Here is a 72,089-nt window from a genome sequence, read left to right as displayed (position 1 = left end):
CAATCATATATTTTAATAGATACCAATATTTACTACAAGGGTGCATCCAGGAAGTTTTATTTCATTTAGATAAATGGAAGACAGTGTTTATGATGAGAAGGTCATGAGATACACAAGTCTTCTGTAGTAGATGAACATTGCTATTGCTGTTTCCAGCTCCATTCCTCCCAAGGATTCCATGCCATGTCTGGTAATCTGAGCCTACTCTAGCATTAAAGTCACCCAGAATATGGTAGACCCCAAGTGATTGATTAGTTTATAGTATATATAAATATATATATATGAATTTTTTTCTTATTTGTATGACTCAATATTTGTAGTTGCTGATATTGTCAAATTCACATGAAAAAAGAAAACAAAAAGAAAAATTTCCAGTCTGTTCCCTTCAGCAACAAGTTATACCAAGCTATTCTGTTGTTGAACCCTTCCTCCTTCCCACAACTAAATAATAATTACTATGAGAAAGACAAATTTCTCATTCCTTCTAGAAATGTCTAATGAAAGAAAAGACCTTACATTCTATATTTTCAATAGGATCATATGTCATAGTATTTGTAGCAAGAACAAGCTATAGTTGTTATACAAAAATTACACGGTCTCTAGCAGTGAATAACTTGAAAATGTAGTGAGTGACTCCATAAAGACTTTGCCAAGATAGGATGCTTTCCTATGACAGAACATAGGTAAAAATATTTGGACCAAACAGTAGAAACAGTCAAAATGACCTGGATGCCTTAGGAATATAAACACTGTTAGATGAGAAGCAATTATTTTTATAGTTTGCTTTCCATTCTGCCTCTCTATTCCTTTTTACTTTCTCAGATCCCTCAAGATATTTTGCATGTGCCCTTGATCCCATCTTCTCCTATCTTCTCCAACACATTGCACCCATCTCAACTAGCATCTCCCCATCTCAACTCTTCAGTCTTTCTCAATCTAGTAGTTCATATTTTACTCCTCACAAATGTTCCAAGCTTTTCCTATCCTGAAAAATCTCCACTAGACCTTATTATGCTCCCCAACTATATCTCTTCTTTTCACATCCAAACTCTTTAAAAATCTGCATTTATTACCTCCAATTTCTCTTCAACTCATTTTTAAGTCGTTTGCAATCTGGTTAATCTCATCACTCAACTAATTGATTCCACATCTAGCACCCTTAACCTTTGCAGCATATAATTGTCTTGATCATTCAAGACAACTTCCTTCATCTTCCTAGACACCCGCTACCCTCTGAGTTATCCCCTCTGAGTTTTTGTGAAAGTACTTTCTCTCAATTGTCTTCCTATCTTTATGACTACTCTTTCCTATTCTTTTCTGATTCATCTTCCATATCATGCTCCCTAATTTTAAATGTTCCCCAAAACTGTCCTAGTCCCACTTGTCTCTCTACAATCTCTCCTTTGTCTATTTCATGAGGTTCCCCTACTTAATTATAATATCTATGCAAATTACTAGATTGGGGAATGGAATATTTTGATGAATGTAGAGAATATAGAGAAATCTCAAGAATATTTCTATGAACTGATACAAAGTGAAAAAACAAATGGGAAAACAATTTGCTTAATTGCTATAATATAAATAGAAAGAAGAAAACTAAACTAAATGCTATGTGAGTATATCATCAAGCTCATCTCTAAGGAATGGAGAGGAAAATGAATTTATCTCCCTTTGCAGAAGTGGACTATTTGGAAAATTGTATAAACTGTCAGACTCCATTAATAATATGTTGATTTTTTTTGTGATCTAGTCTGTCTGTCTCTCTCAAACACACACACATACAAAACACATACGCATTCTGTTACAAGTGATGATTTTATGGGGAGAAGACATTTGGAAAATATTAAAACAAAAGATATCACAAAAATTAAAAAGAAAAAAAATATTGAGGGATATATCCTTATACCTCCAGGGGGAAAAAAGCTTAGAAGATTGCATTTCAGATTCACTATTCTGTGTCCAGCATCATTCAATTATTTCACAACGTGGATCCACTATCCATACTCTGAATTGTATGAGGTGACAGGCTCCTATCTATTGACTGTGGCTTAGTATTAAATCTCTCCTCAGCAGTGATTCAACTCCTCACCACATGACAAATCATGTACAGATAAAAAAAAAACGTTGGTTGAAGTGGGGGGGAGGTTCAAGATGGCAGATGACAAGGCTTTCTAGAAAAGAAGACATGAATCCACTTGCAAAATCATGATTGAGAGATAGACTCTACTCAATACCACAATCAGAAATTGGAGTCAGATAAGCTAAATGAACATAAAATAATAGCTAAAAGGAGGGAAAAAAGAAACTTCTGGGAAAATGGGTAAATGACAGGGGTCATGGCTAAGCCTGGCCCCCATATAATCATTATATGATAGGTTTGTTTTGAGTGTTCAATAAAATTATGTAAAGTACTTTTCATATCTTAAACACTATATAAAGGCTAAGTATTATTCATTAGAAAACATTGATTCACTAAATTCCTATATAAAATAAGAGTACAAGAGAGTCAGATGATGAAGTCTTGGAAAGATTCATCCTAAGTACAGTTCTATTGACTGGGGAACAGACCAGGATTTCTTAATGCTTTTTTTTTTTGGTATCATGAACTACTTTGGCAGTCTGTTGAAGCCCATGGATTCCTCAGAATGTCTTTAAATGCATAAAATAAACATTATAGGAAAACAAAGGAATCCAATTATTTTGGAATACATTTTGTTCAATTTCTCCCACCCTCTCCACCTCCCACGAAAATCAAGTTTATGTATCTCAGTTAAAGAATCCTTGGCTTCTCCAATAGTGGCTTTAAAAGGGAGGGAAGAATTTCTCTACGAAAGTTGGCTTCCTTGCCTGAACTGGGAAAAAAGCTGTCTCAGCATCTTGCTGTTTCAATACATAAAAATGTATGAAATTCAAAATAAAACACGTTTAATTCATACAGAGGGAACTAATTCCTTCCAAATGTCATATATAGTAATTTAATCCCATTGAAATCTCTCCAGAAGAGAACTAGAAAATGTCCTGTCCTCCTGTTCCAAACTTTTCTTTTTTTCACTCATTATTTCCCTTATGAATTCTGGATCTTGGTTTCTCCAACCTGGTTGGCGAGTCTTGCCAAGATGAAGGCCATTTTAGCTTAGAGGACCTAGAGTGCCTCAAGTCAGAATGGGATGATGCCGAAAAGTTTTGTGGGCTGTAAGGATGCCAACGCAGATTAGAAGCAAAGTCATAAATATAAGAGCATGTTGTCATTGGGGGCACTCGGAGGACAAATCTCACCCCTAGTTCCTCAGAAACCAGGCATCAGAATAGATATGACCAGTAACTGTCCTTCAGATGAGTATTTCATTCATTCTTAGGAACAGCAGGATCTACAAAGAAAACAGATTAGATAGTGAGATTCACTCCCAACTGGAACTCTGAGGGGAGAATTTCCTTATTTTCCATAGGAGAACTTGTTAACATCATTTTTTTATTTTCTCCTGAAGGTTGGAATTAATGATGGCCTGAACAGTTCTGCTGGAACCCCCCCCCCCCCTTCCACAGTGTATGGTCTAATGTAATTTAAACAGAAAGATTTTTCTATTTAGCACCAGCTGCATTTGGTATTGGTGTCCCAATTGAATATGAACTTGGGGGTTAAAGTCCGATCCAATTATAGCCTGATCTCTTAGAAGGTTAGTCTTCAGGCCAGGAACTGAGGCCTTGTGTTTACTGAAGTCTAATAGATCTGTTTCCTGATTACAAAGTTGTGTTGATGTTGTGTCTGGGGTTTGGTAAAGTTTAATCTAGTTTCAGTCTGGTTTGTTGAACTGTACAGGACAGTGATTTGGGGGGCAAGACTGGGTGATTGGTTGACCTGGTGGTCTGGACTCATTAACCATCCTGTTGAGCATTCATGTTTTGACAAAGAGGCATTCTTAGACACAGGATCTGAGAAAGTTTCTATCTGATGGGCCATATGGAGGTATTGTCTGGTAGTCAGAGCTAGGTAAAGTTGAGTCCTGAAGTCCTGGTCTTATAGAACTGGGGGCTGCTGTTCTATTTCCTGTGGCACTGCATCCCATTTATTAATTAGGTGTTGAAGTGAGACCAGGACAATGTGACATATTCTATTTCATCCTAGCCATCAGGGCTGGAGAAAGGTATGGTCTAGCATACAGGGCCACATTGAGCTGTGTCCTGGAATTCCAAGCCTGGGGGAGGTATGGCTGATTCCTAATCCTGGCCCACCACAGTCATGGCCTGCTGTTCTATGGTGAGTGATAGTTTCCCTGGGCTCTTGCTCTGTTTGAACCCAAGTGGGGACAATGGATTCTATAATAGCAATAGCCTGATCAGTGAGACTCTGTGGATAGATAGCCCTTTAAGTCAGGGCTAACCAGAGTGTTAGTTTGAGAATCTAAGTCCTATGTAGACATGAACATGATAGCTACTTCTGAAAGGAATGTATGCTAGTAACTGATTTCCTTTGGCAGTGTTTCCCACTCTTCCTGTTCTTTCTGAGTTGAGATGTGAGTTCCAAGCAGGTCAGAACTGGGAGGATTTGGGGATGAGATCCAGATAGAGGAGGTGTCCCCCATTGATCATAGTCAGTTGTATTTGTGACCTGTTGATCTGTTTTCAGTAGTATTGCTTCCCTGGGATCTTGTTCCAATTGCATAAAGGTATACACATTTCAGTATTGGATGGAAGTAAAGCTATGGTTTCCAGGAATTTTATTCTGTGGGTTGAAGCCCAGTGGAGGTACTGTTGCCTCCAATTCATGGCCAATGGGGAGTTATGGCTTCATTTTTCCTTCCTGGAGGCATTCTTTCCTTGTTTTTCTATACTGTTTTATATGAGACTCCAGTGCCAGGGTTTGCTGTATCTACAACCCCAAAATCAGGGTAAATAGAAGGTATGGCTTGGAGGGAAGAGAAGTATTTCCTAGTTCTCATTGCTGGGTCAGAGCTACTTATGTGTGTTTTTTTGTCAGTGGGATTAGTGATCTGCTGATCTGTTCCAGTTTGAACTGTTTAAACTGAATCCTGGTCACTAGGGTCTTGTATATTCACAAATTGATAGTCTGGTCTAAAATAAGACATGTCCTGGTGATCAGGTCCACAGACAGCTGTGTGCTATTTTTATTTCATGGTCCTTACCTATGGGATTCTTGGATTGCTGTTCTGTTGACTGTATTTTTTCACTCTATCCTAAGATTACTTGCTTGAATCTTGGTCATTAAGGTCTCAACTATCCTCAGCCTGGTTAAGCTTTATTGCAGTACTCAAGGCCAGGCAAAGTTGTTTCCTTGTCATCAGTGTCCAAAGAAAGTGTTGCCCATTGGCCATCATCAGTGGGATCTATTATTGGTGGTATGGTTTTCAAGGTACAAGCAACAGAGCCTGATATGTCCTTAGCTTATGGTCAGGGTTCAGAGGAGGTGTAAAAGGAGGAATAGCCCAGTGATCCTGTTCTATGGGATTTGTAGCCTGGTTATTTATTCTCAGTGGCATGATTTTCCTGTGTTTTTGTTCCATGTGAAGTGAGACCTAGACAATAGGATATGAAGGATCCCACCTGACAGGGAAGAAGTATAACCTGGTGTCAGGGATATACAGAGTTTTGTTCTGGAGATGGAAGCTGAGTGGAAGTCGTCTTTTCCCTTGATCCTGACTTGTCCTCACTGCTTTTGTTTCCCCTGACATTTTTTTCCATTGGAAGTAATCCATGAGCCATAGGAACTGTTGCATGACCAGCCTGTGGTAGCTGATTAGGAGAAGCTGCAATTTTAGCCCTGGTTTTCCATAATAAAGACACCCCCAGCAATTTAGGGAGGTGATCATTCCAGCAGTGATACTTTTTCACGGCCATAAAAGGTTGGAATGTGAGAATGAAGAGGCTTATTGGACTGGGTCCTGGAGTAAAAACTGACAACTTTGATAGATTGAAGAACTAGGACCAGGGCAATTGCTAACTATGATTCCTGAGGATTGATAATGACCTATGATATCCACTTTGCTGACAGAAAGGTGAGTTGATGAGGTAGAGGGAGAAGGTTTTTTGGACCTGGACAATATGGCAATTTGTTTTGTTTGATTGTATATTCATTACAAGGAATTTTTATCTTTTTTTCTTCCCCTTTTAACCTGGGAAAAGGGAAAAGTATGAAGGAAAATAAATGACTATTAGTTGAAAAATCAAGTGAAAGTTTAAAAAAATGTGGCCATTATATCATATTAGAATAGAGAACTTTGGAGTCAGGAAGTTTGTTATTGTTGCTCAGTATCTGACTCTTCACAATTCCATTACAGGGTTGCTTGGCAGAGATCCTGCAGTGGTTTGCCATTGTCTTCTCCAAGTATTTTACAAATGAGGAAACTGAGGCAAACAGGGTTAAGTGACTTGCCCAAGATCATACAGTTGGTAAATGTTTGATGTCAGATTTGAACTCAGGAACAGAAGTATTTCTGACTCCAGGCCTGGGGTTCTATCTACTGCACCACCCAATTGTTGCTAGGATTTTAATTTGATTTAATTTTTCCCAACACTTATGGGCAATAGGACCCTCCAGGGTTTCAGAAAACTCTCTCAAGCCCTAAACTAGAGAGTAGTTGCTAATTTGCATTGGTAGGAGTTTGCTCACTGACAAGTCCCCACTTCCATGAAATCATGGTATAATGGAAATATCTGAAGTCAGAAGACCCCAGTTTGAAGCTCAGCTATTTACTTGACCTTGGGTAATCAATTGCAAAGCATTCATCATGGGGTTTTTATGTGCTATGTAATATACTAAACTTCAGAGACCCAAAGGACCTTATATTAATAGAGCAAAAAAATGCATATGCATATAAGAAAGTACATAAAATATACAAAATTAATATAAGATTGTAATTGGGGGGAAATCAGTAAAGACTTCATGAAAGTGGTGATTGAGAAGTAAGTCTTTTTTTATAATTGAAATTTTAATTTTTCATTTAAATGCTAGAATCTTTGAAGGAAATCAGGGTCTGACTCCAAGAGACTGGAGTGAAAATGGAAGATAGTTCAGGCATGAACAATGGGCAATGCAAAGGTACAGATATGAGAGATATAATGTGTCCTAAGCATTTACAGATAATAAATTACAGATTATATAATGCAGTATATAGAACATTGGATCTAGAGTCAGGAAGACTTGAGTTCAAGCCTTCTTCAGACACCAGATATGATCCTGGACATGTCACTGAACCACTGTTTTCCTTAGCTTCCTCATCTGTAAAATGGCATAATAGTCTCTACCTCCTCTGGGTATCATGAAGATTAAATGAGATTAGTTATTTTTATAGTTACATTCATGTGTCAAAGTTTAGTAAGTCTCTAAGACTTTATATTTCTGATAAAAAAGGAAAACTTTTGGTGTCTCAGTGATTTAATTAAGCTATCTAGCTATAAATCTGAATGTTGCCTGGGGTGGGGTTAAAAATGCTCTTCTGTCATGTCAAGGTCAAGGTCTCTTCTTCTTCATAATCTATTGACTAAGCCTAACTCAGTACTACCTAGTCAGATTTGTAATGGCATCAATAAATTCCTTTACCTGGTTCAAAAAAAACCCAAGATTTGAGGCATCTTGGATGAAGAGAGAGAAATCTTATGTTTGTTAGTAAATATTCCCTCTCCAAAATAAGTGGGATTCTTATCAATAGGAATTTGAAGCAAATATTACAACTTACAAGAAGATATAATGAAGATGCTAGATGCTAGATGTTAGATAACTCTAGAATCCAAATGAAATCTCAGTGAAAAAAATTAACTGTTTTATGGCTCTTTATCCTTTCCATATAAATATTTCTATAAAACTTTGCTTCAGGATTGATATCTTTAATGATATCATTGACTTATAGGTTTCTAGGTAAGATCTTAGAGAATAAAACTTCAAGTATAAATTAGCTAATTGTTATTTCATTTTTAGTCTAAGAAAATTAAGGTCATGGTAGGCTGAATTAGGAAGACCTGAATACAAATTCAGTGTCAGACACTTATTGCTGTGTGACCCTGGACAAGTCACTTAACCCTGTTTGCCACAGTTTCCTCACCTGTAAAATCAGCTGGAGTAGAAAATAACAAACCACTTCAGTATTTTTGTCAAGAAAACCCCAAAAAGGGTCAAGAAGATTGGTACATGAGTGAACAATAACAGTTTATCTAAGAAAAGGATAACATGGTTAAAACCTTCACTTTAGGAAAGCTGAGCAGAGGATGAATTATACTTTTTACCATTAAAGAAAGATTTCACAGAAGGTTGGGACAGGTCTTTTCACTTCTCTAGCCCTCATTGTCCTCATCTGTAGAAAAATCTCACTTATGAAATCAGAGGTCTTAGATGAACTGAGGTAAAGTGAAGTGAGAAGAAGGAGATCATTGTGGACAGTATCAACATTACTGATATCAACTGTAAAAGATTCATTACTATGATTAAAAACAGTAACTCAAAGGACTCATGCTGAAAATTGCTAGCCACCTCTCAGAAAGAAAACTCATATTGAAATATAATTTTTTACTTTATTTTTCTTGCTTTTTTGTGATGTGGCTAATATAGAAATGTGTTACATGATTTCACATGTATAGTTGTATCACATTTTGCATTGTCAGTGGGTGGGAGAGGGACAGAGGGGTGAAGAGAATTTGGAACTCAATTTTTTAAGTTAAGAAAAAAATCACTGGTCTGAGGCTTCTAAGGAAGTCTGTTTCCCATTCCATCTCACCCAACTTATAAATTACAGGTCCATTACAAAAACCAAAACCTTTTATAAATATACTTGCTTTCCTCATTTAACAACCACTTGAATTCAGGAGTAAAAGTATTGCCATTCTCATTTTGTTGATTAGCATAAACTGTATCCTAGAGATATTACAGTACTTGCCCCAAAGTCAATTATGGACAGACCAGATACAAAGTTGGGATTGAGAAATGGAGTCGGGGAGGAGAAGAGAAGGAAAGGGCATTTGAATAAAAATAAAATTTCTTACCTTTGGGAAAATCCTGTGTTTTCTCCCCATTCCATCACTTTCCTGGAAGTGGGGAGTGGAATAGGAACAAAACAAAGGAAAGTAAAAACAAAAAAATGATGCCAAATAAGCATCTAGAAATTCTGAACTCAGTTTTCCTTTCAACCAAAAGTCCAATTGATAACTCCTGTTACCTCCAGGATAAAATTTAAAGTCCTCCATTTGGTCTTTAACTCTCTTTACAATATCCCTAAACTAATTATTTACTCCTTTGTCTTTAAGATCTGTCTATACTGACCTCCCTGCATTCTCTGAACATCTTCTATTTCTATCCCTTCTCTGTGTTGGTCCCCATGCTTGGAATACTCTGCCCCCCCCCCACCTCTTGGATTCCTTGGATGCATTCCTTTCAGATCCGCTCAACATTATCTTCTGCAGAAGAAGTTTCCTGATTCCCCATCTCCACTTTCATCTGTGTATCTCTAATAATTAAAATAGTAACAGGTAAACACTATGTTTGTTGACTCACAGCTACACAGTTACCTTAGGACCAGAGAGGTTCACCCCATGGGTGGGAAAACTATATATAAGTGAATCATTGCTTTCTGGACCTTGAACATCCTCCTTGCTAGTAGTATCCTTCAAAAAAGATGAGGACAGTGGAACAGACCAGTTCCAAGTATCTTTGGGGGCTTGAAGCTTTATTGGTGGTGATAGAATAATGGATACAAATTAACTCAGAAAATAAGGAAAATTTGATCCCCCTAAAACGACCTGGGCAGTCAAAGAAGATTAGAGGCACTTTTTCAGACACCTATAGAATAAGACAGTCCTAAAACCTGATATAAATGTTGACTTGAGGTATCTCTGACATCACAAAGCAGTAAGGGTGTGCTGTCTGCCCAGAGCTATTTCATATATAAAGGAGTATTACGAGATTACTTTTTTCCTATGATAGTTTTTATATCTCAATTACCAATAGACATTAAAGAATTCAGCCTGTCAAATAACCCTTACAAAATGCAAGGTGGATTTTTTTTTTATTGTTACATACTTTAAACATTGTAAGTCTAGGAGTTTTGAATGAATAAAAGAAGCAGGCTTTGAGAAATTCAGAAGCTCTAATAACATGAAAATTAAAATTTCTTATTAGTAATCTCTTAATAAGCATTTATAGAATATATTTAATTATATAATTAATTAAATTAAGCTTTTCACTCTAAAAGGAGAAACTAGTAGTAGGATCATTTTTTTTGAGAATTTGAGGGGGAAGGAGGAAGAGAACAAGGAGGAACTTAAACAAAGCGCCAGACCAAAACCAATTTGATACAGAATGCTAGCCATTCTCTCTCAACCCTCCAAGCAAGTCTAAGAGATATTGTCAAATCTCACTATATTCAGAAGCTACTTTTGACACAGCATTCCCCATAACTGGACATTTTACCCCCAAAGAAATAAGAAATAAAAGTCACTATTTCAAAATAGTCATTACAGTAAAGGACCAGAAACAGTTCAACCCACTAACTGGGGAATGGATGAACAAATTTGTTATATATTAAAATAATTTTTTTGTTTGGACCTCAATTTCCTTATCTATGAAATAGAGATATTAAATATAAAAATGACAAAGTATAAAACTTCTCTTGGCTTAGGTTTCTCTGGAAGCCAGAAGGAAGCTGAAGAAATAGAACCTGAATTGTTGATTTAGTTTATATTATTTAGGGGGAAAAAATGTGAAGCACTCAGAAAAAAAAATCCTCATTTTAGAAAAAATGGTTTTCATGTCTATTTCTCCATTTATTAAACAATCATATTTCCCTCTCCTACTCCTCTCCCTTCCAAATAAAACCATTTTGTAACATAAGCATGATTAAAATAAATTTGGATATTGATCATATCCAAAATTTGTTTCTCATTCTGAGTCTTTAAAAAACTTTCTTCACCCTGGGAAGTCTTAAAAAAAAAGAAATAGAATCTGAGAGTTTAGTCTAGTTCACTTTTTGAGAGCAGACAGCTATTCTCCCATTCTTAGCCCAAGAGCCTATCACATCTGTCCCTAAGAAAAAAAAATTCCATCCCTAATGCCCCTTTAAAAAGCACACCCAAAGGATCATCAGTAAGAATGTATAGAAGAGCAGGAAATAGATATTTCAAAATGGAAGGTCAGTCTCAGGCAGGTCAGTTCTCAGAGTTTTTGAATTCCCCTAAGGGGAGGCCTAAGGAACTCAATCCCTAATAAATATTAATTAAAAATAGTAATAAATATTAATTAAAATAGTAAAATAAAGTCAATTCAGAGAAACAACACTGTCTTTGAGAAGAGAAAATTAGATTTGCCTCTTCAAACTCCTAAAATAGAACTGAGACTTTGGTACTTCAGCCCAGGCTTTTCACACTTAAGAGGAATATGACATCACAAAGCACTTTGTCCACCTGAAGTTAGAGCTTCCCCACATCTCTGGGAGATCAGTCATTGTGTTGCTGGGTCCCTAAACTGGAGTTAGGTTTCATGCAATGAAGAATTTACAGAACCATCTATCTGATCCTGAAGTGCAAGGGTGAAAAAAGAAACATTTATTAAAAGTAACCACAAACAGGTAATAGACAAGTGTTAGATAAAGCTAGTAAATTAAGCATCTTATAGAGGATTAAGGTTTTCCAAGAGATAGTCACATGGAGAATTCACAGTAGTAATAGTCAGAGTGAAACCTTTCCTTAAACATACTTCTGTGGTGGGAGGAATGTGGGAGGCATTTAAGGAATGGTTAGCACCTGATGAAAAGTAGTTTACATTTTGTATGCCACAGGGGTGGTTCTTAAGGAGTGGCCAATACTGACAAAGGTAGAGTAGCATTCATTGCCTGCTACTGGCACAAGGGGTATGACCCTTAAAGTCCAGAGTAGTTTAGGAAATGGGATTTACCAGAGCCAATACAGAATGGAAAACATTTGTATAGTAAAGAAAAAAAAAATTACAAGATTTGTTTCCAATATAGAAATATTATTACAATATTTCTCTGGTCCCAAAGTTCTGATTCAGTTGAAAATATTTGAGCTCAGAGAAAAACAATGTTACTGGTATGTGAGTTATAAAAACATTGCTCTCACCAGGAAGATTTCCCAACCTCTTCATCATTCTACTGCATAAGTTCAACAAAGGATTTAGCATTTTTTGGTAAACAAAATTTTCTTCAGTTTTTAACCAGTTTTTAAGCATTCCTAACCCTCCTGGGGGAAGATTTAAATCCAGGTTGGACATAAAAAAGAATTTTATAAATTGTTTCTTGGAGCTCTGGATTGTGTTAGAATGAATAAAGCTGATTCAATGTGGAATATAGAATCTGAAATGATTGAGGAAATAAAGTTTTGTGCTTCCAAGCATATCAGTTTATGTAAGTAATGCATACCATTAGCATAGCAAATTGGAACCAGGTATCCTCACCTTGCCATTGGATCCTGAATACAGATGGGGAGAAATTTTTATGCAACAAAAGCAACCAACAGGATATATATCAATATAAAATATTAGGTAATCTGATTTCTAATTGGAGGAAAAATTAGAGCCTTTCCAAGTTAGGAGGGAAAAACAAATAGGGTGCAATTTCTTAAAATCATAAAAAGAGGTGTCCCACTTGCACCCAAGTGTCTGTATTCAATGAAAGAAATAAGGAAACAGCAACCGATTGACCAATATAGGACCAGTTTTCAAATAAGAAATATTGGTTACTTGAGATGTATAATTCTGAGAAAACTACTTGCATCAATCTTCGAATCTATCTGGGGTTTTGGTCAGTATAACCTAGGTCTTTTAGTTAAGTGTCTCTGAGCAATTGATCAGTTTCCCAGGAAAACTGCAATAAAATTTTCTTATAATTTCTATAATCAAATAAAGTTTTCTCACAATGAAGAAATTGGACTAGACCCACAACTGAAGAAAAAGGAAACTGAGCTATATCCAAAATTAAGTCACAGAATGGAGTCAATTCCCACAATTCCTTCAGTTCCTGCCCCCTACCTTGATTCTTGGGAGAGGGGTAGGCCCCTTCCTCCAAAATCACTTATCTAAACCAATAAGATTTTTCATATATTCATAATCAGAAATACATGAATAAATCAAACTACTTAGAGGGCTTATAATAGAATAATTTGAGAGGTGAGATTTACATGTTACCAAGGTAACCAAGAAAACTTAATCATAAATATTATGGAACAAAAAGTCAGAATAATACAATGATGATCATCAATATTAACTAGTATTGAATCCCTTTATATCCTAGTAACCTATTCCCAATGTCCATTTAATCATCACATTTTATCTTGAGTCCCAGATGTCCTATTTAGTCATCTGGCCCTAGAGAAGAAATTGTACATTCTAAAATAGACCTTTTATTCTCAGAACAATTCTGTAGGGGATTCTGCTTCTTTGATTCCAAATCACTTAAAGAAATTATTGGATAATTCTGCTAAAATCTACTAATAGCAAAACCTAATACAGTTTAATAAAACCTACTATACTTGCTATTCTAATAACTAGTTCATGTGGTAAAAATCAATTCAAACCATATGGATCTAGTCCCATTATCCACAGAGCTATAAAAACATCAAATTAAGGACCCATAATCCACCTGAGGCTTTAAAGAATTTTAGATTTTCTAAACCATCTTTACCCAAACCCTGGGTGTGGAAATCTTGAGGTATCCTCAGTCTGATTGGCATAATGGTAAAGATAATGGCTTAGTAGTGAGGAATTACTGGAAGTGTGCCTCATTGGCAAGGGCCAAGTATGTTTGCATATCCTAAGAATCATGAAGACAGTAGAGTCACTTCTTTATGACCCTGAACTGTTAGACTTACACTTCTAAAAAAATTGCTTCTTAGTGTTATTTTGTAAGGTGGGGCAGGAGGGGGAGAGAATGGAAGAAATAATGAGGAAAGTAATAAATTTTACATCATAACTTTATTATATATTTAAAAAGAATAGCAAATTGTACATAATAGATTTGCAGTTTTGTGTTCAATCACCCTCTTTTACTATACTATGTTATGGGGGGGGCAGTTATTTGGTGCAGAGGATAGAGCACTGGCTTTGGAGTCAGGTGGAAGGAAGTTCAAATACAGCCTCAGATGCTAGGTTCTTAATAGCTGCGTGACCTTGGGCAAGTCACTTAACCCTGATTGCCTCACATCCAGAGCCATCTCCCAGTAATCTTGATCCATATCTGGCCACTGAACCCAGATGACTCTGGAGGAGAAAGTGAGACTGGTGACTTAGCACAGCATCCCTTCACTCAAATCCAATTCATGTGTTTGTCACGTGGCATTATCACTCTGATGTCATGATCTTCTTTGAAAATGAAGGACATGGGGCAGCTAGGTGGCACAGTGGATAGAGGACCAGCCCTGGAGTCAGGAGTACCTGAGTTCAAATCCAACCTCAGACACTTAATAATTACCTAACTGTGTGGCCTTGGGCAAGCCACTTAACCCCATTTGCCTTGCCAAAAAAACCTAAAAAAAAGAAAAAAAAAAAAAGAAAGAAAATGAAGGACAAACATTATTATTATTATTACTACTATGTTATTATTATTATTATTATTATTATTATTATTATTATTATTACTACTATGTTATGGAAATGCTTGTGAAATGCTTGTTTTTATTCTGTAATTTAAAATAATTTTTTTTAAAAATGAGTGACTTCAGCCTTGGGATCTGATGAATACTCAGCATAGTTCTTAGGGCTAAGTAGAGATTTGGCCCAGTGGTCAAGCCAAGTAGAGTCAAAAGCCTATTTGAAATATTACTTAGCGATCCTGAACTGTTGGAATTTGGGGCTGATTTTTAAGCTCAATGATATTGTTTCCAGATAACCTGGGCTTGGGAGTATATTAAATCCTCAGCCTTGGGACCAACATTTGTTAAATCTCATGAGACCTCTTTAGCAGGCTTCAAATGAAGTAAAATCTGGTAATTCTGGGACTAAGTGAGATAATGCTGGAGATACATTCCTGTTGTGGGTATACTTGCAAAAATTTGGGAACTGGTGAAAGTTCAATTGTATGACCAGCACCAAGTAGCAACAAGACCTTGTAATCAGAGACTGGTAATAATCTGACCTGGTGGTCTGAGTATGTTGGCAATATTGTACAGTGGATAAGGACCATGGAAACTGCCAAATCTTTTGTGATCTTGACTGTGCTTCTATAATATTTGAATTGTTTCTTTCTGATTGAAGTATTTTCTTTCTGACCTGAGAACATAGAACTCAATTTCATTTGCCTTTTTGTTGAGCCCAAGAATCATATATTTTTGTTTCCCCATTAAAGTTATAGCAAAAAGGTCTAGACTCATTATTTAGATAAGGAAATCTGACATATAGAGAAGTAAAGTGACTTGCCTGATTACCAATGACTATTTGGAGTTTTTTAAAGTAAAGATACCAGAGTGGATGCCATTTCCTTCTTCAGGTCATTTTACAGATGAGGAAACTGAGGCAAATGGGGTTAAGTGGCTTGCCCAATTAGGAAGTCTCTGAGGTCTGGATTTTAACTCAAGTCTTCCTGACTCTAGGGTTTAGTGCCTTATTTTCAAAACTCTACTTAGCTGACCAACTGGTGTACTATAAGGACTTGAACCTAGAAAGCTGAGTCTCTGAGCACTTGGGTGACGTGCCCAAGGACATGTGCTTATTTAATGACAGAAAAAAGATTAGAATTCTGGTCCTCTGGTTTTCATAAGATTGGTCTCTGTCCACTATCATAATTTTGGTTCTCAAGAGTGGTGGCTCATTGGAGATTTCCAAGAAGAGTTTGAATAACTGTTTGGCCAGTATATTGTTGAGTGAATTTCTTTCATAAATGAACTAGACTAGATGGTTGCTTTTTGTGATTTTAGATGGTAGAGACCAATGAAGAAAAATTAAAAGATTCTCATCTTAGGGAAATAATTCTATTTTCCCCCAATTGTTTTTATCAAAGAATTTATTTGAAAAAACAGTATTTGCAAATGAATGCCAAAGTCTGCTTACCCCAATGTACCTGAATCAAAAGGATAATAGTCCGTAGTGACTTCTCTCACAGCTAGCTTTACCCAATTTTAAAGCATTTATTTTTAAACTTTCCACATTCCAAGTCATTGCTAATGCATTTAAAGTAGTTAATTCTAAGGTATTAAGATCTATCTCTACAAAACTGGAAAAATCATACCTGAAGCAGTGTCCCATGGATGAAGACCTTGGTGTGAGTTCAAAACCTGCCTCAGACACATAAAACCTGTATGGTTGTGGGCAAATCAATTAGCCTTTTAGTGCTCAAGACAACTCTTCTACTATAAATGACAGAAGCTACCTGATTGCATCAGTAGAGGGAACCCATCTAGGCTCTCCACTTCTTCATTGCCACCCTGAATCTCACCTTCATGAAAACGTACTCTAAAGATCCTTGAAACTTGTTCACTTGGAATTATAAACTACCTCACTCCTCAATTCCTACCACCTGATTATTCATTTCCATTCCTTTCACCTCTCCTCCAAAATTGCAACCTAACTCCAGTCCTTCCTCTGTGTCCTCTGGAATACCTGCTGCATAGACAATAGACTTCTCCATCTTAAATCTTTATCTCTCCCATGCATTTCATCAACTAGCTCTTAGAGAAAACTGGCTTTCCCCTGATGACATAGCATCTCTGGCCACACTTTCTAGTATTGGCTACATTGTCACTCATTCTCCTTAGCTCACCGGTCAAAGCAGAGGAATTGGAATATTTCTTGCTCCCCAATGCCACTTTCTTTTGTTAAATTTTTTCTTGAATTTTACAATTTTCCCCCAATCTCACTTCCCTCCCCCTCCCCCCACAGAAGGCAATGTGATAGTCTTTACATTGTTTCCATGCTATACACTGATCAAAATTGGATGTGCTGAGAGAGAAATCATATCCTTAAGAAAAAATAAAATATAACAGCAAAATTACATAAGAAGAGATTTTTTTTTCAAAAATTAAAGGTAATAATCTTTGGTCTTTGTCCAAACTCCACAATTCCCTCTTTGGATACAGATGATATTCTCCATTCACAGACAGCCCAAAATTGTGCCTGATTGTTGCACAGCTGAAATGAGCAAGTCCATCAAGATTGATCATCATTCCCATGTTGCTGTTAGGGTATATAATATTCTTCTGGTTCTGTTCATATCTCGCTCAGCATCAGTTCATGCAAATCCTTCCAGGCTTCCCTGAATTCCCATTCCTCCTGGTTTCTAATAGAACAATAGTGTTCAATCACATACATATACCACAATTGGTTCAACCATTCCCCAATTGATAGACATTCACTCAATTTCCAATTCTTTGCCACCACAAACAGGGCCGCTATGAATATTTTTGTACAAGCGAGGTTTTTACCCTTTTTCATGATCTCTTCAGGGTATAGACCCAGTAGTGGTATTGCTGGTCAAAAGGTATGCACATTTTTATTGCCCTTTGGGCATAATTCCAGGTTGTTCTCCAGAAAGGTTGGATGAGTTCACAGCTCCAACAATCCATTAGTGTCCCAGATTTCTCACATCACCTCCAGCATTGATCATTGTCTTTTCTGGTCATATTGGTCAATCTGATAGGTGTGAGGTGGTACCTAAGAGATGCTTTAATTTGCCCAATGCCACTTTCAGGTTCTCTATCTATCTTTATTACTAATTAACCTAATTTCCTTTGAGGTTCATGCTATTCACATCCACAAGCCAATCAAAATCATAGTGGTTGTTGTCTTCAGGCTCCCAGATCATGAGCTCATCTAAAGTGAGTAGGTTCAGCAGCCATGTGATTAGGGTGTGTATGCAACATGTTTGTATGTGTAGATATATATGCATATGTGTATATAAATATATGTGTATTGTATGCATATTGAATGTGTGTGTGCATATATATATACATGTATTAATATGTATGTCTCTATAAATACATATACATACATACATACAGCTAACTCCTACCCTCATACTAAAGGACTTAGTCACACACAAAGAAGGCCCTGCCTTCAAGTCCATCACTATCCACAAATATTCTACCATTTGCAGTTTAAGAACTCCAAAATCCCCTTATCCCACCACAATCCTTGGTCTTTCACCTCTCCCTCTGCCTTTTCTTACTAAACCCTACCCTTCATCTGCATTATGACCTCCAATCTCTTTAACCCTTCAGTTCTCTTCCAGACCATCCCCCCTTCACAAGCTAACTTTTTTCCTCTTTTCCACATTATGAGCCCTTTGTGAACCAATTCAACTCTACACTGTCCCCTCTCTTGAATCCCTAGCCCCCTTATCATATCACTGATTAGATCCAGCCCAAATCTCAGCCTGAATCACTCATCACTTATCAACCTTCACTCCTATACCATGAGCAAAAAAGCTACTATATTTTTAATTGGTTAGTAGTTACAAATAGCATGAATCTCAAAGGAAGTGAGAAACTCAATTTTGGAATTGGTTAAAAGAGAAAAGAATATATAGACCCTCAGGTATGTAGAGAAGTGTAACTTTCCCATCTAGGAAATAAGAGGGGAAAGGAATAATAGGGAAGGAGAGAAATAATAAAAGGGAATGTGGATTAAGGGAGACAGTGGTCAGAAGCAGAATAGACTTTTGAAGAGGAATAAGATTAAAAGAGAGAGAAACAGGGGGGCGGCTAGGTGGCGCAGTGGATAAAGCACCAGCCCTGGAGTCAGGAGTACCTGGGTTCAAATCCAGTCTCAGACACTTAATAATTACCTGGCTGTGTAGCCTTGGGCAAGCCACTTAACCCCATTTGCCTTGCAAAAACCTAAAAAAAAAGAGAGAGAGGAAGCAGGAAAAAAATAGAAGGAAATACACAGTAAATATAATTATGAATATGAATAGGATATGCTCACTCATAAAACAGAAGCAGAGAGCACAATGACTCAGAAACCATAACCCACCAATTCGTTGTTTACAAGAGACATCCTTTAAACAATGACATTCACAGAGTTAAAAGACTAGAGGGAGAAGATTCTGGGAAAATGTTAGAGTAGATTTTTTTGAGATGATGTTTTATCATTTGGGGAGTAAATTTGGAGAGGAAAACTTTTGCCTATCCAAATTTATTCCCCCAAAATGATAGGGCATCAAAAATTTTCAAGATACAGAACCTACAGAGGGATCCAGTGAGGCAGTTCTCCAACCCAAGGTAACCTGGAAAAGAGCAGAAAGGCTTGGCTCCATGGGGTCGGAGGGGTGGCCCACCAGAGGGGTGGCCTGCCAGAGCGAAGGAACTTCAGCCTCCTGGAGGCAGCCCCAGGGCGCCGGGAGCTGTGGCTCAGGGCAGTGGGGGCAGTTTCCTGATTTACACTCCAGGGAAAACCAGGCACAACTTGGGGGATCAGCAGGGGACCTCTGCCAGAGCCAGCATGTGAAGCCCAGCCCTCAGGGCACACAGTGAGCAGCATGATCACAGCAGCCCAGATCCAGGAATTAGAAGCAGAAGTTAGTTAAGCAGGAGCTACCCAGGGCATGAGTACTGAGCCTAGGGAGGGGAGTGGAGAGAGATTGCCGAGCTCTCTCCTCTGTTCCTGGAACAGGATTATGGGGCTCTGACCACATTCAGATCTTTATGGTCATTCATAGACCAAGAGGGATGACAGAGCCTCACACATGGAGATCCTTGGGGGCAGCATCCCACTAATACTTGAAAGCTCAGGAAGCACCCCAAAACCAGGCACAGGCTGGAGAAATAAGCGAGCAGAGAAAAAAGAGGAACACCATTGAGAAATACTTTGTCTATGATCCCAAGAAAGATCAAAACACTCAATCTGAAGATGAGGAAGTACAAGCTCCTGCATCTAAAGACTCCAAGAAAAACAGAAATTGGGCTCAGGCTATGACAGAGCTCAAAAAAGACTTTGAAAATCAAGTGAGGGAGATAGAAGAAAAATTGGGGAAAGAAATGAGAGAGATGCAGGAAAAACATGAAAATGAAGTCAGCAGCTTAGTCAAGGAATCCAAAAAAATGTTGAAAAAAATAACATGTTAAAAACCAGCATAGGTCAAATGGACAAAACAGTTCAAAAAATTATTGAAGAGAAGAATGGTTTAAAAAGCAGAATTGGCTAGATGGCAAAAGAGATAAGAAAGCTCTCTGAGGAAATCCTTCAGACAAAGAATGGAATTGAGGGAGGTTGCTGATTTTACCAGAAATCAGGACACAATACTTCAAAACCAAAAGAATGAAAAATTAGAAGAAAATGTGAAGCATCTCATTGAAAAAACAACTGAACTGGAAAACAGATTCAGGAAAGATAATTTAAAAATTATTGCAATACTTGAAAGTCACAACCAGGAAAAGAGCATTGACATCATTTTCAAAGAATTCCTATAGGAAAATTGCCCTGATATCCTAGAAGTAGAGGGCAACATAAAAATTGAGAGAATCCACTGATCTCCCCAAGAAAGAGATCCCAAAAAACCAACCCCCAGGAATATTATAGCCAAGTTCCAGAACTCCCAAGTCAAAGAGAAAATATTACAAGCAGTCAGAAGGACACAATTCAAATATCATGGAGCTGCAGTCAGGATCACACAGGACTTAGCAGCAACTACATTAAAAGCTTGTAGGGCTTGGAATATAATATTCTAGAAGCCAAAAGAGCTCAGAATGCAACTGAGAATCAACTACCCAGCAAAACTGAACATCCTCTTCCAGGGAAAAAGATGGACTTTCAATGAACCAGAAGAATTTCAAATGTTCCTGTTGGAATGGCCAAAGCTGAACAGAAGGTTTGATCTTCAAATACAGGACTCAGGTGAAGCACAGGGAGTGGAGGAGAAGAGGGAAATATGAGGGACTTAATGATGATGAACTACATGTATTCCTGCATAGAAAAATGATACTGATAATACTCATATGAACCTTTTCATTTAATAGAGCAGGTAGAGGGAGCTTTTATAGATGAAGCACAGGAGAAAGATGAATTTGAAGATATAACATGGTATAAAAATGGAGTCAATAGATAAAAGGGGAATGTAATGGGAGAAAGAAAAAGGAGAGGAGGAACAGGCTAAGATATTTCAAATAATAAGATTTTTCTTTATTACAATGAGCTATTGCAATGATATGGAAGGGGGAAGGCAAGGGCAAATGAGGGAATCTTTGCTCTTATCAGATCCGTGGCTAGGAGAGGAAACAGCATATGTACTCACTGGGATATAGACATCTAGAGTAAGGAGAGAAGGGGGACAGGAGGAAGGGGGGATATGAGTGATGGAGATGAGGATGGACCATGGGTGTAGAGTGGTCAGATATAACACATTTTCTTTTTTACATCTTGCAAGGGGCTGGGATTGGATGGCCTGTCCGGTACCATAGGACTGGGTGGATGCTGGGCCTAAGGGGTGGTATGTGGACTCAGGGCCTCTTGGCCCCAGAGCCAGGAATCTGTCTGCTGTGCCACTCAGCTACCCTACAACAGAGACAGAGTGAAAGGAGGGAGAAAAATATAGTACATGGTAGTGGAGAAGTATGAATGTAGGGAGTTGTGATCAACAATGGCAAAATATGGAAGTACCTTTTGTGATGGAGTTATCATAAAGAATGTGATCCACCCACGACAGAGCTGGTGGTGTTAGAACACAGACTGAAGCACATTTATTATTATTATTATTATTATTATTATTAGGGGGGGTTGCAGGGCAAATGAGGCTGGGTAGCCTGCCTGGGGCCACACATCTGGGTGATTATTGGGTGTCTGAGGCCAGATTTGGACTGGTGCTCCTGGCTCAAGGGCCGGTGCTCTGGCTGCCACCTGGCCACCCCTACTATTATTATTATTATTACTATTTTATTTTATTTTATTTTAGATCTTTTTTTGTGTGTGTTTTTCCAGGACAATGGGGTTGGGGTGGCTTGCACAGGGTCACACAGCTGCGTGATTGTTGGGTGTCTGGGGCCAGATTTGGGCTCGGGTGCTCCTGGCTCCAGGGCCAGTGCTATGTCCACTGCACCACCTGGCCATACCTACAATTATTATTGTTATTATTTTTTTTAATTTTTTCTCTCCCCTTTACTTTATTGCTCATGTGGGTCTATATTTTTGGGGGGAGGGGTATTATGTTTATTCTTTAACAAGAATTTTTAGTAATGTATAAAAAGCATTATTTGTACATAATAAGAATAAATATATAAATAAATAAATGGGGGGAATGATAGAGTTTCATCTCAAAGCAACAGAGGGAAATATGGGGTAAGGTAGCTGTCCTCCAAAGACAATTTGAAAAAATTTAGGAAAAAACCCTGGAAAGACCTCTCCTGGGGTGGGGGTGGGGGGGTGGAGGGAAGAGAAATTCAGCTTGAGTGAAGTACTACCACTTCCAGGTAGAAACTGCAGAATCAACAAATAACAGTGGCAACTGGAAGGAGAGGCAGCCTTTATTTTGTAAATAGTGTGGGTGTGTAATGGAAAATCTTGGTATAAAGAAGACAGCATTTAAATGCAAATGGAGGGGAATATAAAGCTGTTTATTGAGGAAGGAATGGCAGGCTGGGTCAGAGCAGACTTCAAAGGTGGGAAGTTGGGAGAGCAAGCCTTTTATAGGGTGAGTGCTTTAGGAAGGTTTCCTGTGGTTTCCATGGGGGCTAAGAGTTGTTTGGGATTTTCATTGGAGGTTAAGTTTCATTTCTTTGGGAAATGATGCTTAAACAGGCTTAATCAGGCAATAGTGAAACCCAGGCCTGGACCAAAAATTCTTGCCTTTTGTTTTAATTTTTTGGGATTAGGGTTGGTTAGGAATGAAGGTTGAAGCTCAGTTCTTCTAGAGCTGCTTCCAGCTGAGCAGAGGCAACCACATCATCATATGAGTGCTGAAGTATAGGGAGGAGTTGTTGGTATCCTTGGGCTTGGAGAAACAGTATAGATTTGTCCATATGGGTTGTAGTTGAGTTTATTGACTTTTGTTTGAAGGCTGTCAGTGTCTGGGACAAAGGAGGAAATAAGATGAGTGCCAGAAAGAGCAGGATTAATGGGGTTAATATGAGAAGGAGCCAACATATGTGGGAAGAATGGATCCAACTAAACCAGGTAGTAGCTGATTTTTCCCTAATGTGTAAGGCTCTCTCAACAAGTATCCCTGACTAGGCCCAATTGGTTCATCTAGAAGCAATACTCTTATTTTTTTTTTAAGGTTTTTGCAAGGCAACAGGATTAAGTGCTTTACCCAAGGTTACACAGCTTGGGTAATTAAGTGTCTGAAGCTGAATTTGAACTCAGTTCCTTCTGACTCCAGGACTGGTGCTCTATCCACTACACCTGCAACACTCTTCTTTTATGAATAAACAAAGCTCATACTTTTCAGCTGTAGAAGTCTAGGCCCATCAGTTTTGCAAGGTAACAACAACCAGAGAGTCCAGTTGGTTTTGTATCTGGAGAAGGCTCTTGCAATTTCATTTAACATTCTTCACTTGTTTTTATTTTCTTTTTCTCAAGTTTAAATTGTTCTGTGTAAAGACAAAATCATTAGAAATCTTTTCTCTATTAGAGTACAAGTCTACAACAAGCCAAGTTCCCTGTTTAGAAGTTACATGACTAAAATTGGTTTCCCAGGACTTGCCCATACTGAATTTAAAGACCCCAGAGAAATGATCTGGGTTTGTTGTCCCTAGGGAGCTGGATTTGTTGTCCCTGCCTTGTCCACCCATCTAACCTGTGGTAGTCTAAACTCTTTAACCTTTATGTTTCAACATTATAAGTCCAAACAATTTATCATTTTTAAAATTTTTTTCATAAGTGATTACAAACAGTTGTAGATATAACTTCCTCTTAACTTTATGAAAGGTGAGAAAAATCCAGTTAAAAAACAAAGGCATATAAATATCAGAGCTGATTTAAAAACATTTCTCCACTGATTTTTTTTAGTGTCTTTAAACAAAAACAATTAACAAATAATTTTCAAATCCATTTGTCTTTACCTTTATCTCTAGAAATAAAGTCAAATTAGATCTCCAAATTGAAAACTTCAGATTAATATTTTATTTGTTTTCCAATTGTATACATTAGTAGTATCTACCTATCATTTTTTGTAAGGTTTTGAATTTTACAATTCCCCCCCTCCATTCCCTTCCCCCCTCCACAGAAGGCTGTCTGATAGTCTTTACATTGCTTCCATGCTATACATTGATCGAAATTGAATGTGTTATAAGTGTAAACATAAGAGTAAACATAAAACCCCTCCCTCCCAAGAAGATGAGAAACATCAAGAAGAGAGAGAGAGAGAGAGAGAGAGAGAGAGAGAGAGAGAGAGAGAGAGAAATGTACTTTGGTCTGTATTCAGATTCCAGTGGTTCTGTCTCTGGGGTGAGTTGCATTCTTTATCATAAGTCCACCAGAGAAGTTGCTTCAATATTTTTCCCACAGTTGCTATTTCTAGCTGTATTTCCCTCCACTCTCTTCCTCCCCACTCTCATTTATTCTATTCTCTTTCTCCTTTCATCCTGGCCCTGTCCAAAAGTGTGTTGCATCTGAGTACCCTCTCCCTCTCTTCTATCACCGATTTCCCTCCCCCCCCCATTCCCCCTTATCCCATTCTTTTCTTCTCATTTTCTCTTGGGTAACATAGATTTCCTTACCCTATTAAGTGTATATGTTATTTCCTCTCTGAGCCATTTCTGATGAGAATGAAGGCTCACTCATTCCTCCTCACCTTCCCCCCTTTCCACTCCATTAAAAAAGCTTTTTCTTGAATATTATGTGAAATATCTTAGCTCCTTCTTCCTCTCCTTTCTCTTTCTCCCAGTACTTTCTTTTGTCACCCATTGACTCCATCTTTTTATTAGATTATACCATTATATTCTGCTCCTTCCTGTGCTCTGTCTATATATGTTCCTTCTAACAGCTCTTATACATAAGAAAGTTCATATGAGTTATCAGTATCTTCTCCCATGCAAGAATACAAACAGTTCAATATCATTGAGTTCCTCATAATTAGTCCTTCTCATGCATCCCCTCTATGGTTCACCAGAGTCCTGTACTTGAAGATCAAAATTTCTGTTCAGCTCTGGTTGTTTCAATAGGAAACTTTGAAAGTCCCCTGTTTCATTCAAAGTCCATCTTTTCCCCCTGAAAGAGGATGTTCAGGTCTGCTGGGGAGTTGATTTTCGGTTGTAGACCAAGAGCTTTTGTCTTCTGGGATAGCATATTCCAATCCCTACGAGCCTTTAATGTACATGCCGTCAGATCCTGTGTAATCCTGACTATAGAGCCATGGTAGTCGAATTGTTGGTTTTTGGCAGCTTTTAGTATTTTCTCTCTGACTCGGGAGTTTTCAAATTTGACTAGAATATTCCTGGAAGTTTTTCTTTTGGGATCTCTTTCAGGAGGTGATTGATGAATTCCCTCAATTTCTATTTTACCCTCTGCTTCTAGGATCTCAGGGCAATTTTGCTGTATTATTTCTTGAAAAATAAAGTCTAGGCTCTTTTCCAGGTCATGACTTTCAGGTAGCCCAATACTTTTAAAATAATTTCTTCTGGATCTGTTTTCAAGGTCAGTTGTTTTTCCAATTAAATATTTCACATTTTCTTCTAATTTTTGGATTAGGCTTAACTGGTTTTTAACATATTATTTTCTTCAGTATTTTTTTGTATATCTTTCACCAAGCTGTTGATTTGGTTTTCATGATTTTTCTGCACTGCTCTCATTTTTCCTCCCAATTTTTCCTCCACCTCCCTTAATTGCTTTTTTTTTTTAGGTTTTTGCAAGGCAAATGGGGTTAAGTGGCTTACCCAAGGCCACACAGCTAGGTAATTATTAAGTGTCTGAGACCAGATTTTGAACCCAGGTGCTCCTGACTCCAGGGCCGGTGCTTTATCCACTGCGCCACCTAGCCACCCCTCTTAATTGCTTTTCAAAGTCTTTTTTGAGCTCATTCATAGTCTGAGACAATTTTCTATTTCTCTTGGAGCTTTTGGATACAGAAGCTTTGATTTTGTTATCATCTGAGTATGTGTTTTGATCTTCCATAATTCTAAAGTAATTCTCTATGATCAGATTCTTCTTTTTCTGTTGTTTACTCATTTCCTCAGCCCAAAACTAATTTACAGCACTTCCAAGGCTTTGGGGTTTTGTTTTTTTGAGGGGGCAACCCCACTGGGACGTCTTATGCTCTCTTGCCTGTTCTTTGATATGTAGATGGCCCCTCTGGAGCTATAAGGAGGGATCCAGCTTGGATACTTAGTATGGAAGCCCAAACTGCAAACATGGATCTGAGTATAGGCTAGCAGCAGAGTCCTACCCCAAGGGAGAACAGAGAAATCTCTGCAGTCTTCCCTTACTGTCTCTGGGGGTGCAGGATGCTTTCTCCAGATTCATGCTGCAGATTCTGTGGCTGGTGCTCCTCACTCCACATTCATTCTGGTGTAGCAGAATTCTCTCACTGCCCCTTCAAGCTGTTGCCATTGATCTCTGGGCTGGACTGGGCTGTGCTGGGCTGTGGCTGTGACTTTTTTCCCAACCCTTGGTCCTGGTGAAACACAACTTTCCCCTGGAACTTCTAAGTTATCTTGGAATGGGAAAATGTATCACTCAGTCTTTATGTGGGTTCTGCCCCTCTAAATTTTGACTAGAGCTATAATTTGTTGGTTTTTGCAGTTTTGGGGGGAAGGAGTTTCCGGGAAATGCTGCCTTCACACTGCCATCTTGACTCCACCCCCCCAATTGAAAACTTTTGATCAAAATTTGTGACCAAATGTTTCTAAAAATCCATTCTTCTTTGCAATATGTTCTCAGTTAACTCAAGATTAATGCAGTTAACAATATTTTTTTGCAAGGCAATAGGGTTAAGTGGCTTGCCAAAGGCCACACAACTAGGTAATTATTAAATGTCTGAGACCATATTGGAACTCAGGTACACCTGATTCCAGGGCCGGTGCTCTATCCACTGTGCCACCTAGCTACCCCCTCAGTTAATTTTATGAATTCCAAAAATCATAATAAAAATACTTTGAAATGCATTTCTTTTCAAAATTAGAAGTCTACTTTAAATTTCTTAATTCAGGTATTCTTGTTTTCAAAATGCAATTGTAATTTCCCAGTGTTCTGATTTATGAGTTTGTCCTTTTCTTGTAATCATAACTATTAAAAACTTTAAATCTTACATTTCTAGCTATATAGTATAATTATGTAGTAACCATATTTTTTAATTTAATTTTTTTTAATTTATTTAAGGTAATGGAGTTAAGTGCTTTGTCAAGGTCACACAGCTAGGCACTTATTAAATGTCTGAGGCCAGATTTGAACTCAGGTCCTCCTGATTCCAGGGCTCTATCCAATGTGCCACCTAGCTGCCCATCCATATTGTTAATACATGACTTTACTTGAGAGATTTCTGTTGGCATAATTCCCAGAATGGAATGGGATGTTAGATTACATAAGAGTTGAACTTTTGATAGTGATTTTTCTCTGAGAAGTCATAAGAAGGAATTTGGGGAGATTGAATGTAAAAACATTCTTATAAAAGAAGAAAGGAATGGGAGGATAGATTATACTCTTTCCAAGTAGCAATTTACAGGTAAATTTTACCTGCCAATGTCAAGCCATTTTGATCAAGGAAGACTGATCCTCCTATCTCCTAACTATGGGGAAAAAGTCAGCAAGAAGAAAGCTAAGAAAAAGGGTATTCTCAGAGGGAGAAAGTATACCATCCAGGAGAAACATAAGATAAATGTTATAGACCAATTATAAAGAACTCAATATTGTTTTCTTCATGTATGTGAAAACATTGGCAGTACTCTTAAGATTGTTAAGTTATGAAGGGGTGATTTTTAAAAATGGAGTAATTGTCTCAAACAAATGATGCATAAAAGGAAAAATTGATACCAAAAAAATTAACAGGGAGGTGCAAAACTGATGGAACCTAGACCTCTACAACTGAAAAGTGTGGACATTGGTTATTCATAAATGAAGAGTGTTGCTTCTAGGTGATCCTTAGTCAGGGGCACTCGGAGGAACTAGCTGACAGAGGCCCACACATCAAGGAAAAAATCAGCAGTCACCTGGTCCAATTGATTGCTTTCTTCCTATATACTCCCTTTGACTTCTCATATTAACCCCACTAATCATGCTCATTCTGGCACTCATCTTAGGTCCTCCTTTGTTCCAGACACTGACAGCCTTCATACAAAAAAGACAGTAAACTCAGCCACAACCCATATGAACAAATGAATAGTGCTGGAACCTTACCTTGATGGGAATGGTTCAAAGAGGAAACAACATATAAATCAGGAGGGGTATAAAAGTCTTTTAAATTCAGAAATAAAGAGGGAAAAGGGATAAAATGAGGGAGAGGATAAGGAAGGGACCCAGAGGGGTGGGTAAGTTAAGGAATAGAAGGCAAGAAAGCTCAGGAGGGAAGTGGGATAAGACAAATAGGGTCAAAAGAATAGTGAGGAAAACTAGGAAGAAGAAAAATATACAACAGATAATTATAGTTTAGAATGTAAATTCGATGAATTTAACTATAAAATGGAAATGGAGAGCAGATTGAAAATTTGAATTCAATGATATGTTATTTTCAAGAAGCATAATAAAAATGAGAAATTCACACAAAGATAATATAGAGGACAGGATTAGAATTTAGTATGTAAAAAAAGCAAGTATAGGAATCATGATCTCAAAGTTAAAGTAAAAATACATTTCATCAAAAGTGAAAAATAGAGAAACTACACTGTCAGCAATACTATTTAATATTGTTTTAGATAATTTGAAGTAATCTAGATAATATAAAACAGCTGAGTATATACCTGCCAAAACATAGGAACTATATGAATAGTTTTATACTTTTTATACAAATATTTTATATAAATAAACTCAGATCTAAATAATTTAAGTAATATTTATTGTTCATTGTAATATAAAGTCAATATAATTTTTAAAATGGAGATTTTACCTAATCTATTTATTCAATTCATCCCAATTAAATTATTAAAATATTATTTTATTGAGTTAGAAAAAATAACAGTAAAGTTTGAAGAACCAAAAGGTCAAGAACTTCTAAGAAACCAAGGGAATAGATGTAAAAGAAGTCAATTTAGCAGTATAAGACCTTAAACTATATTATAAGGTGAGAGCATTATTGAAGTGTCAAAAGGATAATTTTAATTATTTTAAATTAAATTAAAATTTTCTTGCAAAGAAAGTTTATGTAGCCAAGAATGGATAAGAGGGCAGAGAACTGGGGGAAAATACTTTCATAGACAATCTCTCAGATAGGATGTAATTGGGATGGATTATTGCTGTGATATAGGGAATGATGAGTTTGTTGGTTTAGGAAAAAAAATGGAAAGACTTGGATTTATGAAGGAAAATGCTATCTACCCTAAGAGAAATCAATGATAGGAGGAAATAAGCATTGTATGTTCTTACTTATATGTACATTTATGGTTCATACATATATGTATATAATATTTATTGATATTATAGAAGAATATCTATAGACATTATAGGAGGAAGGGGGGAAATAAAGTAAAAAAAGTGCATAGAAGAGAACAATATAAAACCAACAAGGAAGCAAAGAAAAGCTGAGCAGTTATGAAAATATGTAGTATTAATTATAAAGGTTTTTTTGAAAAGGAAATTTATTATTTTATATAAAATTCCCCTCCTATAGTCTGCTTTGTTCAGGGAATTTTTTTTTATTTTGTATTTAAAATTTTTTTAAATCACTAAAAAGAGGGTTGGAGCAGTATCAAATATGCTTCAGCTGAAGTAAAAAAAGACAGAAATAGTTATTATGATCCTAGAAAAAACAAAAGCAAAAATAAACCCAATTTTAAAAAGACATAATCAGGGAAACTATATTATACTAAAAGGTAACATTGAGAATAAAGTAACACATCTCTCTGATAAAGGCTTCATTTGTTAAATATGTATTGAGTATGGAACTGAATCAAATTTATAAAAATAAGAGCCATTTTCGAACTGAAAAATGGTCAAAGGTCAAGAGGAAGATTTTTTTATAGAAGAAATCAAAGCTATTTATAGTCATATGAAAAATGTTCTAAGTTACTATTGATTAGAGAAAAACAAATAAAAACATCTCTGAGATATCATCTCACCTATCAGAAATGACAAATGAGAATGAGTGGAAAATGGATATAGGAATGAACTGCTAGAACCAGAAGAATATTATACACACTCACAGCAGCACTGGGTGATGATCAACTATGATGGACTTGCACATTTCAGCATTATAAGAGTCAAAAACAATTCTAAAAGATCTGTGATAGAAAATACTGTCCATATACAGAAAAGGACCTGTGGACTTTAAATATGGACCAAAGTTTCAATTTTTAAAAGTTATGCTGTATGTCTCATGTCTCTTTTTTCTCTTTAATACTTTTTTCCATTTAGATTTGATTCTTATTTCACAACAGGATTAGTGTGGATATGTTTAGCATGTGTAGCTTATATTATAGCATGTATAGTTATGTTTATAATGTATAGTTTATGTTAGATTGCTTTCTGCCAGAGGAGGGGACAGGGAGGGAAGGAGAAAAATGTAAAACTCAAAACCTTGCAAAAAAAATGATTGTTGAAAACTATCATTGCATGTAGTTGATAAAAATAAATAAATAAAACATTTAACTAAAAAAAAAAAAAGAATTAACTGCTAGTGGATTAGTGAATTGATCCTACCATTCTGGAGAACAATTTAGAACCACACTCAAAAGGCTATAAAACTACACATATCTTTTGAACCAGGAATAGCACTATCAAATCTATATCCCAGAGCGATTAAAGAAAACAGAAAAGATCTACTTGTACAAAAATATTTCTAACTTCTCTTCTTGTGGTGGCACAGAATGGGAGATGGCTGCATAAGTTGTGGCATATGATTGTAATGATGTACTACTGTGCTTTAAGAAATGATGACAGTATGGTTTCAGAAAAGCAGGACAAGACATATAAGTTAAGTGAAAAGCTAAGTGAGAAGAACTAGGTGATCCCTGTTCACAATAATTGCAATATTTTTTGATCAACACAATGATCCAAGACAATTCCAAAGGACTCATGATGAAAAAGTGCTATTCATCTCCAGAGATAGAAGTGATGAACTGTGAATGCAGAAGTATAATTTTCTCATTTTCTTTGTTTCTTGCCTTTTTGAAATGTGATTAATTAGGAAATGTGTTTCACAAAATCTCACATATATAATAACTATCATATTGCTGATTTTTCTCAGTGGGTGGGGAAGAGGGTGGGAGGGAGAAAAAGAATTTGGAACTCATAATTTCCAAAAAAAAAGGAATATTAAAAATTAAATTTTTTTAATTGTTTATGGTCTCTTTGGTGCTAAATCCACTGACTTTTTCTCAGCTCTCACTCTACTTGACCTCTCTACATTCTTGAACATGGATGAAAACCCTCTTTTCCTCAATATTCTCTTCTTTCCACCTATTCAAGACACCAGTCTCTCTTGGTTCTCTTCCTATCTATCTGACCTGTCTCAGGTCACTCTTTCTCAGAGAGTCTCCTTTGCTAAATACTCTGGATCATTCCCTCTAACCACAAGTATCTCAGGGCTCTGTCCTGAATTCTCTTCTCTCTTTATACTACTTTACTTGGTGATCTCATCATCTTCCAGGAATTGAATTACCATCTCTACAGTGATGCTTAAATGTACCAATCCTTCCTAAAACTCTCTCCTTATCATCAATCTTACATCTGCCTTTCAGAGATCTCAAACTGGATGTTCAATACTCAATATGTGCAAAAAAGAACCCATTCATTATCTTTTCCCCAAAACTCTCCCCACTGCCTAGCTTCCTTGTTATTATTGTTTCCTTCATTTTCAGAGGACCTGTGACATCCCTATTACTGCAGAGGGCAACATGAATAATCCCAGTCTTGCAGATTTATGATCTAGGTGTCATCCCAGACTTTACACTCTCTCTCATTCCCTATATCCAAACTATTATGAAGGCCTATTGAATGGTCAGCCACACACACACACACACACACATGCATTTAATCAGCACTGAAGAAAATCTTATGGTCAGCTTAGGTTTTGAATTTTACTAATTATATACATACCTGCAGGTCTGATAATTTCTCATAGTCCTCCAAATAATGTTGAGACTAGGCAAAAGGAATTAAATTGTACAGCAGATGTAGACTAGAAAGCTTGTAGCTTCCAACTTCTGGCTAAAGTTCAAGTTGTATGGGATTAGCCCAAGTGTAGGAGTGAACCAGAGGATGTACAGGTTGCATCCTCCGGTTTTTGTTGTTGTTTTTTGCAGCTCCCTGTTTCTGTCTAGCAGCCCTTGAGGTGAAGAAAGAGGGTCTGGCAAGGAGGGGGTGGAGTTTTCAAAATGTTTGAACTTCCTGATAAGGGTATCCTATTCCTGTCCCGTAGCGCTCTGCTCAGAAGGGGCAAGGGGAAGGGAGGAGGGAGGAGCAGTTCAGATGCTACTGGAACTGGGCCATCAGCAATGCTGCCAGAGCCCTTTGAAGAGTAGAGGAGAAGGTCCTCAAGAATATCTAGTCGTGGTGATTCTCTACACTCTTTTTCAGGAGCAATTTTAGTTAGAATCATTTTATAATTTTTCCACAAATTATGATGTTGCATAAGTGCCTTGAAGGCCTGCAAATAAGTCATCTTTCATTATTGTGATTGCAGAAGAGAGTCCCACTTCTCTATATAACTCAAATTGTACTGAGGTGGTACAGTTACCAAAAAATGCAAGACTTTTCTTTTTGAAGTGTTGAAGACTAAATTTGCCCCAATTACACAAAATACAGACCCAAGGGGAGTTTCTTGGCACAGAAAAGATTGTCCCATGATGATAACATGTTATAAACTGTGTAAGCCCTAAAAATATCCCTGTAGCATGACAGTGGTACAATCCCAGACTGCAGCCTGTTGCAGGTTGACCACCTGGGTGAAGACCTTAATGACACTTGCCTCTAACCAAGTCCTGCAGAAGAAATAGAAAGGTACCCTCTGTTGATCCCAAGAGAATGCTATCTGGGTTTCTAGGCTACTGCTTCTAGGCTACTGATCTCAGCTAGGTAAAGTACCTGGGCAGAGTATGACTTACAAAAAATGCCTGACCTGAAAGTCAGAGAGTTGATGTGCTCCACCTTGGGTTCCAAGTGATGTAGTTTGGGTCACTTGTGATGAGATAATATGAATAGTAAAAGAATTTCATAAAAACTCAGGACTCAGGGTAATAAAGGTAGATAAGTTTTACTTTCCAGGTGCAAGGTGCCTGGGGGATTCTCTTCTTAATGAATAAGCAACTAGCTGGAAGAAAAATTAGATTTAGATAGTTCAGAGGATAGTCAAATGTGTGACCTTGGGCAAGTCACTTAATCCTGACTGGCTCACATCCAGGGCCATCTCCATTTGTCCTGACTCATATCTGGCCACTGGACCCAGATGACTCTGGAGGAGTAAGTGAGGCTGGTGACTCAATACAGCACTCCCTCCCCCAAATCCAGTACACGTGTTTGTCATGGCATCACCTCCCTGATGTGGTTCTCCTTGAGACTGAAGGACAAACATCATGAACTGAGAGAGGTTTATGGATGAGGGCAGATGTAGTGAAGAGCATTATGTTAGAGTATTCAAGGGTAACAAAAGCTCATTTTGGGGGGAAAACTGTTAATACTTGTTAGCATGATGGGTTTCTTCCTGTTTCCCTAGCCTTGTGGGCTCCTCCCATCAGCAGCTGAGAGACAGAGTCCTAAGGGTGACTATTATCAGTTCAAGGTCAGGCTTAAGGGAAGATTTTCCTCTGGAGTGTTTCTCAGAGAAAGTAGCAAGGAATATTACAAAAACATGTTTTTTTTCTCAGAATAACAAAGCCAGAATAGCACATGATACGGTCTACTATAGAAAAACACAATTTAATTCTTTGCTTTCTTCCTAGCATTTCCACATCATCAAATACCATCAGAGAACTCTCATCTCATCAGAGAACTTCTCAACCAGAAGGAGTTATAAGGATACAAGAGAAAGAACCAGGGCATTTCAAAAGTTTCTAAATCAGGACATTGGAAAAGTCTGATTTCAAGAGGTTTCAGTTAAATCAAGTTTTCCCTACTTAGTGAAGGATCTAAGAGAGAGAGAATAAATCTTCAATAGAAATGAAATAACTTCAAGAAACTGAGTAGTGAAAAATAACTTTAAAAGACTTAAGAATTTTGATCAATGAACCCTGTCTCCAAAAGACTAATGATAAAGCAAATTCTCAAAGAGGTAATGTATTTTATGAGCACAATAAGACATGTATTTTTCAGTTACAAGCAATGTATTATTTTTTTTCCTTGACTGTGTCAGTTATTATAAGGGAAAGAACTCATTTAGACACAGAAGAATTATGAGGCAGGGGGAATGAGGAGCTGTGATAGTGAAAAAGAAAAAAAAAGGAGGGAAGGAAGGAAGAAAAAAAGGGAAGAAGGAAGAAAGAAAGGGAAGTGTGCAACATTAAAAAACAGAGGAGAGCTGAAGGAATTTAAGTTGTGGATGCAAGGAAACAGAGTAGCTTTGGTATTATCATATTAAATTTAATATACACTTTTTAAAAATCAAGGGGCCTGTGAGAATATTAGTTTCATATGTAATCTTTTTTTTCTGTTCTTTGTATATGGAAATGTTCATGCTTACTGATATCTACAAAATTCATAATAAAAAACTAAATGTTTTTACAAAAATAATAAATTAGTCTTTTCAAAAAAATTCCAAAATATTTCTTGAATTAATGGTTTTAAAACATATAAAACAAAAAGCATAGAATTACAAAAGAAAATAGTTACATCAAAATATAATTATCAAAAATATTTTAAAGCACAGACCCCAGGTTAGGTTCTATAAATATAAATATTATTTTGAATGCATAAAATCATGGATATTCTCTTTCTTGCCATTGTAAAGATCATTAATCGGAGAATCCTTTTGCCTATGAGTTTTGGTCTAAAAAAATTGCTGCTGCTGTTGGGATGCTCTTGTAAAACCCTAACAAAGCACGATTTATTTTTCCCCTCTATTGGTTTCCAGGAACTCTGGTCATTTCTCTCTATTCTTCTATTAAATATGAGCAGGTGATTTTCATGCAAGGCTAAATCAAGTTTAAGACATGCAAATGGGAAGAGAGGATAGAGTACTGGGAGAAAAGGGGGAGAGGTTATGGGGGATGGGGAAAAGGGATTTTTTTCCTTTTTGCTGGACTGTTTAATTTGTGCTCCATCTTATGTTCCAGAGCTCAAAATGGATGTGCTGATTCAATGTTTTTAGCAAAACATTTTTTTTTACCAAAAAGGGAAGCTGCATATCCATCTTTTAAATCAGCTTTATCTTTCGCATTCAACACATCTCCAAAAACTCCAGGTAACAGCAACATGAATAAAACATGCATTTTGTCTTAATTACCCATAATCTGTGTTATCCTGGGGGGCTGGAAGAGGTGGGGAGAGGAAGAGACTGGAGCTTGAAAACTCACCCAGCCGAAAGATCATAGATTTAGAGCTAAAATGACCCTTAGAGACCACCTCCCCTCATTTTAGGGGTGAGGAAGTGACTTTTTCCAAGACCAATAGGCAGCAAGAAGCAAAGCAAAGATTTTTATCCTGGATTTCTCTTATTTTCAAAATAAGCAATATTTCTACTGTATCACTTGGTATCCCTGACTGATGAATGTCATGTTTGACAAAAAGTGAGTCCTCTGTGGAAGGGGTCTGAAGAAGGATGGAGAGGATATGGATGTCCAGTTGTTTAGAACCAACAAGAAATTTAGTAATCTGGGAAGTTCTTGAGTATTTAGTTTCCACAGGATATGAGAGGGTATTGTTAGGATCTATCAGAATAGTCATTATAAAGGCAAGAGTCTCTGGGCAATTGATTAGGCAGAAAGGACACAAATTACAAGCAGGAATGTGGAAATGAAACAAAAGGAGAGATTATAAAAGAGATGATCCTGACTAATCATTGACCCTTTGGCCAGATGGAGGTCAAAAACCAGCTCAAGGGGTCAGGGGTTGACCTAGGGTCCCTGACCTTTCACAAGTGTGCTTGCCTTAATAAATCTTATGCATATTAATATACACTCCACCCCATGATGATTTAAGCTTATAAGCATAACATGTGTCATATGACCAGGGAGAGGGGAATATGATAAGGGATGTTGTGAGGTGAGTATTATCATTTAGATTGTACCCCCAATGATGAGAGCCTATCAGGACTCAGAAGGGAGAGGAGAAAGCCTCTCAAATTATTTATGTTTGGGCATTGTCACAATTGGGGGGTCTCCCCCTAGGGGAATTGCCCTTTCTGGCAGGAAAGTTTAATAAAAAGAACCATTCAGTCACTCCAGACTAAGTTTCATTATTCAGAGCATATCTAATAGTAGTTAGTACGACTTTGAGAAAAAGCAGCTTGTATTCAGTGAACCAGTTATATACCTATTTCTGCACATCCCTGACTGAATGGTCTCTTAGAGATGGGTGGGGCAACTCTGACTGCAGATGGACAAAGGACATCTACTATTTTGTGATGTCAAGGACAACTCAGATCCTTTACTGAGACAGAGACATTAAAGGTTCAGTTTAACTGTAAGTATCTGAAGCAATATCTCTCCCTTTCTCTGCATCCTAGGACCCAGCCCTCTTAGGAGAGAGAGCGCTATTTTTTATTGACTGATTATACTTTTAGCTACTCTATTTTTGTACTGGGGATTTAGTCCCTTTGCCTTCCTCTCTTGGTTGCCACAAAATATCCAAAAACTACAAAAAGAACTCCCACTTCCTTTTTCTAGCTCAGAAGTTCTAATTGCTAAGAGATCTTTTGGTACTTCCTCTATATGCTGGGAAGAATTTTTTTTTCAGGTATAAAAATAATAGAATTTTCTTATGGCCAGAAATGGAAATAGGAAAGGATTGAAGGTCTTTAAATGCTCGACAGAGAAGAGAGGATGTCAATCAATTCAGTAAACCTAGATCAGGGAGACCCTGACAATCCTTTAGCAGAAAAGCAGCTGAGAAGCAAATGCAAGGCTCTGTAGAGTTGGGAGGATTTGAAGAGGACTGATTAGGCATTGAAAAGAGTGTTGTCTGATTTTCTGAAGTCAAAGGTAGGTTCAAATACTAACTGGTCCCAATGCTACCCTGTATAACCTTGATCTAGTTAATAGTTTTCTCATCTGAATAGTGACAGGGAGTAGTGTCATTCTAAGATAGTTCATTGGACTAAAAGTCAAGAAGGTTTGGTTTCTTAATAAGATACTCAATGATTAGACCAAGCAAGTCTATTAACAGTGCTTTCTTCATCTTAAAATGAAACTGATTTCAATATTCTTCTAATGTCCTTTCCATCTCTAAACTGAGGTAAGCAAGGTCATTGATTCTAATCCTGATTATAATATTCCAAAATGGTTTTAATGATAATATTTTCAATTATAATATTCCAAAGTGGTTTCCCAAGTTATACTTTCCTCCCTCCCCTCCAAAGAAAATCATCATTTATCATGATATCATTATCTTGAGAAGAATTTTGAGAAGATAATGGGTTAGTATGTGGGAATTCAGGTTGGGGGGAGAAGAGTTTTGGTACAACAAAACTAACTCATTCCCAGAATTGACTCTAATAATGGTTTGGGGTTTTTTTTTGTTGTTTTCATTCTTACTGAGATTGCATGAAAACACTCAAATGTTTATTGAGACTGTTAAACAGAAATCTTTAGATAAAATCTGTTGGAGTTCTTGTCTGACCCACAAGGGTAGTCTTAGATTTCCCATAGGTTATCCCTAGGCAACTTAAGCCAAGATTTGCTTTGCTGATAAATATATAAAAAGTCTCTTTGCCAGGATAGATATTACTAATGTCATGGAAACATATTGGGGGAGAAATAAAGAAACACATTCAACAAGCATTTGCTATACTACCAAAGGGGAAAAAATCCCAAGACACAACCCCAAATCAAAACCCAATGGCCTCAAAAAGTTTAGATTATGAACTTGTTCTTTTCAATATAATCAGTTTCCTTTGTAACCCTACGTATTATTTTACCCTGAGTAAATTCTGATAAGAGGTCTGTAGGCTTCACAAGACCACCCAAAGGGGGCTCAGGACACCCAAAACTGGGTCATGCATTAGAGCTTTCTAACAGAGGAGTCACATGATCAGAATTTTGTATTTTATGGTATCATTTTGACATGTGTATATTGGATGGACTAGAGGTGAGAGAGAAAAGGCACTCTGGGTTGAGTCAGAACCACCAGAGCAGTTAGTTCTGTTGTAGTCTATAGGAGAATATTTACTTTTTGAGACTTCCCAGGCTATACTATTCTCAAGAGGAAGAAACTGATTTATTTACTCAACTCTTCTCCAGAATTATTCCTTTATTCTTTGCTATGGATTTTCATAGTTTTTTTCCCCCCATTCAAAAGTTCACCATTCTGGTGATTCTTTCATTTATGATATTGTAGTTATTTTTGTTACTGACTTATTTCATCAGTTTACATTTCTTCCCACAGTTTTTTGATTTCCTTATATTCATGTTTTCTTTATCCATTTTGTTACATGCATAGAATGCATTTCTCTTTCAGTTATTACCTAGTCAATTGGCATCTATTTTTGACTCTTTGATATGACAAAGGGAATCACCATGAACATTTTGGCATACATCAGACCTTTTGTTTTACTTCCTTGAGGTATTAATATGCCCACTGGTGAGATTTCCAGGCCAAAGAGACAATTACGCTCAATGTTTTTGAATAATGCCAAACTGACCACTTTATAGCTCCATCAACAGTACATTATGTTACCTGCCTGAAGCAACAGTCCCCGAAGCATTGATTGCTCTGATCATTGCCTTATCTTTGCCAATCTTCAGGGAATAAGAGGCAACCTTGGAGTTGTTTTAATTTGCACTTCTCTCAATATGTGTTTTTTAAGCATGTTTTTATATTTTATAATAAAAACCTTGATTTATGATTTGTGGAACACACTTTCATAAATCACTTATAGTTTGCAAATTCTTCTTTTGAAAGATGGGTAATGACTAGTGGCTTTAGATTGACCAGATCTGTGATTTCAGCAACATAAATTGTTATTGTTGTTATTAGTCCTTTGTTCTCAAAGAAGACCAGTGACATCATTGCAATGTCCTGACTTACAAATAATTTGGATTTACATGAGACAGACTGTGCAAAGTCCTCATTCTTTCCTCCAGCATCATTGGACTCAGTTGCAAGACATAGATTAAGATGACTGAAGATGGCCTAAGATGCAGTGATGTACCTTGACCTTTTGAAGCATGAAATTGATGAGATCACTAAGTAAAATAGTATGGAGGGAGACCCAGGATAGAACCCTGATGGCTACCTAGGGTTTGAGGGCATGATCTGAAAGAGGATTCAGCAAAGAGGATTGACTGATCAGATAGGTAGGAGGAAAACCAAGAGAGAAAAGAGTTTAAGAAAAGGCCTCTGGATTTAGCAACTGAGAAATCATTGGTTTCTTTTGAGAGATCAATTGTAATGGAAGGATAAGGTCAGAAGGCAAATTGTAAGGGGTAAAGAGTGAGAAAAGAAAGTGGAGACACCTATAGTAGACAGTCTTTTCCAGGAATACATCTACAAAGTGTAGAAGAGATATATAGGATGATAGTTAGAATGAAAAGATCAAGTGAGAATTTTTTGAAGATAGGGGAAACATGAATATGATTACAAGTTATAGGGGATGAGCCTGGAGAATAAGGAGTGATTGGAAATAAATGAAAGTGTAGAGATGACAGAGGAGGTAATCTGTTGGAGGAGATGGAATGAAATGAGATCACTTGAATAAAAAAAGAGGAATTAGCCTTGTTAGGGAGAAAATTTACTTCATAATGTAAGACTGTAAGAGATAATGAGGAAAATGTGGCAGAAGATATCTGAGTGACAGTCAGTGAAGAGGGATGAAGAAGTGAAATGGTGAAATGGCCTCAATTTTTTCTGTAAAACATTAAGTGAGATTCAACTTAAATCAATGTATACCAATGTAAAGACTAACAGACTGCCTTCTGTGGGAGGTGGGGGGAGGGAAGCAAGATCAGGGGAAACATTGTGAAATTCAAAATAAATAAATTTTTAAAAATTGGAAAAAACTAATTGAGAAATATTTAACAATAGAAATAAAACTACAACATTAAAAAAATATGAAGTGAGGATTTCAACATAAAAGAGTAGGGAAAGGAAGAGCCATGGCAGGTTTGAGAAGGGATACAAAAGTTTGGGAGAGCCTCCATGGAGAGTGGGATAGTGAATTGCTAAAAGAGTTATAGAAGGATTGCATATCAGAGAGACCCAGTTGAGGTTGGGTAACAGATTTATACTGAACCCAATCTGAATGATTGTATGATTTTTCTCTACCTTCATTCTGTAGCATTTGTGTAAAAGGAAAGTTGGCTAAGGGTAGAACTGATCCAGAGTACTTACATGTATGTGTGTATATTATATCCCCCACACCATTATTTAATTTTAAACTTTAATAACAAATGTAGATATTTTAAATGTATTGTTCCAATTACATGTAGAAGTTTTCTACATTCATCCTTTTGCAAACTTTTGAGTTCCACATTTTTCTACCACCCTCCTACTGGTAGTGAACAATATGCTATAGGTTATACATGTAAAATCGTTTTCAACATATTTCCATAACCGTCACTAGCAAATATATATCTAATATATAACTTAAATATATATTATATAGACATATATACATATAACCACATATGTATGTGTGTGTATGTGGGTCTGCACCTAAACATATCTGTGTATAAACAAAATGTATATAAATATAGGTCTGCTACATAGGTGAATTGCCTGTAGATGTGCCAATTCTCTGTAAAAGAATTACTTTTGCCAGTGATGTTACATGCAAATATTGTTTCTACTTTACCACTTCTCCTTTAATCAATTCTTTTCAATAGAATAGATTTTATTAGTAGATTGATTACACTGAGTAAAGCACTGGGTTTGGAATCAGAAAGATTCATCTTCCTAAGTTCAAATCCAGCTTCAGACATTTACTAGTTGTGTGATTCTGAACAAGTCACTTAATCCTCTTTTCCTCAGTTTCTCCATCTGTAAAACCAGCTGGAGAAGAAAATGACAAATCACTCTGGTAACTTTGCCAAGAAAACTTCTAAAAGGAGACCATGAAGAGTCAGACATAATTGAAATGACTGAACATCCATACATATACCAATCTTAGGAGCCAATATGGAATAGGAAAAGGGATAGATAAGAGGAAAGGCCTGAAAAAACTGTTACTAGCTTCACATTTGGAAAAGAGATAATAACTGATATATAATACTATAGAATGAAGACAAGAGGAAGAGGATTAAAGAAATGACTCAGAGTGGGATCAGTTTTCATGGCAGCCAATTATTTGACTTATTTTTCAAAGCTCATCAGGAGGGAGAAGGGACATTAGAGCTATAATTCTTGCCACATAGTAACAAAATATTTTCCCTCTCAGGAAATCCTTTTGTAGCCAAATGGGGAGAAGACCTAGGATATTTCCCAAAGGTGAGAATTCTGTTTTTAGTGATCTTCAAATGCCCCCTTACACACCCACTCACACACACACACACACACACACACACACACACACACACACACACACTCTCTCTCTCTCTCTCTCTCTCTCTCTCTCTCTCCCTCCCTCCCCTCTCCTCCCCCTCACGAGCACACACACACACACACACACACACACACACACACACACACACAGAGAGAGATCACATCTCTCTTGTTTTGATGATCTTTGGTAGTAGTCATGCATCCTATCAAGATTCTTTGAATTCTGAAAAACCAACAAGACATAGTGAGTGGAAAGAATATTCATTTAAAAATTAGAGGATTTGTGTTCTGGTCCTACCATGATGTAACCCTGGGCTAAGTCACTTTAAGATCTCTGAATTTCAGTGTCCTATATTTTAGTCAGGATGTTTATATTTTTGCTGGCTTTAGGGTAAATCACTTAACTATGCCTCATTTAGCCTTATCTGTAAAATGAAAACAATAATCACATACTCTGACTAAAAATATTGTCAGCAAGACTTGAATTCAAATCTGGATTTAGACACTTTACTAGTCACATGACCTTGGGCAAGTCACTTAACCTCTGTCTGCCTCAGTTTCCTCATCTATAAAATAAGGAGAAAATATCACCCAGCTCACAAGACTATTGCGAGCATAAGATGAGAATATTTGTAAATCGTGAAACACTATATAAATGTTAGTAGAACTAAGTATAATTTATTTCTTCATCTATCACAGAGGGGTAATGATATCTACCTTAAAAACCACAAGAGGTTCTTCCCAAAGCCTTTGCATGTGTAAGTAGTTTTTGTGGCTACTCTTATTCATGCAGTATTTTCTTCATCAACAGAACTGGTCCAGTTCCCACAAAATAGCCTCCATCACCAGGCCCCATCAGTGCTGTTACCATGTCCCCCTCACTGGATTTCACCATTCTGGGAAAAAGAATTCCAGTCAAGAGCTGAACTGATGTCCCTTCTAAAGCATCCTAATACCTCCCAACCATCACACTGTCACTACCGCAAGAATGCACAAGAGAGACCTTCTTGGCTCAAACATCCACCTAACACTTCCAAGATGCCCCAACTCAATCATAAAATGATGGCACTGCCTCATCTTCATCACTTGACTAAAACATCCCATCATCACAAGCAGCATACAATGGCTCCCATCTTGCCTTTAGCTAAGACTGATATCCCAACCAAAAAAATTTCTGGAGCTTTGATTCCCAATGAAGAATGCTTTATACCTCCTCTTGGCCCCAAACACCAACAAGACTCTCCTTTGGCTCCTGACCACCTGTTGGAGCATCCTTCAGGCTCTGACCACCTTCCCAAGATCTTTCCAGCCTGTAACCATTCTAGTACTGAGGATGTGATGGTTCTCAACCAAAAGGACCCAGTACTGTCTTTCTCTGACCACCAGACTGAGGCTCCATTCTCTGAGAGTCACAGGTCCAAGACTACTACCCTAGCTAAAATTGTTCCTAAAACTGAGACCAAGACCAGCAAACCTTTGCCAAGAACTCCCACTCAGAAGACAAAATCTTTGCCAAGACCTAAGCGCCGGATCAAGGCCACTAATGCACTATTAGGACTTTTCAACTTGGACCCTGTATTCCATCCACTTGCAAAATCATTACCTCATCCTCTCTTGGCCAAGGCCCCATATAAAACACCAGTTGTAAACTACTGGGCCCAGGTTCAGTCTCTGAAGGGATCACATAAGCTCCAGTCCAGAGAAACCTTTTCCTTTTTACAGTACCATCATTCTAGACCTCCAACTGTACCCACATCAGCACATCTGAAACACAGAAACAAGCCTACAACTGAAGGCAGGTATAATCCTCACCCACTACATGCACCATCCTCAACTACTCATGTCTCAGTTCAAACAGATAAAGACAACTGGGAAACTTTGCTGCTGAGAAAGTACTTCCTGGACACAAGTTCATCCAGTCCTGATTTGGACACTTCAACTACACTACCAGAACCTTCCATTTCAATTAAAACTAACAAAGATCCCCGGGAAGCAGAATCCCAAGGATCAGGCATCCAGGACACACTTCCATCTAGTTCTGACCTAGAAACTGACATGAACCCAGAATCTACGCTCCATGTGTCCATCCAAACAGAGCCAGTCACCTGGGAAGCAATATTCTCAAGAATAGAACTCCAGGAAACACTTCCATTCAGTTCTGATGTGGGAACTGACCTGACCCCAGAGCCTGCTTTTCATGCCTCTATCCAAACAGAGCCAATCACCTGGGAAACAATATTCTCAAAAGGAGGACTCCAGGAAACACTTCTATTCAGTTCTGATGTGAGCCGAGAGCCTACTTTGCATACCTCCTTCCAAACAGAGCCAGATTCCTGGAGCACAGTATACCCAGAGACAGACCAGGAGGAAATCTTTCTAAGAGGCCAGGATGATAGGATAACACTATTGGGTTCAAGCCCCTCAAATATAACACTATCTGGCCCTCCACAACTCCCTGACCCCTGGGTTGAGCATATGCCAGAGTCCAGTACCTGGATCACACTTCATCCAGAACTAGAACAATGGAAAACAACACAGGAAACAGATAACCTGGGTACACTTTTATCTAGCCAAGATCTGGACACTAAGAATATATCAAAGCCTACTGTTCATGAATCAATTCCAATAAAAAAAAAGGACTTGGAAACAATACCACAAATACTGGGAATATCTAATTACCAGAAAATAACATTAATAGATAAGGATTATGAGACAGCAACTCTACTGGACTTGGATGACAAGGAGAGACCTCTCTCCAGTCCTCACGTAGTCACAACACCTCTGCCCAGCCCCTACCATCAGGCTAAGGATATATCAAGCCCTGATGCCCAGGCTGCACTTCAACAAAAACTAAAAAAATGGGCAATATTTTTAGAGGAAACAAACCTCTGGGACACATTAAAACTTAGTACAGAGTCAGAAACTGAGAATACCTCAGTCCTCATTGATCATATCTCAGATGAGGCAGAGCAAGAAAAATTTGAAATCATAGATGTAGTGTCAACAAGAACAGAGTACCAGGAACCGAATCTAACTCAGAATACTCCAGTCCTCATTGATCATATCTCAGATGTGTCAGAGCAAGAAAATTTTGAAATCATAGATATAATGCCACTGAGAATAGAGCACCAGGAGCCAACTCAAAATGAGAGTACTCCAGTCCTCACTGATTATATCTCAAATGTGACAGAGGAAGAAAAATTTGAATTCATAGATATAATGCCACTGAGAATAGAGTACCAGGACCCAAATCATATAGTCAAGGATCACAGGGTAACATTTCTTTCCTTGGACAATGATAAAGAAAATGCTCTACTTGGACCTGACCACCAGGTCACACTACTTCTTAGTCCTATCCAGAAGCAAGAGACTGAGAATACAGTACATTGCCTTGCCCAAGATATAGTTCAAATAGGCCAAGAATCTGGGAAAATGACACCATGGAGAATTGGCCAAAAGGCCACATTTGTAAAAGGCCAGAATGAAGCAATGCTTCCAGTGGTCTTAGACCCCAAAGATCCAGCTCAACTTGTCCTTGAACCCCAGATCACACCTTCATCTAGTACTGACCTGCAGGCTGAGAATTTACCAGATCTAAGTACCCAGGTGTCTCCTCAACCAGAACCTGACCCTTCTGACACAATGTCATCAGGAACAAAGCATCGATTCATCAGTCTAGGAGATCAGGTAACAACATTATTGAGATCAGATCATAAGGAAATGACTCTATCTCGACCTGATCATAATGCAGCACTCCGATCCAACCCTGAAAGACAGTCAGAAGTTGTTGAAGCTCTCAGAACTACAGAACACTCAGCAAAATTGTCTGAGGGTCAAGAGCAGGGCACACCTCCACTTACTTCTAACCTATCAGTCACTCTTCCATCCATCTCTGACAACCAGGCTAAAGCTGGAACAGAACCCACCAACATGCCAAGCATACCATCAGCAATCTTGGATGAAGAGAAAATAGCCCCTCCAAGTTGCAACAAGAAAATATCACCATCGAGGTCCAACCTCCAGGCTAAGGCTCCAACAGGTCATGACCACCAGCCTGACACTGAGCTGAGCTCCAGCCACCGAGATGAGGCTGAATCTGGGTTCCTACACCAGCTCCAAACTATGCTAAAGAAACAGACTGAATTGCAGTTAAACTACATCAAACCAAACACTATTGATGAAGGGACTGACTCTGAAAAAACTGTCAATGCCATCATACATTCCATCCCTCAGGAGAAAATAAAAAGTGACTTGTACAAGTCTCTGAGTCATGATGGATTCAGCCCATGTGATTATAAAGTCTGTTTAATTTGTGCCTCTTGGATCCCAGATGGCTGCCCACATGAGGGGATGAAATACCCTTGTGAAGCCCATTTGCTGGCCATACCAATTCCTATGCCCAAGTCTGAGGAGGAGATTGGTGTGAAATTTGTCCTCAAATTCCTCCAGGTAACAATCTCCTCCCTTTTCAGACCCTCAAATACCCATAGCCATTTGAAAAAGTCATTAGAAGGTGAAGAAACATCTCACATCCCTGTTCTTTCAAGGCCAAAGTGGTTTCATTTCATCCTAGGTAAGTCTCTCCCAGAAGGGAAGAAAGACTTCCATAGAAGCTCAGAGTCATTGATAGATAAGGTCATCAAGGAGGGAAGCAACAGCAAAGAAGGGGAGAAAGACAAGGGACATGACACATCTTTCAAATATCTCTTGGAGAGATTTCAGTCGAGGCAAAAGAAAACTAAATGACTATCTTTATTTTGAAAGGAATTGATGCCCCCTATGTATTTTTTAAATGTCTTATTTTTTATTTTTTAGGTGTAACAAAGGGAGTTGATAAAAAAAAGCCTCTTCTTCAAGAGGAAGACAGAATACAAGGAGTAAATGCTCCATATTCTCTCCTCTCCTCTCATTCCATAGTCTATAAAGTCCTCTGTGGTAAACATGGGAGGACATTGTGGGTACACAAGCTATTCTAACAGCCATGACACAAATCATCTCCAAGTAAACTGCCACCTGGACAGTCTCAGGAGCTGGCTTGCCGCCCTGAGAGATAAGGTGAGCCGGAGTCCTTGGGAGCCAGAGTCCTTGGGAGCTGGACATTCCACCCCACTGACCAAGGCACTAGACACAGCTGTACCTTATCATCTCCTCCCTAACATACCCCCCTATCCTGTAATGCAAGAAGCTGCAGGTACACACTGCTTGCATCCCCTCAAAAATTACTTCATTATTCTTTGTTCTACCCCGGAAGACCTAACAGTATATATGTAATAGCTAAGCAATAATAAAATTGAGCTGGAGGCATAAGGCAAGTAGTGGCTTGACTCCTTATTCTCAGCTCCCCTCCTGGAGGGAGGTCGCTGCTGTGGACCCCAAGGAAGTAAGCCACAATAGGACATGTCAATAGTCACACATTGATAGGTTGCAACTTGTTTCTTAGGTAGAACTATTCAAATCAATAAAATCACATATGTATTTGAATTTTAAGCCAAACAGACTGGTACTTAGAATTAATGACTCCTTGTAGATTAGAAAAGCTTCATTCTTTGCCTTCCTCACTCTCTTATAGCAATTTAGTAAATACCTTCGTGGTTAAAATATGACTATATGTATAATCATTTCCTTACCTAAGCCACACCTTCAAAAGAAATACATTACAAAATCATAAGATTAGTTGGAAAAGAGAGACCTTAATAATCATCTAATCCAATCTTTCCCCACAAAAATCCACTACAATATACTCCAAAATTGGTGGTCTGCTTGAAAGGCATGAAAACCCATGAACCTAATGTCATCCTATTCTACCTTTGGAGAGTTTTAATTATTTAGAAGACTTTTTGCTTGCATAATGACTATTTAATTCTGATCATTCTTTGCTTCTGCTTTTGCCCTCTTAGGGATGAACAGAAAAAGTGAAATCTCCTCTTCAAATGTTTAAAGAAAACTTTTGGCTCTTTCTGCCATCTTGCAGCACTGCCACCATGGTGCACATGAATGTCCTGGCAGATGCTCTCAAAAGCATCAACAATGCAGAAAAGCAAGGAAAATTCCAGGTTTTCATTAGGCCGTGCTCTAAAGTAATCGTCCGGTTCTTAACTGTGATGATGAAGCATGGTTACATTGGTGAATTTGAGATCATTGATGATCATAGAGCAGGAAAAATTGTTGTGAACCTCACAGGCAGATTAAACAAGTGTGGCGTAATCAGCCCCAGATTTGATGTTCAATTGAAAGATCTGGAAAAGTGGCAAAATAATCTGCTACCATCCCGTCAGTTTGGGTTCATTGTGCTTACAACCTCAGCTGGCATCATGGACCATGAGGAAGCAAGATGAAAACACACAGGAGGAAAAATCCTGGGATTCTTTTTCTAAGAATGTAAAACATATATACAAATAAAATGCTCCAGTGGACTGTGGTGCTTCCAGTCAGTGGTTTTGAACCTTGAAAAAAGTTTTAATAGCATCGTGCTGAAGCTCATATTTTTGGTTCTCATAGGTATATGATGCTAAGTTCTAAAGGTCTTGTTCTGATATTTTGGGTTATGATTAGCCTGACTGTTGGATTTTATATGACTGGATTTGTGTTGAGTTGCTTGAGCATTGGTCCAAAAGTATCAGGACCTGAAATGAACAAAGGTGTACTTGCAGAACAGACTTTTCCACTGAGGCATGGAAAGACCATCAATTATGAATGTTGGTTTAATAAGCCCATTGCATACTATTTGGGTTTCTAAGAGTTGAGTAGGTATCATTACCCCTCTGTGATAGATGAAGAAGGAAATTATACTTAGTTCTACTAATATTTATATAGTATTTCAAGATTTACAAATATTCTCATCTTATGCTCGCAATAGTCTTGTGAGCTGGGTGATATTTTCTCCTTATTTTATAGATGAGGAAACTGAGGCAGACAGAGGTTAAGTGACTTGCCCAAGGTCATGTGACTAGTAAGTGTCTAAATCTAGATTTGAATTCAAGTCTTGCTGACAATACTTTTAGTCAGAGTATGTGATTATTGTTTTCATTTTATAGATAAGGCTAAATGAGGCATAGTTAAGTGATTTACCCTAAAGCCAGCAAAAATATAAACATCCCGACTAAAATATAGGACACTGAAATTCAGAGATCTTAAAGTGACTTAGCCCAGGGTTACATCATGGTAGGACCAGAACACAAATCTTCTAATTTTTAAATGAATATTCTTTCCACTCACTATGTCTTGTTGGTTTCCTGATCCCAACTGTTAGTGCCCTCCCTCTCAAAATACATTGTATTTAAAAACTTGGCTTTTGTTATTTCTTTGAAATGTGTGTATACATATACATATCAACTTGTCTTCTACATTAGAATATGAATCAGTTATTTCTTTGCATTTGTATCCTCAGAGCTTAGTACACAATATATAGTGATAATGATGTTGATGCTTGTCCTTTGTTCTTGAAGGTGACTATAACATCAGAGAGGTAATGCCATTACAAGCAAGTGAATTGGATTTGAGTGAAAGGGTGCTGTGCAAAGTCACCAGCCTCACTTTCTCCTCCAGAATCATCTAGGTCCAGTGGCCAGATATGAATCAACATGACTGGAGATGGTTCTGGATGTGAGGCAGAGTTAAATGACTTGTCTAAGGTCATACAGCTAGTAGGTATCTGAGGTTGGATTGGAACTCAGGTCGTCCTGACTCCAGGTCCAGTACTCTATCCATCTTATAGATGCACTACATAGTAGGCACTTAATGTTTGTTGATTGACAAGTTCACCACCTGAAGATTTACAAGATAAAATTCTCTTTCATCTTATTAAAGAATTATGGAGCAACTGGGTGGCTCAGTGGATAGAGTCCAGCTTTGGAGTCAGGAGGACCTGAGTTCAATCTGACCTAGACAATAATTACCTAGCTGTGTGACCTTGGGCAAGCCACTTAACCCCATTGCCTTTCAAAAAACACCAAAATTCATACTGATAAAATGATAGATCTTTTGAAGTACTGACATATTAGTAGTTTGAAACTATGAGCATGATATCAACTTGATTCCATCAAATTCTTGATAAGATGCCCTTACTTTTATAGAAATATATGGACTAGAGTATAGTTCAGATGTTGAGTGGTAGGACTCAAATAATGGTCCTAATGGTTCAATGTCAACATAATGTTACCTTGCTACTGTACCCTCCTACCTTTTCAAATTTTTTTGGCGTATGTATATATCTTCCCCTCATTAAATTGAAAACTCCTTGAGGACAGGACCTGTCTTTTTTTCTTTTATAATCTCCACCTCAGCCTAGTGCTTGGGACATTGTAGAGACTTAAAATGAATTGAATTGAACTTGGGAGGGTTCTTAAGTGTAGTGATCCCAGAGATTTGACTCTGTGCTGCTAAATATTTTTATCAAGACATAGATGGCAATTTTATCAAATTTTCAGTTGACACACTGAATCCTATATTTCAGGGTTCAAAAAGAGACTAACAAGCTTGAACTTGTAAAATCTAATGATGAAATTTAATGAGAACAAACAAAAAAATAAAACCTTATATGTAGGTTCAATAACTCAACTTTATAAGCAGAGGATGGGAGAGACAGTTTGAGATGAGTCACCAGCAAATGATGTTCCCAAAATGAATTTTATCTTGGATTGAATTCAGAGGCATAGCTTCCATAAAAGTAGAATCTGATCATTTTGTTGAACTCAACTCTGGTCAGTATAGGGTTCAGGTTTGGGGTATCACAACTTAGGAAGGAGATTAGTAACATTGAAAATGTCCCAAAGAAAGCAACCAGGATGATGAAAAAGCTTAAATCTGCGCCATTGAGGACTGTTTGAAGGAACTGGGAATGTTTACACTGGACAAGAGAAGATACAAAATTGGGGCTGGGTGCAAGGTTGTGGGAAAAGTTTTCTTTCTTTTTTTTTAGGGATAAAAAAATTAAGTTTAATTGTAGAACTGGTAAACAAAATACTTCCAACTCTCAATACCCAATGCTCCAAGAACATAGTCTATCAAATCTGTAAAATATCTACTAATGCTTATGGGCAGTTTAACTACAATAAAGTTCATGCTATACATTATTAGGAACCCTAATTCTTAGGGGGGTTTTTCCTACTCCTCAGACTTAATGTAACTAGCCACTTCTAATCCCTAGTCTCTTTTCCCTGAATCCCAAAGCATCATTAATGACAAACTACAAATTTTGCAGTTCTTTACTCTTGTCTGTCATCTTTCAGTATCTTGAACCTTCATTTTCAACTGGATGAATGCAAATTTACAGCTTTGTGAGTAATAAAACAAATCAGCTTAAAAAAGAATTCTCTAGTGGAATTTCTAATATCCTGGGATTCAAGAATATTGAATTCTTCCAGGAATTGAAAGTCTTCCAGGAATACATAAAACTTGGCTAAGATCAAATCCTGACTTGCCCTCACCTCTATAGTCACACATACCGTAAACTAGAAGCAAATGCTACATGAATTACATGTAAACTAATATGTCATGAAGCAGAGTCATAAAGAAGAATAATTCCTTGTTCCTCTGGTCTTCCAGGATAACTTTAATGGCTTCAAAACAAAATGCGAGTATTTTTGTTAAATAGTGAATTATTATCCCAGAGGCTGGTCTGGATTTGTCAAATAATAGATTGCTGTAGTAATTTTACTGCAGTTTCTTTTGAACCTATCCTAATCCACTGATCCATTACTCTATTTATTTACCAGTACCAGGCAGTTTTGATGACTGCTGCTTTATAATACAGTTCTAGATCTGGTAGAGTTAGACCACCTTCCTTTACATCTTTTTCCTTCAGTTCCTTTCCTATTCTTACCCTTTTGTTGCCCCAGATGAATTTTGTTACTATTTTTTCTAGCTCAGTAAAGTAGTTATTTAGTAGTTTGATTGGTATGGCACTGGATAAGTAATTTAATTTGGGTAGTAGGGTAGAATTGTCACTTTTATAATATTAGCTCGACCTAGCCATGAGCATTTCACATTTTTCCAATTATTTAGATTTGACTTTATTTCAGTGAGAAGAGCTTTATAATTATGTTCATACATTACTGGGTTTGTCTTGGGAGGTAGATTCCCAAGTATTTAATATTGTCCACAGTTATTTTAAATGGAATTTATCTTTCTATCTCTTGCTCTTGGGCTCTGTTGTTCATTTATAAAAATGCTAATGATTTATGGGGTTTATTTTATCTCCTGCTACTTTGCTGAATTTGTTAATTGTTTCAAGGAGTTTTTTAGATAATTTTCATGGGTTCTCTAGGTATACCATCATATCATCTGCAAAGAGTGAAAGTTTTGCTTCCTCATTGCCAATTCTGATTCCTTCAATTTCTTTTTCATTTCTTATTGATACTGCTAGCATTTCTAATACTACATTGAATAGTAATGGTCATAATGGGCATCCTTGTTTCACCTCTGAATCTATTGGAAATGCTCTGAGTTTATTCCCATTAAATATAATATTTGTTTATGGTTTAGATAAATATTACTTATTATTTTAAGGAAAAGTCCATTTATTCCTAAACTTTCTAGTGTTTTTAATAGAAATGAATGTTGTATTTTATCAAAGGCTTTTTCAGCATCTATTGAGATAATCATATGATTTCTGTAGGTTTTACTATTGATATGTTTAATTATGTTGAGTATTTTCCTAATGTTGAGCCATCCTTGTCTGCCTGCTATAAATCCAACCTGATCATGGTTATTATCCTGGTAATAACTTTTGTAATCTCATTGCTAAAATTTTATTTAATATTTTTGCATCAATATTCATTAGGGAAATTGGTCTATAATTTTCTTTGTCTGTTTTGGTTCTTCCTGCTTTAGGTATCAACACCATGTTGATGTCATAAAAGGAGTTTTGCAGAACTCTTTCCTCTCCATTTTTCAAAAATAGGTTATATAGAATAGGAATTTATTGTTCCTTAAATGTTCAGTAGAATTCACTTGTAAATCTATCTGGATCTGGAGACTTTTTCTTAGGGAGTTTATTGACAGTTTCTTCAATTTCTTTTTCTGCAATGGGGTTATTTAAGTAAGTTATTTCCTCTTCTGTTAATCTGGGTAGTTTATATTTTTGCAAATATTCATCCATTTCACTCAAGTTGTTCAATTTATTGGCATACAATTCTGCAAAGTAGCCCAGAATTATCTCTTTGAGTTCCTCCTCATTGGTGGTTAGTTCACTCTTTTCATTTTGAGATTGGTAATTTGAATATTTTATTTCCTTAAATTAGATTAACCAAAATTTTATCTATTTTATTGGCTTTTTCATAAAGCCAACTCTTGGGGTTTTTTTTATGAGATCAATGGTTTTCTTGATTTCCATTTTATTAACCCCTCCCTTGATTTTCAGAATTTCTAATTTGGTATTTAATCAGGGATGTTTAATTTATCTTTTTTCTAGCTTTTTTTAATTGCATATTCAATTCATTGAACTCCTCTTTCTCTACTTTATTCATATAGACATTTAGAGATATAAAGCTTTCTCTCGAAACTGTCTTGGTTGCAGCCCATAAATTTTGGTATAATGTCTTATTATTATCATTTTCTTGGATATAATTATTGATTATTTTTATTATTTGCTGTTTGATCCACCTGTTATTTAAGATAAAATTATTTAATTTCCAATTAGTTCTTGGTTTATTTTTCCCTGATCATTCATTACATGTAATTTTTATTGCATCATTGTCTGAGAAGTATGTATTTATTATTTCTGCCTTTCTGCATTTGATTTTAAGGTTTTTGTGCCCTAGTACATGGTCAATTTTGGTGAAGGTGCCATATACTCCTGAGAAAAAGGTATATTCTTTTCTATGCCCATTAAAGTTTTCTCCAAAGTCTATCATATCTAAGTTTTCTAATATTTCATTCACTTTCTTAACTTCCTTCTTGTTTATTTTGTTGTTTGATTTATCTAGTTCTGAGAGAGAGAGAGAGATTGAGGTCTCCCATTAGTAAAGTTTTGCTTTCTACTGCTCCTTGTAATTCACTCAGCTTTTCCTCCAGGAATCTGAATGTTATACCACTAGGTGCATACATGTTTAATAATGATATAGCTTAATTTCCAATGGTTCCTTTTAAGAGGACAATTTCCTTCCTTATCCATTTTAATGAGACTGATTTTTGCTTTTACTTTGTCTGAGATTAGGATCACTACCCCAGATTTTTTTTTACTCCTGTGAGACATAATATATTTTGCTCCAACCTTTTATCTTTTTTTATGTTTCAATATACAAAAAGAACAAAGAATTGTTTATTGTGTAGTTTTTTTAAATATAATTTTAAAACTCTGCTAATAACTAAACTATTCCACTTATTTCTTTTTTTTAATTTTTATTAAAGATATTATTTGAGTTTTACAATTTTCCCCCAATCTTGCTTCCCTCCCCCACCCCCACCCCACAGATAGCACTCCATCAGTCTTTACTTTGTTTCCATGTTGTACCTTGATCCAAATTGGGTGTGATGAGAGAGAAATCATATCCTTAAAAAGAACAGAATTCTCAGAGGTAACCAGATCAAACAATAAGACATCTGGGTTTTTTTCCCCTGAATTAAAGGGAATAGTCCTTGTACTTTGTTCAAACTCCACAGCTCCTTATCTGGATACAGATGGTACTCTCCTTTGCAGACAACCTAAAATTGTTCCCAATTGTTGCGCTGATGGAATGAGCAAGTCCTTCAAGGTTGAACATCACTCCCATGTTGCTGTTGGGGTGTACAGTGTTTTTCTGGTTCTGCTCATCTCACTCAGCATCAGTTCATGCAAATCCCTCCAGGTTTCCCTGAAATCCCATCCCTCCTGGTTTCTAATAGAACAATAGTGTTCCATGACATACATACACCACAGTTTGCTAAACCATTCCCCAATTGAAGAACATTTACTGGATTTCCAATTCTTTGCCACCACAAACAGGGCTGCTATAAATATTTTTGTACAAGTAATGTTTTTACCCTTTTTCCTCATCTCTTCAGGGTATAGACGCAGTAGTGGTATTGCTGGGTCAAAGGGTATGCACATTTTTGTTGCCCTTTGGGCATAGTTCCAAATAGCTCGCCAGAAGGGTTGGATGAGTTCACAGCTCCACCAACAGTGTAATAGTGTCCTAGATTTCCCACATCCCTTCCAACAATGATCATTATCCTTCCTGGTCATACTGGCCAATCTGAGAGGTGTGAGGTGGTACCTCAGAGAAGCTTTAATTTGCATTTCTCTAATAATTAATGATTCAGAGCATTTTTTCATATGGCTATGGATTGCTTTGATCTCCTCATCTGTAAATTGCCTTTGCATATCCTTTGACCATTTATCAATTGGGGAATGGCTTTTTCTTTTAAAAATATGACTCAGTTCTCTGCATATTTTAGAAATGAGTCCTTTGTCAGAATCATTAGTTGTAAAGATTGTTTCCCAATTTACTACTTTTCTTTTTATCTTGATTACATTGGTTTTATCTGTGCAAAAACTTTTTAATTTAATGTAATCGAAATCATCTAATTGGTTTTTAGTGATGTTCTCCAACTCTTCCTTAGTCATAAACTGTTCCCCTTTCCATAAATCTGACAGGTAGACTAGTCCTTGATCTTCTAATTTGCTTATAGTATTGTTTTTTTATGTCTATGTCCTGTAACCATTTGGATCTTATCTTGGTAAAGGGTGTGAGGTGTTGGTTTAATCTAAGTTTCTTCCATACTAACTTCCAATTATCCCAGCAGTTTTTATCAAAGAGGGAGTTTTTATCCTGGTGGCCTGACACTTTGGGTTTATCAAACAGCAGATTACTATAATCCTCTCCTGCTTTTACACCTAGTCTATTCCACTGGTCCACCACTCTATTTCTTAGCCAATACCAAACAGTTTTGATGACTGATGCTTTATAATATAATTTTAGATCGGGTAATGCTAAGCCACCTTTGTTTGCATTTTTTTTTTCATTAAGCTCCTGGCAATTCTTGACTTTTTATTTCTCCATATGAATTTACTTACAATTTTTTCTAACTCATTAAAGTAATTTTTTGGAATTTTGATTGGTAGGGCACTAAACAGATAGTTTAGTTTTGGTAGAATTGTCATTTTTATTATATTAGCTCTACCTATCCATGAGCAGTTGATATTTGCCCAGTTATTTAAATCTGATTTAATTTGTGTGAGAAGTGTTTTATAATTGTTTTCAAAAAGATTCTGAGTCTGTCTTGGCAAATAGACTCCCAAGTATTTTACACTGTCTGAGGTTACTTTGAATGGGATTTCTCTTTCTAGCTCTTCCTGCTGTTTCTTGCTAGTCATATATAGGAAAGTTGAGGATTTATGGGGGTTTATTTTATAACCTGCAACTTTGCTAAAATTGTTAATTGTTTCCAGTAGTTTTTTAGATGATTTCTTGGGATTCTCTAGGTAGACCATCATGTCATCTTCGAATAGTGAGAGTTTTGTCTCTTCCTTCCCAATTCTAATTCCTTTCTTTTTCTTCTCTAATTGCTGATGCTAACATTTCTAATACAATATTGAATAGTAGTGGTGATAATGGGCACCTTTGTTTAACCCCTGATCTTATTGGGAATACCTCTAGCCTCTCCCCATTGAGTATAATGCTTGTTGATGGTTTCAGATAGATACTGCTAATTATTTTAAGGAACAGTCCATTTATTCCTATACTCTCTAGTGTTTTTAATAGGAATGGATGCTGTATTTTGTCAAAAGCTTTTTCAGCATCTATTGATATGATCATATGGTTTCTGACAGGTTTGTTATTGATATAATTGAGTATACTAATAGTTTTCCTAATATTGAACCAACCCTGCATTCCTGGAATAAATCCTACTTGATCATAATGTATTATCCTAGTGATGACTTGTTGTAGTCTATTTGCTAAGATTTTATTTAGGATTTTTGCATCTATATTCATCAGGGAAATAGGTCTATAATTTTCTTTCTCTGTTTTAACTCTTCCTGGTTTAGGTAACAGAACCATATTGGTTTCATAGAAAGAGTTAGGCAGAGTTCCATCTTTCCCTATTTTTCCAGAGAGTTTATATAGGATTGGAACCAATTGTTCCTTAAATGTTTGGTAGAATTCACTTGTGAATCCATCAGGCCCTGGAGATTTTTTTTAGGGAGTTCAAGTTTGTTGAATTTCTTTTTCTGAGATAGGGTTGTTCAGGTATTTAATCTCTTTTTCATTTAACCTGGGCAACTTATATTTTTGTAAATATTCATTCATTTCACTTAGATTATCAAATTTATTGGCATAAAGTTGGGCAAAATAATTTCGAATTATTACTTTAATTTCCTCCTCATTGGTGGTGAATTCACCTTTTTCATTTATAATACTAGCAATTTGGTTTTCTTCTTTCTTTTTTTAATCAAATTGACAAGAGGTTTATCAATTTTATTGGTTTTTTCATAATACCAACTTTTGGTTTTATTTATTAATTCAATAGTTTTTTTGCTTTCAATTTTATTAATTTCTCCTTTAATTTTTAAAATTTCTAATTTGGTATTTGATTGGGGATTTTTGATTTGTTCTTTCTCTAATTTTTTTAGTTGCATGTTTAGTTCATTGATTTCCTCTTTCTCCAATTTATTCATATAAGCATTTAGAGCTATACTATATCCCCTGAGAGTTGCTTTGAATGAATCCCATAGGTTTTGGTATGTTGTTTCATTATTATCATTATCTAGGATAAAATGGTTAATTCTTTCTATAATTTGTTTTTTGGTCCACTCATTTTTTGAGATGAGGTTATTCAATTTCCAATTTGCTCTGGGTCTATATCTCCTTGGCCCAGTATTGCATATGACTTTTATTGCATTGTAATCTGAGAAAGATGTATTCACTATTTCTGCCTTTCTGCAGTTGATCATTAGGTTTTTGTGTCCTAGTACATGGTCAATTTTTGTATAGGTTCCATGTACTGCAGAGAAAAAGGTATATTCCTTCCTATCCCCATTCAGTTTCCTCCATAAGTCTACCATATCTAATTTTTCTAACAATCTATTTACCTCCCTAATTTCTTTCTTGTTTGTTTTATGATTTGATTTATCTAGATCTGATAGGTTGAGGTCTCCTACTAGTAGAGTTTTGCTGTCTATGTCTTCCTGTAATTCTTTCAGCTTCTCCTCTAAGAATTTGGGTGCTGTCCCACTGGGTACATATATATTCAATATTGAAATGACTTTATTGTCTATGGTACCTTTTAGGAGGATAAAGTTTCCTTCTTTATCTCTTTTAACGCTATCTATTTTTGCTGCTGCTTTGTCTGAGATAAGGATTGCTACCCCTGTTTTTTTTACTTCAGCTGAAGCAAAATATATTTTGCTCCAACCTTTTACCTTTACTCTATATGTATCTCTCTGCTTCAAATGAGTTTCTTGTAAGCAACATATTGTAGGATTCTGGTTTTTAATCCACTCTGCTATTTGCTTACATTTTAAGGGAGAGTTCATCCCATTCACATTCAAGGTTATGATTACTAATTCTTTATTGCCCTCTGTGCTATCTTCCCTCTGTTTTTATTTCCCCCCTTTCCCCCCCTTTTATCCATATTCCCCAGTATTTTGTTTTTGAATACCACCCCCTTCAGTGTGTTTGCCCTCCTATATCACACCCTCCCCTTTCTTTCCCCTTTCCCTGTTCCCTTCCCTTCCTTTTGTTATTTCCCCTTATTTCTTCCACTCCCCTTCCCTTTTCTGTTCCCCCTCCCCTTTTCCCCTTTTAATTCTTGAAAGCTTAGATGTTTTATAAGTTAATTGAGTATGTGTAGGTTGACTTTAAGCCAAGTCTGATGAGAAGATTCAGGTGTTTATCCTCTACTCCCTTCTTCCCCTCTATTACCATAGGTTTTTTGTACCTCTTAGTGTAATGAGATTTGTCCCATTCAATCCCCTCCCTCCTCCCATCTCTTTCCTGTCCCCCTTTTTAGGGAGGTAGTGCATTTTTTTTTAGATCATTCTATCCAAGTCGTAGAAAATTCTGAGTGTCTGTCCCTTCTAGTTCAGTATATTCTGTTGAATAGAGTCAAAATTCCTGAGAGTTATTAGAGTCTTTCTCCCCAGTGGAGTTAAAGCCGGTTACATCCCATTAGATATCAGTCTCATGGATAGGTCATGGATGTCCATCATTTCTGGCTCGGTATATTCTCTCTGTTAGAGTTACATTTCTCAGGATTTATGAGAGTCTCCCCCCCCCCCTCCATGCTGGGATATAGCCAGTTTCAACTTGCTGGATTGCATTTTTTTCCTTTTACCACCCCCCCTTTTTTTTTTTACCTTTTCATGTGTCTCTTGAACCTCCTGTTTGATATCCAAATTTTCTGTTTAGCTCTGGTCTTTTCATCAGAAATTTTTGGAATTCTTCCATTTCGTTAAATGTCCATCTTTTTCCCTGGAAGAGAAGGCTCAGCTTTGCAGGAAAGTAGATTCTTGGCTGCATTCCAAGCTCCCGTGCTCTTCGAAATATCTCGTTCCAGGCCCTTCGATCCCCTAAAGTTGATGCAGCCAGGTCTTGCGTGATCCTTACTGTGGCTCCTTGATATTTAAATTGTTTCTTTCTGGCTGCTTGCAAGATTTTCTCTTTTATCTGATAGTTCTGGAGTTTGGCCACAATATTCCTTGGTGTTTTCATTTTAGGATCTTTTTCTGGTGGGGATCGATGTACTCTTTCAATAACTACTTTGCCCTCCGATTTGATGATGTCAGGGCAGTTTTCCATCACTAGATCCTGTAATATTAAGTCCAGGATTTTTTTCTCTTCAATGTTTTCAGGAAGTCCTATAATTTTCAGGTTGCCCCTCCTCGATCTATTCTCGGGGTCAGTGGTTTTGTTGATGAGGTATTTCACATTTGCTTCTATTTTTTCTATTTTTTGATTTTGTTTAATTGACTCTTGCTGTCTTGTGGAGTCATTAGTTTCTGTAGACTCCATTATTTTTTTGGGGGAGGAGTTTTCTTCATTAACCTTTTCCAATTGGTCAATTCTACTTTTGAAAGAGCTTTCCATTTGACCAATTGAGGTTTTGAGAGAATTAATTTCTTTTTGCATTTGCTCATTTGAGGATCTGAGAGAATTGTTCTCATTTTGTAATTGTCCAATTCTACTTTCTAAGGTTTTGTTTCCTTGTTGCAAGGTATTAATTGTCTCCCCCAAATTTTCCAGTTGATTTTTAAACTCCTTCCTTATTTCTTCAAGGAAGTCTTTAAGTGCTGGAGACCAGATTGTATTCTCCTCAGATGTTCCAGGTCTCTCTGGGTTGGGGTCTTTCCCTACCAGGAATTTTTCTATGGATCCACCTTTCTGCTGACCCTTCTTCATTATGCTAAGACCTTGAGTTGGGTGGGGCTGGTTCACCTGGGCTTGGGATCTCTAAAGGCTTTACTGAGTGCAGTTTCTCTGGCTGGCCAGTAGGAGGTGCTGGTTGCCCTCTCTGGGGTGGCTGTGCCTTGGTTGCCAGGCCTTCTCCCTTTGCTTGAGGGAGGTAATTGGAGCTATTGAATTCTTATGCCTTCAATCAATGGTGGGCTTTACCCTGGCCTGAGGTGATTCCTCAGCTGGGCTGGTTCTTTTGCTCACACACCTGGGCCTGAGGCAGAAGTAATTTGCATTTGTTTGGGAGGAGGCCTCAGTGCAATGGAGGCGTGGACTCAGTTTCTCAGACCCGAGGAGCCTAGGGATGCTGTCCGCAGCTCTCCTGCACCAGACCTCTCCCCGCAGCCCCTTCCCCAAGCTCCAAGGGGACAGCACCAACACCAGCACCTCTGCTTCCCTGCGGACCCAAGCCCCCTTTGTCCAGCTCCACCGCTGATCCAGCAGGTCCGGCTCTTGGGCCCTCAGACTCCAGGCTCCGACTCAGCTGCTGATCTGGCTGATCCCAGGCTGATCTTCCCTCGGAGCTCAGACTCACCTACCGGTACTCAGCCAAGGCTGCTGTGGGAGACAAATCCTGAGGTAGATTTTCCTCTCCTGGCTTTTCTTTCTGGATTTCCTGGTTCAGATTTCTTTTAAGAGGTTTGTTTCATGTGATAGATGGGGAAGAGATCAGGAGACTTTAGAACTGTTCCTGTCTTCTCTCCACCATCTTGGCCAGAAGTCTATTCCAACCTTTTATCTTTACCCTGTGTGTATCTCTGTTTCAAATGTGTTTCTTGTAAACATCATATTGTAGAATTCTGGTTATTAATCCATTTTGCTCTCCACTTCCATTTTATCAGATAGTTCATCCCATTCACATTTACAATTAAGATTACTGATTCTGAGTTCTCCTCCATGCTATCTTTCTCCGTTTATATTTATCTATTTCCTTTTCTCTTATTCCTCCTCACCAAAATTTTGCTACATTTCCCCTTTGACTTTTCTTTTAAAAATTTAATTTTCAGTTTATTTTCACTTTTACTTTCCCTTCCCTTTTATCAATCCCTTCTTCCCTTATCTTTCCCTTTCCCAGTTCCCTACCCCCTTCCCTTGTAGATTGTTAGATTTTTAAACCCAAATTGGAATTATTTTATTCCTTCACTCTGATCACATTAACTGTAAGAATCTAGAATACTAGGAGGCTCTGGAGGTCTTACCTGAGAACTTTACAGATGTTTGTAAGTAATAGAGACACTGTCTCAGGTTCTTTCAATTTATGATGCCCTCTTTAGACAAGGTGCTTAGTACCTTGTGATTAAAGTGAATCAAAATATAATGAGACACTTAAGTTAAAGTTGACACCCCTGCTTTTTTTTTCCATGGCTTTTTGTCTCAAACATCATGATGTCATCTTGGACCTCCTCAATTGAGAGACAAAACCCAATTTTACCCATATCCTTTAGGTTCATTCTCTTCAATTATATTCTACCCTCTAATTGTCCTTAGAGAAGTAAAGTTCTAAAGAATTAGAAGTGATACACCTTCCCTTTTAAGATACAATTTGATAGTCAACCAATATTTGTTTAAAACAGTTTTGTTTTTTTCAGGCCCCTTTTCATTTACCTTTTTTTATGCAACTCTTGAGTCCTGTATTTGATGATTGAATTCTCTGTTCAGTTCTAGTCTTTGTGTCAGGAAATTCTGGAAGTCCTCTATTTCATTGTACATCCATCTTTTTCAGTATATGCTGAATTTTGCAAGGTAGTACATTCTGAGTTGTAATCCCAGGTCCTTAGCTCTCCCAAATACTTTATTCAAGTTCTTCTAATCCTTCAGTGTTGAGGCTGATAGGTCCTATGTTAGTCTGATTGTGTTCCCTTTATATTTGAATTATTTTCTTTTTTGCTTTTTTGCAATATTCTCCCCTTTATTTGAGGGTTCTGGAATTTGACTCTTACAGCTCTTGGAGCTTTTATCCAGGGGTCTCTTGATGGGACCCCCTGACCAGAAGGAGGTTTAGTTTGACTCAAGAGAAAAATGAAATGCATAAACACAGGTGGGAATACTAGAAGAACAACTAGCAGAGCCATTTATTGAAAGTATCAAACAGTTCTTATAGCAGAAAATCACAAAATTAGCATACAGGATAAAAACAACGATGTAACTCTAATTTGGGCAGGATGTAACCTGGCAGGATGTAACCCAGGTCAAGAAGTTCTGGAACAGGGCTATCAACAAGTGAGGCCACAAATGACATAGTTGTGTTATCAAATCAGAGTTCTGTGGAAAGTCTTCAGCTCGAGGGTCACCAGAGCTTAGGTTTTTCCATCATAACTGACCTTCTAACCCAAACTCACTTGAGTGGCCATCAGCAGTCTCTTTCTGGAGGGGTTCTGTGGCTTCTTTCAATGGTTATATTGTTATCTTATTCTAGTAGATTTGGGCACTTATAATTTCCTGCATGATGTTTTCTAGGTTCTTTTGTTGGTCCAGGCTTTCTGATGATTCATAGTCAGATTATTCATAGATTGTTTCTCCTGGATCTATTTTCCAGGTCATTTGCTTCTCCTAGAAGGTACTTTACATTTTCTGCAATATTTCAGCCTTTTTATTTTGTTTGATGGAATCTTGTAGATTCATTTGTTTCTAATTGTTCAATTCCAGTTTTTAGGATTTTTATTTTCTTCAATTAACTTCTGTGTTTCCTTTTCTGGTTGGTTATTTTTATTTTTAATGGAGTTGATTTTTTTGGTCAACTTTTCACAATTTTCCTGTCTGACTTTCATTCCTTTTTTCCTTTTTTCTTCTGTCTCTCTTTTTTGGTTTTTAAATTCTTTTTTAAGCTCTTCGATGAGCTTTTGTATTTGAGTCCAATTTATAGACTGTTTTGATATTTCCCCATGAGTGATTTTGCACTGCTTTCTTCTTCAGACATGTTATCATCTTTGTCTGGAAAGTATTTTTCTATAGTGAGCACTCTTAGCTTTTTTTATTCATCTTTGCTATTTTAGTTCTGCTCCTGGGATATATGGAGTATAGATCCAAGCTTTTATTTTGATGATGCTGGGGTCTGATCCCTGGCTTGTTGTTTGCCAAGATGTTGCCTATGCATTCCAGGCCTTGGCTTTGCAGAGGTTTTTTTGGGAGGGTTTTTCCCCTCCTTTGTGTCCAGGTTCTGACTGAACAGAGGTTGTTTCCAAACCCAGCCTTTCTTTCGCCCTGGTGTTTTCAGGGTTAAGACTTTGTTTAGGGTTGGGATCCTCACTGCTGGCTTGCTATCTAGCTTCTGGGACCTCTGTTATTAAGATGTCAGGACCTGGATTGCATTGTGTCTAAAAGCCTCCTGCTGGCTTTCCCTGTTCTCTGGCCTCCTGGACCTTACTTCCCCTTTCCCGCCAAAGAGACAGACCTTCACAGAAGATCCTCCATGATGACCACAGTCGTAAACTTCTTTGAATCTTCTCTTCTTCTTGGTGAGATCTATAGTGTGAATGTCATAGTAGAGGCTTCATTTATCTTTGGTAGGAAAAGGCTCCAGAAGCATGTTAGCTTCGATCTGAGATCTTGGCTCTGCCCTGGAAGTCTCTCCACATTCTATTTCAGAATTTCTGGGCAGCTCTTTTAAGGATCACACTAGTCATCTCCTGATATGGGGAAGGGGCTAGAAAAGGTGCCCTAAAAATTGTCTGCTTCCCAAATTATAAAAACTTCTTAAAAGAAGATTCTACTCACCATGGGTAAATGGAATGTGTGCACACTCACAGACAACACAAGATCCAATAGACCTGAAAGACAAACAACTCTTGTTGGAAGAGAACTCAGCAGATATCATATCTAAATAGTGGTCCTAGGTAAAACAAGGCTGGCAAATTCAGGCCAGCTGCCTGAAGTCGGAGCTGGATATACATTTTTTCTGGAATCACTGCAGAGGAACACTATAAAGCTTGTGCAATCAAAACTAATCTAGTCAACATTCTTGAATGCCTACCGAAAAGAGCAAATGATAGGCTCATGACAATGAGATTGTCACTTCCAGGAAAACTTCATGCCACCATAACCAGTGCCTATGCTCCCACCATGATGAACACTAATGAAATTAAAGAAAAATTTTTTGAAGATCTGCAGACCCTTATCATAAATGTGCCAAAAGAGAACAAGCTTATAATTCTGGGTGACTTTAATCATAGAGTAGGTATAGATTACCAGACATGGCAGGGAATCCTTGGGAGGAATGGAGTTGGAAATTGTAACAGCAATGGTTAGATACAACTGAAGACTTGTACATCTTATGACCTCATCATAAACACTTTCTAAACACAATAAAACTTCCTGGATGCACCCTCTCAGCAAACATTGGCATCTACTAGACTGTGTGATTGTAAGGAGAAGAGAAAGACAGAATGTGAGAATGACAAAGGCAGTGTGTGGTGCAGAGTGTTAGACTGATCACAGACTCATCCTCTCTAAGCTAAATATTCAAATTCAACCAAAGTGGTGGCCTCAAGGCAAAAATGAATATTAAAAGAAATAATGTCAAGAGATTAGAGTGTCTCTCTGAGTAGGAACAATTTGTTACTAACTTGGAGGGAAAACTGAGCCAACACACAGTTGGTAACAGTGGAGTAGAAAAAGATTGGACAGCTTTCAGAAATCTAGTGTATAGCAGTGCATTTGCTCATCTGGGTCAGAACGCTTACAAACACCAAGACTGGTTTAAGGAAAATGATGGGAAAATAAAGAAACTGCTAAATGAAAAATGAGAATTCCACAGGATCTACCAGTAGATAGTGAATCCATTTCTAAGACAACATTTAATTCCATCAAAACTAAAGTATAAGCAAAGCTTAGAGAGATGCAGGACTCTTGGCTCAGTAAGAAGGCAGAGAAATTCAATTTTATGCATACAGTAACAAACCAAAATATTTTTATGATGCCCTGAAGCCTATTTATGAGCCAAAGATATATGATGCATCTGGTTAACTAGAAAGATGGGCTGAACACTTCCATTGTGTCCTTAACAGACCATCATCAATCAGTGCAGAAACTACTGACCATTTACCTCAAGTTGAAGTCAATCAACCCAGCTGAAGTCAGTCAACCCTAGCTGAAGTTCTAACTGAAGATGAGGTTTTGAATACCATTACACTCTTTTCAAGTGACAAAACACATTCTATTCCAGCTGAGTACTACAAGGTGGGGATCCTTTGCTCATCTAAAATCTGACAGAAATCCAGGTTATATGGCATGAAGATGCTATCCTCCAAGAATTCAAGGATGCCTCCATCATCCATCTCTACAAAGTTAAAGGGAATAGATTATCCTGTGACAATCACAAGGGTATTTCTCTTTTTTATCGTTGCTGGTAAGATTCTTTCTTAAGTCTCAATAGTCTGGAAGATGGTCACCTCCCTGAGAGCCAGTGTGGTTTCAGAAAAGGTAGAGTATTCCAAGCTTGTATTGAGCTTATCAGTTACAGTCTGACACACTGTAATTTACCTCAAACATAGTGATGTCATTTTGGTCTTCAGTAATAAAAGAAAAGAACCAACCATCTTGTACCCAGACAGAAACCCCCTGGCCCTAGTGCCAGAAGCATCTTAATAAGGGTGAGAGGTTAAAAACCACAAAGAGTTTTAAGATAACAGAATGCTACCTAGTAAAGAGCTACTTGACCTTGAGAATTCTAACATAATTCCTTAAACCAGGCTTGCTCAGAAAGCATAGAACTTGTATCTCCCTAGTAGTCCTTCCCAAAACCCTCTTCAGTCCCACCCCAGCTAAACTGCCCTTGCTTGGCTTTCCCTTCAAAAGTCTTGTCTAAGTGTAATAATAATTATTGTTATCAGTTTTTCACATCTATATTCCTGGTCCAAGCTGTTGTGAGGAATAGAATGTGTTCTCCTTTAGACTTTTGTCCTTAATCCAGGAAAGAATGTGTGCTCCTTTAGACTTGGAAAGGAGTACTAGTCCTGTCGGCCTAGTACTTAAACTCATGAAAGAATGTGTCCTCCCTCAAGAAAGCATTGTAGAAGGATGACTTTCTTTGATATCAAAAAATAGAATGGTCTCCTTTATCTACTCTTTCTTGTATATTTTGCCTTCCTCCCTTTGATGCTTTTTAGTATTCTGATCTCCCTCTGATATTATAAAATAAATAAAACTTGATGTATACAGTATAATTTGCTGTCATTTTATCTTAACCCTCTATTTTTAAGGTTTATAGTTTTAGGATTCGCAGTCTCTACCTGTCCTCTTCAAGTGATTTGTTCCCTTAAGGACCAATCTGCTTTTAATAACATATAAAAAAGTTTACATGCCATTCATTTCTCTGAATCTGAGTCTGGTGAATTCCTTCTCACATACCACTCAATAGTACTGCAGAAACTACTATCACAAAACCCCAAAATAAAGAGAAAAAGAGGAAGGTATGATTAATAATGAAAAATACAGCAACCAATTCAGGAAGGATGAGAACTGCTTAGACACATCAGATTGAGCAATCAAGATGTCACAACTTTTAAGGCAATTTCAGATTAATGACAAGGTCCAAAGCCAAATGGTTGAGGAATGAATGATAAAATTGTAGGTATATTTGCTAATTTCCCATTAAGAACTCATGACTCTGACCCTGGAGAGCAGTTGTAAAAGTAAATATACATTTACTAAGAGTTCTTTAAAGGCTACCATGATTTAGGGTGTAGCACTCTAAAGGCTTTGTGCACCTAAGAAACCAAGCAGACCAGTAGCAGATTAGCCAGAGCATTAGTAGTCAGAGATAAGGTCAGTAAGATAGTTAAAAAAAATGCTCCAGTTCTTCCTTAAATAGCCCCCACCCACCCAGGATCCATGAGAGGGGTGGCATTTTGGATAGATTGCTGTAGATGTCACTGTAAAATGAACCCTTACATGAAACTGAGCATGTAATCTAGCATCTAGCTTAATTCACTGGTGAATGTTTGACCAGGGTCAAAGTAAAAGTCAAAAGGAAATATTTTACAAATACAGAGAAGGTTACAAGGATTAGTTTCCTAATAAAAGATGACAGGATTTCAACAGTGCAGAAAAAAATTACAAAATTTGTTTCTAATTACAATATTTCCCTGTGTCCACAATTCCCTGCATCAAAAAGAGAAAAAAAAAATAAAGGCAGCAAATATAGATGACTTTTTCTAGGAGTTTGACTAAGGAAAGGAAGAGAGCTGTCTTAAGCATGTAAGCACCTAGTGAAAGTTTTTGGGGTATTTTTTTGGAAAGGAAAGATTTGGTCATGTTTGAGGGCAAATGTAAAAGAATCACTAGGCAAAGTTTGAATAGTTAAGATAGAGGATAGTTGAAGGTGATGGAGGGGACAGAATTAGGATCCCATTAAGTTGACTTTGGCAAAAAGAGCTACCTCAGTCTTGGAGGTTAAGGAAAAGATGAGGCAAAAATGGGTGGGGATGAGGTGGGTAATATGGTCAAGGGATTTGAGAGAATGGGAGAAAAAGGAACTCAATTGAATTGCTTTAATTTTTTTTCAGTAAAGTAAGAATCGGGACTTCAGTTAAGACAGAAGTAGAGAAGAGACAGAGATAGAAACAGAGTCAGAGAGAGAGACTTGAGGATGATCTGGTCAGAAACCAGACCATACTGAACAGTAATATTTTTTGTAAGTATTAAATTGTACCCTCTGTACTGATTATGTAACTACCCCATCCTCCTGCTGCCATCCCATTATCCAAGCTCTGAGAGAGGTCAATGAACATTTAGCAAAATACCTTGCCCCTCCCAGGCAATATTTAGCCAATGAAATAATGGATCCCTGCCTTAGCCTAAAGGGATTCAGTCTTTGAGCTACCTCTTCTCATCTGCACATCCCCCATTACCTTGTCTCTGATCTTTGAGCTATTGTCCCTCAACTATTTATTTCATCTATGTCCTCCTTAAAAGCAGCTCATTCCTCAGTTGACCTGTGTACCTTCCACTGGAAGGGTGAGAGTGTCATCCTCCAAACTTTCCTCTCTCTTTGCCATTCTCTACTTAATCTGCTTGTCTTGTGAAGCTAGCTATCTCCAGGGTAGTGTGATTCTCCAAACCCTCCCACCCTCTTCTTCTATTGAAATTCACTATCTTGCTGTTCTCCAAAGAACTTAACCTGTAAATTTTTTTTGTAGTAACTTGTGAATTATATGTAATAACTATGAACTTTTTCTAATAACCTGCAAATTTTTTCACATCCTGTGAATTAAAACTTAAGCCTTTCTTGCCTCCCTGAGTCAGAGAGCAGTGAGTTCTTCACAAGCTTCCACAGATCAATCTTTAAGTCACCCCTCCCCACCTCCTTTCTTGAAGCCCACTTCCACCCATCTTCATTAACAGCACACTTCTATGAACTGATAGTTGATGTCTTTCTTTCCAGTTTGGTAGAACTTGCTAGATTTGGCAAAAACACATTTTTACCTTTACCCTGGGACATTAGTAGAGGTATTAAACTATAAGAAATATTAAAATACAATAGAATACCTATAGATTGTGTTTATTTTTTTCCTTATTAAGGCATATTATTGGTTAAAGATCCCTAAGGGCATCAATTCTCTTCCATTTGTTGCATGTAGTTCTGTCTTCCACCTTTTTGAGAAAAAAGATCCTTGAGGGTAGAGACTATCTCTTTCTTATTTGAAGGCAGAGATGACAGCATGGGGACAGGATTTCCCAGGAACTCTCTTCCAAAATATAACAAAAACCCTTAAAATTGTGACTCTAACTAAATTTTTAAGAGACAGAACCTACAGAAAGGTCCAGTGAGGCAATTCTCCAGCCCAAGGTAACCTGGAAGATTGTAGAAAGGTTCTATTCCATGGGTTGGGGGGAGTGGGGGGAGAACAGTGCAGCCAGTATCACCAAGCAGGAGCAAAGGAGCTCCAGGCTTCTGGGAATAGACCATGGGGCAACTGCAGCAAAAGCAGTTTCCTGACCTGCCAACCCTGGGAATACCAAGCACAACTTGGAAGATCAGCAGGGAAACCTCTGCCAGACTAAGCAAGGAGTCCAGGCCAGCATGGCCCTCAGGGTAGCCCAGATCCCAAGAAGCAGAAGTCAACCCACAGAGTCACCCAGCAGGGAGCCCCCTGGCAGTTACTTCCAGAACACTCAGCCCATGGAAGGTAAGGGAGGGGGGGAACTGTCAACTTCTCTGAACCTGGGACAGGGCTCTTGTGCTTTGCCCATATTCAGACCCTGGTCACAGTCTGAACTGTCATATTACCATAGCAGAGCAGGGACTCTCCTCACAGCTCCAGGACAGAGGGGTGTGCCTGTGAACATCCATAGACAAAAGCACAGGAGAGAAAGCAGTCAGAGCCCCTCATAAGACCTTGAAGGAACTGGGGTACTTATGGGGTGTCCCAATAACAAATCAAAAGCTCAGGAAGCATCCCCAAACAAGGGCACAGGCTGGGGATTTGAGTAAACAGAAAAAAGGAACTTGACCATAGACAGTTACTTTGGTCCCATGGAGGATCAAAACACACACTCAGAAGATGACAAAGTCCAAACTTTTGTATCGAAAGCCTCTAAGAAAAATAGGAATTGGGCTCAGGCCATGGCAGAACCCAGAAAAGATTTTGAAAATCAAATAAGGGAACTAGAGGGAAAATTGGGAAGAGAAATGAGAGGGATGTAGGAAAAACATGAAAACCAAGTCAGCAGCTCAGTCAACGAGGCCAAAAAAATGCTGAAGAAAATAACATGTTAGAAACCAGTTTATATCAAATAGAAAAAGCAGTCCAAAAAGCTAATGAGGAGAAGAATACCTTAAAAAGCAGAATTGGCCAGATGCAAAAGGAGATAAGAAAGCTTTCTGAAGGAAAAAAAAACCTTCAAATGTAGAATGCAGATAAAGAAAGCTGATGACTTTGAGAGGAATTGAGAAACCTTAAAACAATATCAAAAGAATGAAAAACTAGAAGAAAACATGAAATATTTCATTGGAAAAGCAACTGACCTAGAGAACAGATCCAGGGAGAGAATTTAAAATTTGGGGGGCTACCTGAAAGTCATGATCAGGAAAAGAGTCTTGACTTCATTTTTAAAGAATTTTCTACAGGAAAATTGCCCTGATATCCTAGAAGCAGAGGATAAAATAGAAATTGAGGGAATCCATCAATCTTCTCCTGAAAGAGATCTCCTTCCCCCAAAAGCAACCCCAAGGAATAATATAGCCAAATTCCAAAATACCCAAGTCAAAGAGAAAATATGACAAACAGCCAGAATGAAACAGTACAAATATCATGGATCTACAGTCAGGACTTAGCAGTATCCACATTAAGGGCTCATAGGGTTTGGAATATTATATTCCAGAAGGCAAAAGACCTTGGAATGCAGCCAAGAATCAATTTACCCAGCAAAACTAAACATCCTCTTTCAGGGCAAAAGATGGATATTCAATGAAATCGGGGAATTACAAATGTTCCTGTTGAAAGAGCCAGAGCTGAACAGAAAGTTTGATCTTCAAGTACAGGACTCAGGTGAAGCACAGAGAGGGATTTCATGATGTTGAACTGCATGTATTCCTGCATGGAAAGAAGATACTGATAATACTCATTTAATAGAGCAATTAGAAGGAATATATTTAGACAAGGCACGGGAGGGAGCTGAATTTGAAGGTATAAAATATTATAAAAATGATGTCAGTAGGTGAAGAGGAAATGTACCATGAGAAATGCAAAGGAGAAGTAGAATGGGCTATGATACTTCATGTAAAAGAATCAAGTAAAAGCTTTTATATTTAAGGGCAGAGACTTTTATATTTTGTATTTCTAGTCCCTAGCAGTTAATTAATTGGTTTATTGATTGTTTACGGAATGTGGATACACCACTTCCTAGTGATAGGTCAATAGGTGAGTCTATTGTATAAGGAGGATAGCAATACAAATGGATGGAAATGCAAAGCTGTTTACTGAGGGCTGGTTCCAAGTAGATTCCTGCAGTGGATGGTGGGGAGAGCATGACTTTTATAGGCTATGAGAAATAAGAAGCAGGTAGTTGTGGTTTCCATAGGAATTAAGAGTCATTTAGAATCTCCATAGAGAATGTGGGTTGTTTGGGGTCTCCCTGGAAAGTGAGAGTTGTTTGAAGTTTCTGTGGAGGTTAGGATTCATTTTCTTGGTTAGGTTTTCACTTCCCTAGAAGTGGTACTCAATAGGATTCAGTTGGGCAAGTTGGGCTTTGATCCAACATTCCAGTCCTTTGTTTTAATTTTTGGGGGGAATAGGGTGTGTTAGGGATTAGGGTTGCTTAAATGGGAGAGTAACTGTACTTGCACTGGTCAAGGGAAAGACCTTTGTCTGCAAAGACTATGGGAGATTGATTAAACAGTCTTCTATGGACAATGAGGGGACAGAGTCTTGCTAACACATCATGCTTGGAGGGTTCTAACAACACACTATGAAGGAGGTTTCTAGCTGCAAAAGAGATGGTATTGTAAAGACTGGGAGGATTCTTCATGGGAATCCAGACGATGGCCCAGTCCTCAGGGGCTACTTCCTGATGAAGAGGGGTGATATAGGGTGCTCAGGATTATATGTAATGCCTGGTGGATTGGAAGGAGATGGCAGTTTGATCTAGGGAAACAGGGTATTGAACAGCAGTTAGAATTTTGATATGAGACAGTCATTTTGGGCAATATTGTATGAAAGGGCCTAGAGAACCTTTGGACAAAATGACTATGGGTCTAGAGGTGCAGGTGGTCTCAGAGGACTGACTGTTGATAGTCAGGGCTTTACTGGTCTAAAAAGGAAGAAGTACACAGTGAAGAGTTGAGGTTTCCAAGAGCAGTACCTATGGAAGAATAAACCTGGAGACAGAAATGGTATTTAGTATGCTGACATGGGGGTGGGTAGAGGATGTCAGAGTAAAGATGTGAGAATGAATCATAAAAGTGACTCCGGCTCTTACTAGTTCCTAAAGAATCTTTGCTTATATGTTTACAGGGAGTTTGTTAGAACCCCCATTTCTGTGTTTTTTGAGTCCCAATTTGTTAACATGGAGGTTACATAAACAGGACACAGACAGCAGGAGGTTAGGTTAAGAAAATGAATATTATCCTTAGCGGCTAGAAAAAGAGGATGCAAAAGAAAGTAGAGTAAGGAATAACTAGGAAGATATAACCAAGAGAT

General features: G+C 37.5%; 2 protein-coding genes and 1 long non-coding RNA gene across 7 annotated transcripts; 2 read left to right on the top strand and 1 right to left on the bottom strand.

Moving 5' to 3' along the window:
- Positions 1-11,441: 11,441 nt before the first annotated feature.
- On the top strand, positions 11,442-47,568 carry LOC141507278 (uncharacterized). Of its 5 annotated transcripts, XM_074214789.1 has the most exons (6): positions 11,442-11,564; positions 33,892-34,220; positions 35,221-35,348; positions 41,478-41,527; positions 42,393-46,154; positions 47,479-47,563. In XM_074214789.1, exons 4-6 carry the CDS (start codon positions 41,497-41,499, stop codon positions 47,517-47,519), a joined length of 3,834 nt encoding a protein of 1,277 aa, XP_074070890.1. In that variant the 5' UTR covers positions 11,442-11,564; positions 33,892-34,220; positions 35,221-35,348; positions 41,478-41,496; the 3' UTR covers positions 47,520-47,563. The 5 variants fall into 5 exon arrangements, with proteins under 5 accessions (XP_074070890.1, XP_074070893.1, XP_074070889.1 ...); XM_074214792.1 differs by lacking the exon at positions 35,221-35,348 and having other exon boundaries at positions 42,393-46,030; positions 47,479-47,568; XM_074214788.1 differs by lacking the exon at positions 35,221-35,348.
- On the bottom strand, positions 14,020-32,263 carry LOC141521577 (uncharacterized). The gene is made up of 3 exons (XR_012478010.1): positions 32,051-32,263; positions 16,173-16,238; positions 14,020-14,475 (listed from the first exon to the last, which is right to left on the bottom strand). It is a non-coding gene; the product is annotated as an uncharacterized LOC141521577 (long non-coding RNA).
- On the top strand, positions 47,563-47,994 carry LOC141507279 (small ribosomal subunit protein uS8-like). The gene has a single exon (XM_074214793.1). The coding sequence runs from the start codon at positions 47,563-47,565 to the stop codon at positions 47,914-47,916; it is 354 nt and encodes a 117-aa protein (XP_074070894.1). The 3' UTR covers positions 47,917-47,994.
- Positions 47,995-72,089: the final 24,095 nt, after the last annotated feature.

Source organism: Macrotis lagotis, chromosome 1 (genome assembly GCF_037893015.1).
Source record: "Macrotis lagotis isolate mMagLag1 chromosome 1, bilby.v1.9.chrom.fasta, whole genome shotgun sequence".
NCBI lineage: Eukaryota > Metazoa > Chordata > Mammalia > Peramelemorphia > Peramelidae > Macrotis > Macrotis lagotis.
This window is presented reverse-complemented; position numbering and strand designations above follow the sequence as displayed.

What these genes read in the sequence shown, in the direction of transcription:
- LOC141507278 (XM_074214788.1), top strand. Translation starts at nt 41,497, where the DNA reads ATGGGGAGAAGACCTAGGATATTTCCCAAAG. An exon ending in ACCTAGGATATTTCCCAAAG is followed by an intron (nt 41,528 to 42,392) that starts GTGAGAATTCTG and finishes CTTCATCAACAG; the next exon opens with AACTGGTCCAGTTCCCACAA. An exon ending in GTGGTTTCATTTCATCCTAG is followed by an intron (nt 46,155 to 47,478) that starts GTAAGTCTCTCC and finishes TTGCCCTCTTAG; the next exon opens with GGATGAACAGAAAAAGTGAA.
- LOC141507279 (XM_074214793.1), top strand. Translation starts at nt 47,563, where the DNA reads ATGGTGCACATGAATGTCCTGGCAGATGCTCTCAAAAGCATCAACAAT.